We start from the raw sequence: 72,089 nt of genomic DNA, 5'->3' as shown, positions 1-72,089 counted from the left end.
AGTCAGATGGGAGGGGTTGAGTCGAGCTGAAGGATGTGACTAAAAGCAATCAAAAGCTAACTATTGTAAAATATACTGTGTCCATTAAATGTATATAGTATGTATAAGCTGGAAGTAGAAGCCGGTTTAGGGGAAAATAACAAAGGAATATATATTAGAAAAAATATACAGTACCAGTCAAAAGTTTGGACACTTTCTCATTCAAGGGTTTTATTTTTACTATTTTCTACACTGTAGAATAATAGTGAAGACATCAAAACTATGAAATAACTCATATGGAATCATGTAGTAACCAAAAAAGTGTTAAACAAATCAAAATATATTTTAGATTCTTCAAAGTAGTCATGCTTTGCCTTGATGACAGAATTGCACACTCCGGGGACATATTGATTATATGCAATGCAGGACAAGCTAGTAGACCTAGTAATATCATCAACCATGTGTAGTTAGCTAGTGATTATGTGAAGATTGATTGTTTTTTAAAGGATACGTTTAATGCTAGCTAGCAACTTACCTTGGCTCCTTGCAGCCCCTAGGTCCTTTTGACGCTGCACTCGCGTAACAGGTGGTCAGCCTGCCATGCAGTTTCCTCGTGGATTGCAATATATTCGGCGTCCAAAAAGGCCAATTACCGATTGTTATGAAAACTTGAAATCGTCCCTAATTAATCGGCCATGCCGATTGAAAATACAGAGAGCGTTTTTCAACATGAATGGCGATCAGCGTTTACCCACCTACCCGAAATGTGTGAAACAGATGCCTCACAAGTCCTCAACTGGCAGCTTCATTAAATAGTACCTGGAAACACCAGTCTCAACGTCAAAAGTGAAGAGGCGACTCCGGGATGCGGGATGATGTGTGTGTGTGTTCTTTTGCCCATCTTAATAATGTATTTTTATTGGCCAGTTTTCTTTGAAACTCTGCCTAGAAGGCAAGCATCCCGGAGTCGCCTCTTCCCTGTTGACGTTGAGACTTGTGTTTGCAGGTACTATTTAATGAAGCTGCCAGTTGAGGACTTGTGAGGCATCTGTTTCACAAACTAGACACTCTAATGTACTTGTCCTCTTGCTCAGTCGTGCACCGGGGCCTCCCACTCCTCTTTCTATTCTGGTTCGAGACAGTTTGCGCTGTTCCGTGAAGGGAGTAGTACACAACGCTGTACGAGATCTTCAGTTTCTTGGCAATTTCTCACATGGAATAGCTTTCATCTCTCAGAACAAAAGTAGACTGACGAGTTTCAGAAAAAAAAGGTTCCAAAAAAAGCCCTCCCGGGTGGCGCAGTGGTTAAGGGCGCTGTACTGCAGTGCCAGCTGTGCCACCAGAGACTCTGGGTTCGCGCACAGGCTCTGTCGTAACCGGCCGCGACCGAGAGGTCCGTGGGGCGACGCACAATTGGCCCGTCCAGTTTAGGGAGGGTTAGGCCCGTCCGGTTTAGGGAGGGTTAGGCCTGTCCGGTTTAGGGAGGTTTTGGCCGGTAGGGAAATCCTTGCCTCATCGTGCACCAGCAACTCCTGTGGCAGGCTGGGCGCAGTGCGCACTAACCAAGGTTGCCAGGTGCACAGTGTTTCCTCCGACACATTGGTGCAGCTGGCTTCCGGGTTGGATGGCACTGTGTTAAGAAGCAGTGCAGCTTGGTTGGGTTGTGTATCGGAGGACGCATGACCCTCAACCTTCGTCTCTCCCGAGCCCGTACGGGAGTTGTAGCGATGAGACAAGATAGTAGCCACTAAACAATTGGATACCACGAAAAATGGTAAAATAAATTAAAATAAATAAAAATGAGTTTCAGAAAAAAGTGATTTGTTTCTGGCCATTTTGAGCCTGTAATCGAACCCACAAATGTTGATGCTCCAGATATTCAACTAGCCTAAAGAAGGCCAGTTTTATTGCTTCTTTAATCTGAACAACAGTTTTCAGCTGTGCTAACATAACTGCAAAAGGGTTTTCTAATGATCAATTAGCCTTTTAAAATGATAGACTTGGATTAGTTAACAAAACGTGCCATTGGAACACAGGAGTGATGGTTGCTGATAATGGGCCTCTGTACGCCTATGTAGATATTCCATAAAAATTCTGCCGTTTCCAGCTACAATAGTAATTTACAACATTAACAATGTCTACACTGTATTTCTGATCAATTTGATGTTATTTTAATGAACAAAAAATGTCCTTTTCTTTCAAAAACAAGGACATTTCTAAGAAACTTTTGAACGGTAGTGTACATACCAACACACACCTACACACACACACATGCAAACATATACACAAGCAAATACACACACATGCATGCACACGAGTGCAGAAACACACACATGCCAACAGAGAGCATGGTGGGAAGACTCAGAGTCGCTCATGTCTCCAAGAATTCTAGAAGTTTCACTTTTAAATGCAGCAGCCCCTAGTTGTTAAAGTGGCTAGGATGCCGGTCTCGAGGGGGAAGAAAGAAAGCATTCTCTTATTCACATCTGCGACACATCAAGGAAGCAGCGGGATGCACAGTGGACATGTCTTCACTCAGTGTCAGGTGTATTACAGCTCGCCTGGCTGGCTGAGGGGAAGAGAGAAATGGCAGCACTTAGCTCCACTGCAAGTCATTTTGTTTGCAGTTGGCACCGTTTACGGACGTCTGATGGCTGCGTGTTAAAGTCTACGACCCAAAGTGCACCCTATTCTCTATTTAGTGCACTACCTTTGACCAGTGGGCTCTGGGGTCAAAAGGAAAGCAGTAAATAGGGAATAGGGTGCACTTTGGGACATATCCAAAGATGTTTTCCTCTTCGTCTCTATTTCGTCTTTCTGTGTTTTTCTGCAAACGTGTTTTTTTTTTGTGTCCAAACATGCTATTACTCAAGTCAAGAATAACCCTCTATATCAAAACCATATACATTTTATTTAGAGGACCCCAAAACATGTGAACGCAACCATCAGTATGTCATTGTAATGACTGTTAGTCTCTACCCACAACACTGAGAAGCTATTCATGTAAAGATAACAGATTATGGTTTGCGTAGTACAAATGAAATACAAACACTTATTATAAACAAACACATTTTTCCTGATTTCTTTCTCAGAAAATTATCTTGGAAGCTTGCCAAACAAATTCATGCGAGTGCATCCCAATAACCCATGGGGCCTTGTCAAAAGTAGTGCACTAAATAGAGAATTGAGTGCCATTTGGGACGAAACCCATGAGTGGCTTAGTGAAGACAACACAGCTAATCGTTGAATACATTTCTCATGTTGTTCGGATTATTCAACCGTTATCATATTTCATCGGATCACAGATTGGCCGCTTATTAAATCCCCTTCCGAAGCAGATGCAATATGTACGCCCCCACGCCCCAAATGGCACCCTATTTCCTATGTAGTGCACTACTTTTGACCAGAGCCCTATAGGGAATAGGGTGCCATTTGGAACACATTCAGTATCTGTGTACAATCCATAAAACAAGTACAAAAAATGTACCACAACCAGATGAATCTAAGAGCAAACTGTGATAGTTTTACATAATTCCTATTTATTTAACAACAGGAAAAAAAGACAGCTATTCATTATGAAGAAATGTTTTGTGGCCCCTTTAATTTCTCATCTAAATAGCAACTTTCTTTCTCCAGATGTTTTGACTGTCTCTACCAGACCGAAACAGCTCTGGATTCATAATCGCTGTCGACTGACATGATGCATGCACACATTTCTGCTGCTCACAATCCCTGAGAAACATTACAGACAAACCAAATTACTAGGCCCTGAATATACAGAGTACTGACTGAGACAGCCTCATATACAAGTAATGCATGTCCTGACCCCTGACCTTCTCAGTCTAGTGACTTATATCTACAGTGTGTTCAATGTTACAACTCCCGTAGGGCTTCGTAGCAGTACATAGACACGAGCCAGGGCTTTATCAGGAATGGTGGAAGATATTAGTTATTCTGATTGATTTGGAGGCTTTGCTTTGCAAACATCCTCTGTTGTGACAGTACAGGACGGCCTCGGCCCAGACATGCAGACGCTGTTACCCCTAAATGACATTTCCTAATATGTCTGCAGCTGGGTTTTTAGAGAGCACCGCACCCTTGACTTGAATATCAATCTAACAATTAGGGAAACACAGATCCACATTCAGGGGCACTCCCTCCATCCCCCGTTCTCTCCATCCATCCCTCCTCCTCTCGGTCCCCCTGCTGTTCTGGTGAAGGAATTCTTCATAACCTGAGATGGGAAGATTAATTAAGATTATCAGGTGCTGTGGCCCCTGCTCCCTATGTGTTTACTCTGCATTTGGCCCTTATAGGGATAGCAAACACATATCGCTGCTTCTTATTTGAGGACAATTGCTGCTGATGAGGAAGGGGAGATAAGGGGATCACTAGGGAGGAAATGGTGCTAGCTCCGAGTTCTTTCTTTCTCTAGACCCAGTGGGAGGCTAGTGTGAGGCTCCTGGGTAAAGCTTGAATAACAAATGAGTTTTGCTGTGGATTTGGCTAATCATCCCAACTGTGCCCTGCCTGCCTAGGCTGAAGCCCCCCCCCCCAAATCTCATACTTATCACAGAGCAAAGTCCAAGCACTTGAACTGCAGGCCCCTATCCCTAATTAAGGACAACTGCAAATGAAAAGCAGCTGGCTGTAATTGCATAATTAAAGTGGCTTTTGGGGGGAAAGAAGCATAATTTCTGTAGCCATCGCCATAAATCTTGTGCTGTCTGAGCCCATACTTTTAACATGAACTTTTCCCAGCAGGTTAATGCATTACTCATAGAAAAAACACAGTATCCCTTTGTATTTTGGTTGAACCTGCTTATTAACAAAGAGTAAGTTGGGCAGGCGGGAGGTGGGCCGGGCAGGGAGGGAGCTATCTCTACCCATGAATGACTCAGATAGTTTCTACAGCACGGTGTACTGACACCTTCACTTAGCTCCATGTGTGAAATTCCCCCCCCCCTGTTTTAACACAAGTCGGGTCTGCTTTTTGACTGGACATGCTATGTGCACCAGTGAAAACCTCACTTATAATAATACTGAGTTGCCTGTATAAAGCATGTACCAAAGATGGAACATTTGAGCTTCATAAAACACATATTGAATTACAGTCGGCTTAGAAGAATGATTACCTTTTTTATAAGTATGAATGGGAAAATTAAACCTCAAGTTGTTTCTGTAATGTCCATTATTTAAAATGTTTTAATAACAAATAATTAAATGCTTGCCACTGATGTGCCAGATTTTTTTTTTAAGTTTCTAATTTTATAATTACTCACTAAAACCCCTAAAGTGAACATTTGGTTTTACTTTCGATAATTCGGATGAAACCAAAGTCCAGGATAACTTTTCCCCTAGAAACACTAGAACCACCAGCTCGCAGAACTGCAATTAAGCAATTATGACCATTTCACAGAATAAGCTATAAACACCTCTAAGTGTATTGTGAATGGGCCTCTGCACGTTCCGACAGCCCTAACGCACGATCTTTTGTCAGCCTCTCTCCAGAATGATTAATAGTTAAATTTTTCCAAATTATTTAGACACACAAATAATTTCATACAACGAGGGGCTATTAGCACATCTTGTAATAGACATGTTACTATGATGAAAGCTTTAATTTGTTTTTGGAGCACTTAAAGGGTTAGAAAAGCCACTCCGCTCCCCATCATCAATCATGTGTCACTTAACCGAAGTGTTATATTATGGGAGTAATGAAAATACGCTCAACTTTAAATGGATGCAGTTGGACAGCTGGCTTCCCCTGGCTTTGAATCCCTGCTTACTGTTTTCACTGTAAAGACAATTACACATAGTCCTCTGGTACATGATTTGTCCAGTCAGACATGAAGGATATTATTGGCACCAAGCACAACTGCTATTATGCTAGCTGTCAGACAGACGTAATTGAAAAGGAAAGTGTAGTTTCACAGGAAGAAAAATATCTGATGTATGGTGGTTCGTATAGCTTATGTTGTGATTAGCCGAGAAGTCTGAGTAGGTCAACAAATGAGACATAATGCTCTTCCTCTTTTTTTAAAGTATTAATAAAAAAACTAAAATATTAGCTAGACAATAAAGTATTGTTTAGGGGCAGAGTGGATAAATATTCAGAATATCCAAATACCTTTGGGCACGAATATGCCATGGTAGACAAATATATATATATATATATATATATATATATATATATATATATATATATATATATATAACGGTGACTAGTTTGTCTTCCAAAATGTGACCTCTGACAGTTAGTTTTGTTGACCACTTCAAAAGGACCTCACATTTGTCATGAAATTGATATGTCTGAATAAAGAGAGGCGCTACTTTGAGGCAAAGTGGGTTGAGATTTCTCTCCGGAATATAAAAGACAGAATTATCAGTGTTGCATCATGCATTGATATATTTATGAAATTGAACACTGCCCCAATACCCACTTCTAAACACACAGATGTTCATAGGCTGATCATATTCAGAAGGAAAGTACATCTCTGGGGCTAAGACATGAAGTAAATGGTGTGCAGTTCAAGGGATTATAAGAATTGTAGCTGTTTAAGGTTTTAACTCTGCTGTCATCCATGACCAATATAAGTAGTGCACTAAACAGTGCACTACTTTAGACCAGGGCCCTGGTCAAAAGGATTACACTACATAGGGAATAGGGTACCATTTGGGGAAAAAGTCAATGATTTCCTTTGGCTCTTTGTTGAACTGTTCTCTGCGTGTTTTCTATTCCCTCAGCATGCATAGCCTACCCACAGTTGTAGGTGATGTTATTTCTATTGGAAAGCTGTTCAAAAAGATGGCTCAGCCAAGGACAAGGCTGCGAGGGAATCCTATATTAAAGGTAATCATGGTGGCAAGGGCAAAATGTGAAGCAGATTTCCACTTATTTACTTTACGTTACTTTGTGACTTTAAACAGCGTCAGACCAATTACAAGCCCAATGCACGTTCTCCCTTATGGAACGGCACGGTGCTGTGGCTGGACGCCGTTCACTCAGTTTACTCTCTCGGTTCACTCGGTCTCTCTCTCCCGGACTGCCGGTGTACTGTAAATGAGTTTTCTGGTTGAGGTAGAGCTGTTTTTGTAACCACGCTTGTTGACGCGTTTCCGTGCTGCCATTGCGGAGGACCTGATTGGGACCATGAGTGTTCCAGCAACGGCATTCGTTTTCAGAGCCCTGACAGACTTCAGGGTTAAGATGTTCCGAATTAGATTTGAATTACAACCACTAAATGCCCCTGTCACAGCGTGTTATGGCTGACACTACCCATGTGCGTTTGGCTGACTCAGGTCTTATAGAAAGGCCCACAGCTAAAACAAAGGCATACTCCAAAAGGCATAGCCCCTAAAATTGTCACTGTGTAAAATGGTAATAGATAGGTATTTCTCAGATCACAATCCTAATCCTCACACAGCCCCCACAGCCTTAGCTGGGAAAATAGGCCCTACAATCCTGGGTGGAACGTTTCCAGAGAAGGAGGTTTTTAAGATAAAAGCCAATAGAATTAGTTTGATCTTTAGAAGCTTTTTTCTGTTTTGATTTTGAGAACCAAGTGTAAAAGAAAGAAGATGTTTAAAAAAACAACAACATATGAATGTTGTTATTTGCCATTGAATTTGAGATGGGGACTTTTCTTTTGATGCTCTTAGTGCACTAAAGACCTAGCTAAAAATACAAGAGGAGAAGAACATTTCATTTAGTATAATTAAAAACTTTAGTCGATTTAACGAAAGCAACACACACAAATAACAGAAATGGCCTTAATTCATTAACAAGGTAAAATATATATAAAATAAAATATATATATATATATATATATATATATATATATATATATATATATATATATATATATATATATATATATATATATATATATATATAAAGATAGATTCAATAATAACAACAAAAATCTGAACCATCAATCTGGCCAGACTGCAACACAACTTTTCCCCTATCTCTACATGTCCTGTCATGATGAGAGGCCTGTCACGATGAGAGACTACGCCGCTCTTTGACACAGAGCCATACACACACACAACTCTCTCAAAGTGAAGATCTTTCAAGATGGAGCTAAATCACTGTGCTTCAGCTCAGCTCAGCATCTAGCTACAGATGTTTAAACTCCAGCTCCCTGACAACGTAATTGGCCCAGGGCTATACACAGGGGGAAGAAGCAGGTATCCTTAAACAACAGTCAAAGTCTCCCAGAAAAAAAATGAAAGGATGAAGAAATAAATTAAAATTCTTGCGTGAAATAGTGAAAATAAACAGTGTGCCTGAGCTGGCATCAACAATCCAAAGAGCAGACTCTGCAGAGTCTCAGGCCTCAGGACTCCCAACAAAGACACAGTATGGGCCCCCTTCTCTCACACTCTCTCTCTCTCATGTTCCTTCCATCGCTAGTGACAGCCCAGGTGTGAAAAGTTCACCTTTGCCAAGAAGTTTCCTGCTCTACCCCCCCCCCCACTCCCTCTTAAAGTAGGCCTTTTAAAGCGTCACTCCTCTTAAGTCGCCAGCTCAGAAACAGAGGTGTTTTATACACACTAAAGGAGAGCAGAGGTTACTGAAGCTGAATTACCAGTTGAGAATACGAAGAAAAACTGCAAAACAACTTTATTATTTGATTGGCATTGCACGGTATGAATAAAAATAATGAAATGTCCCTTATCTCTGCCAATGGGACATTAAAACGGGGTAAGAAATTCAAGTATTTATGTCGTTGCATAAGGCTTTAAGAGTTATTGTTTTCCTCTAGTTCATCGGTTTGGAGACCAATTTGGTTTCATTCGTGTTTATGATGGCTCTCAAGAGCTCTGATGTAATTCAACTCTAAAACACGGCTCCAGCAACACCTCGTTACTACCTCAGGTAACCCTCCCTTTACCCCTGTCCCCCCTACCCCTGCCCCTCTGCCCCCTAACCCTCAAGGTGCCAATTTAATGAGGGAAACATAGGACCCACTTCTCAAATGCAGAGACCCCCCCACCAACACTGCACCCCAACGCTGACCCTGAGAGAGCTACCTCCCACACCTTCTCTATCCTCCCTCCCATTTAGAAGGGTACATTACATACAGCAAGTGCAAATTAGGTTACTCAGAAATATACACAGAGTAAGGGCCTCATGGATTTCTCTCCAACTCTGGTGAAACATGTTTAACAAAACAGTTACTGGGCTTAACGCGCGGCAGCTATTATCAGGGGTGGGATTAGCCAGGGATTGGGCCAGTCATAAATATATCACAGCTTCATTAAGTTAAAACACCACAGGACAACACTGTACCATAACATACAGCTAAATGGATGAGACGGTCCAAGTCAAGGAAGGAAAGGTATGGGCCCTGGCTAAAACTAGTGCATTATAAAGAGAATAGGGTGCCATTTGGGACAAAGCCATGGAGTGCAGGCGGGCAGGAGGTGTGTTGTAGGGGAGCCATGGAGTTTCAGGGCTGCAAAGTAATTCCATCTGAAAGCACTTCATTAAGGCCTGCCTGAGCCGTGCACCCCACCCCTGCCCTCCTCACCCCCTGGCCGCTCCAAACAGGTATTAAACAATTGAAGTCGTGAGTGGAGAGGGGAGCCCTTGAGCCCTGAGTGGAGAGGGGTGAGTGAATTTGCTGAATATGGGTCTGATTTTGCCTGTTTGTGCCTGATCATCTCACCTTACATTGTTGTTGGAGAGCTGGGGTCGGCCAAATAAGATTTGATGCAGTTTAGGAGTATTGTATAAACAACCAATTGGGAGTTTAGAGGGATTATTTTGTCTGAAACAATTAATCTTGATATCCTGCATTTTTAAAAGTGGGGAGTGGAAAACAACAACAACGAAAAGGAGACCAGTCAAGGCCAGCTGTTTGAAAACTCAAACTTGAGGGTTGAAACACATTATATTTATCAAAACAACTAAAGGTTTTGGGGAAAGTGCATCAAATTGGTATTGTGTTTTTCAGTTTTTCTGGTCATGTTGCACCACCACCATTCTCACAGTTGATTTTGAAGAAGTGTTCAGTACCCTCTTTCAAATTCACATCCCAGCATTCCAAGCACTTTTCAACCCTCCAAAAATCTCTATAGTTAGGATTATTGGAATAACTGTTTGCTATACCCATTCAATATGGTTGTAATTGTACACTCTACCTTGATTTATCAAATGAGCAGCAATAATGGAACAAATTCCTACCCTGGGTGATGATATTACCTGCATAGCAACAGTCAAAGCCCTCACGCAACAACTGCACCCACCCACAGCAAATCAATCCAGTACTTCAGTGTGTATAGGCCAACATGGAACTCTCTACAGTAGGGAAATTTTGACTCTAATAATACTGTAATTTTATACACAGGATTATTTTTCTTTCAAATAATGTATGTGTCATGTTAGACTCCCCAGTGAGAGGCACTTCAGTGTGTATCTGTGTCTGGCCAGCAAACAGACACTCCTAAATCTATCCCAGGTTGGCTCTCTCTCTCTCTTCCCACTAAAATGCATGGTTGTTAAAAAGAAAAATACATAGAGAGGAGTCTTGGATATCAGATTATCATCAAGTAGCACCAGATCCCTGGTATTTTGTAGAAGATTTTGGTATTAAATCTCTGCTTCAAAGTAACTAATTACGCTAAGTCCTGATTTCATGGTCACAGCTGTGTTGCATTACCAATCACAACAACTATACATAGACATCTGTGGTTTTCTCCCTCTGCTAGGCCAAGGAGGAGATGTTGTGGCTTATCTCTGTGGTATCGATGTCACTGAAGCCCTGTCTGCATCCCAAATGGCAACCTATTGCCTACACAGTTCACTACGTTTGACCAGAGCAATAAGGGCCCTGGTCAAAAGTAGTGCCCCGAGTAGGGTGTCATTGGGAACGCAACCCAGAAAGCCTGGGCAGAACCATCCAGACTGACTGATCACTCTCCCAAATGATGAATTGCCAGATTCAGTCAAAGTCAAATAACAGACAGAGTAGACAGTCAAGGCAGGGCCATATTGTTTCGTTCCATCCTTGCATGGATTGGCTTCAGAACTGCATGGAGGATGAAGACTGGAAACTCAAAGGCAACTGCTTTCCTTCCATACATCTCTCAAGGTTCTAGATATTCCCGAATATTCTAGAGTTTCCAGGAGCTAGAGGTTGAGCATACTGCCCCTCACATGATACGCAGACAAAACCCTTAATTCAAACAGACACTTAAATCAATGTGGTGTAGCATTTGATTTCACTTCTGTTCTAATGCTTGGTGATGATACTGTGGCTGTACAGTACCACGCAGAATCAAGATAATATTGCTAATGCCTAATAATTATAATATAATGGAAACATGAGGTCAGTTGGCCCTGTGTTTTCAAGAAATACATACGTTTGTGTGTAGAAATGTATGACTGCCACAGAAACAAATATGTCTGCAGCAAAATGTATGTGAGAGAGAGAGGGAGAAAAAGAGAGTGCATGTGTACTGGGTGGACCTGTCAATCTCTCTCTCTCGATCTCTCTCTTGCACACACACGCGCACACACATTTCAACCTGGCAGTCACTGAGAGGTAACACTGGACAGGGCTCCCCAGCGACGCGGCTCTCACCGAAAGAGACAGGCGTGGCTGCTCAGCATCACTTCTGAACAAATCTATTGTTTCTGGTTAGGCTCCAGGGGTTCAACATACAGCACCAATTACCTTCACATGAAAGGAGATGTGTTGTGAACCACTCTTAACTACAGAGACTTGGGCTGTTTTCCAAACGGCACCCAATCCACTACTTTTGACCAGAGTCCCATGGAGTGGTCAAAAGTAGGGAATAGGATGCCATTCGGGATCCATCCGAGATGTCTTGTGAACGAACCACTTTTAACCACAGAGAGTTGATGTTAGGCATTAGATGCTGACCCATTCCTGTGACAGTCAGAGACATGGGGAGAGGTTGGTAGTTATCTCTCTGTGTTTGTGTGTGTGTATGTATTCTCTTAGCACTGGACACTATGAGAGAGATGGGATGTAAGTTCACATAGAGGACATGGAAGGATACCCTGGGAAAGATCTTCAAGGGGAAAGCTCCTTTCCTTTCGTGGGTCTCCTTCTGGAAAGACAATGTTAATCTCAATGGGACTTGCTGGTTTAAATAAAGGTTAAATTGTTCAGTTCTGTTCATACCATTGCATCTCTATAGATAATCTAACCCTTCTGTGCAGTCAGTTAGATTTTCCGACATTGGATTTTCAACTGTGGGGCTGTTCAGTGTCACAAAGGATCAGACTACAACCATTAAAACATCTGCACTCTGGTTTTAAACTGTTCATATCCCCTGCACACACACAGACACGTTACAAACCATTCATAGTACCCAATTGTTAGGTGAAGCCTCATAGTTGAGCATACATAGTAAGATATTAGGTCTGGAGGGATTGCACGGTTCAAAACACGTGCACACACACACACCACACACACACACACACACACACACGTGAATGTGAATATGCATGCAAATCTACATCTCCATCTGCCAAACCAATTTCATAGTTTTACACCACTGTGTTATTCACCAGCCAGCTCATATCATATTTAAACCGTACATGATTGAGTTTCCCAGTCCGATGACATATTTTTCATTATAGTCAAATGAGGGAGTCTGCGTACCTAAACACCTTCATTACAGACCAGTCATCGGGGGTCGAACGGTGGGGGCAGTTGACGTTCCGCTCGACTCAGGCCGCCTAAAAACACTTATTGCAAATGGAAATATGGCAACCAGGGGCTAAAATTGTTTTTTAATTATTTTGTACCTCTCTCTCCATCTTCATCTCTCACTTCATCCTTCTCTCATGCTGTTCAAAATGCCCTTTGTGTCCAAAACCTCATTTCAATATTTCCCAGATTGCATTTGTGCTTCATCAGAGATGGAATGAGACATATGATGTGGAAGGAAGGGAGGGAAGAGGGGGAAGCGGGGGAGGGAGGGGGAGAGAGGTGGGGGGTGTTGGGTCCTTCGAAAACAAACCAACTGTGATACTAAACAAATCACTAGCAGCCGAGGCCTCACTCACAGACTGTCTACATTATGTTGATTATCTCCTAAACACAGTCAGAAACCTCATTCTCTCATTTATTAGCTACGGTAACACTATAAGCAAGGCTTCTGTTATATTGTTGATTCTCATATCTTAGAGTTTTCTTTTCATCACTAACATGTTGATTATTATTACTGTAGGGAAGTACATAGGTAGATTAAAAGAATAAGGAAAGGTGAAGTCAGGAATATAATAGGAATATAATATAGTATAAATTATAATATTGGACATCTAATGCACCGTTTGGTGGATGTCTAGCAACCTCTGTTGATCCAATCAAAGGAATCTGGACCACGGCACCAATGCAGCCCGTCAAGATCTAAAAAAAAGAATGAAGAAAATAATAAAGAGCAACGAAAGATGGATTTTGATTAAATACAATGCATGTTTACAGTCACCTCCAAAACTATTGGCACCATTGATAAAGATTAGCAAAACAAATATATACAAATGCCGCGTTTTATTGGGAAAGAAATGGGAAATTATATTATTTCATACTAATATAATTGCTAGAAAGAGATGTTGTTTAACAAGAAGAAAAAAACCTCTAAAAGACAGGTGTTAAAATTATTGGCACCCCCAAAGATTCTTATAAATAACATTTAAAAAATAATAATCTGCATTTCGGTCATTCACTGAAATGAGTGTCTTTTACATCCCTTTGATATTTTATGTAGAAAATATGTCTTTTAAAATAAACCACATGGAGAATTCAATGAATCTGATTTTTTATCTGAATAAAGTTTGCTAAAATGCCAAAAATGCAGCTTTTTGACATGTCCCTCCGTCAAACCTCTGTCACTTCTAGGAAGAATTCAACACACTTAATCCTAAAATAAAACATTTAACTTTTTTGCAAGATAAACATTGCACATCTAAAAGTCAAATCAAAGTGTAAATGCAGGTGAGGTGGTTTTACTCTTTTTGGCAATTTTTGGGTGGAAAACTGAGTGGGTCGAGCGTAACACATCAACCCTGTTACCCATAGATAGACAGGCTATACATATTTTATTAATTAAATGTTTTGTGAAGCTTGCATTCAGTTGCCTCTCTCCCTTTTGCACACAACAAGCTTCCATTTCACCTGTCACGAGGGGATTTATGGCTGATTTAAAAGGAAATCGTCAACCCTGTTACTTTAGTATTTTTTTATTTAACTTCTTGAGATATCAGAACGTGTTATTTATTAAGTTGAACATGTTCTCTTTATGACAGAATGTTAAGATGAGGTGAAGTCAAAATTTTATCGAATTACACTTCTCAAAAGGCACTGAATCGGTGGAACAAGCCATTAATTAAAATGAAACTTTTTTATAGTTAATCTCATTGTACTGGAACTGTACTGTGGCCTTCCATGGGTCCCTGTTTTACTGTGGTATAAAATCGAGGTAACTCGCATGTAAAATCCCTTTGTTATCCATCACTAGGCAAAGAACTCACAAATGAAGAGACAAATGGTTGTTGACTTTCATAAATCAGGCAATGGGTACAAAAAAACCCACCACTATTAGGGCAACAATAAAGACGTTTAAAACTACTGGAACAGTGGTAAACATGCCTGGTAGAGGATGCACGTATATCTTGTCCCCCAGCAACAAAGAGGAAGATGGATCAAAAGGTAAAAACTTGATCGCAAGTGGATCTTCCACCAAGACGATGACCTCAAGCACACATCAAGCTCAACAAAGAAATTGTTAATTGACCACGAAATCAACATTTTGCAATGGCCATCTCAGTCTCCGGACTTGAACCCCATTGAAAACCTGTGGTTTGAATTGAGGGCAGTCCATGAACACAGACAGTAGAATATCAAGGATCTGGAGGGATTCTGTAGAGACAAATGGTCCAAGAACCCTTGCAATGTGTTGCCTAATCTCATAAAACATTATAGAAAAAGGTTAAGTGCTGTTGTCCTCGCAAGGGGAGGGTGCATGAAGTATTAAAAACAGGAGAGCCAATAATTTTGACACCAATCTTTTTTTAGATCTTTTTAAATTACTTGGTAAAGAAAATGTTTCTCTCTGATAAATTGTATTAGTATAAAATAATATAATGTTAACATTTTTGGGAGCATAAAGCTCAGTGTTTGTATTATTTACTTTATACATTTTTTTGTTCATCTTTATCAAGGGTGTGTAACGGTTGTCGTAGGTGGAAGAAGGAGAAGAGGACCAGGGTGCAGCGTGGTACGTGTTCATGGTAGATTTAATAAAGAAACTGAACACTAGAACAAAAAAACAACAAACCGGAACAAACGAAACAGTTCTGTCTGGTGCAGAAACACAAAGACAGAAAACAACTACCCACAAATCATAGTGGGAACACAGGCTACCTAAGTATGGTTCTCCATCAGAGACAACGATTGACAGCTGCCTCTGATTGGGAACCATACCAGGCCAAAAGCAGAAGTACAAAACATAGAACAAAAACATTGAATGCCCACCCCAACTCACGCCCTGACCAAGCTAAAACAGAGAAATAAAAAAGGAATTAAGGTCAGATGGATGCTTATGTACGATGGAAGACAAAAAGTGCAATATATCTTCAGGTATCTTCTGGTTAAAGTGGCACTCTGACTTTTTGGGTGACTTGACCAAATTGACATAGAAATGTGAGTTATAAATCTATCATTCTACTTGAAAGCAAGTCTATGAAGTGATATATCTGTTATATGTACGCTATTTCCATGCATTCTGTTCTGAAGGTTTGTTTTGACATCTTTTACTTTCAGTTTTGTACACCAGTTTCAAGAACCTGAAACAACAATATTTGTTCTTATGGAAAATATATTTCACAACGGTTTTGATGGTAGAATGATTCTCTACACTATACTAGCTTATTTTGTCAGATAAACTGAAATTAGGCAAATTATTTGGGTTTTAGCAACCAGGAAATGGCAGAGTGATCCTTTAATTCAAGATGGAGCTGACAGGCAGCTCCGTTTCTAGCTCCTAAGCAACTTTGCAGTATTTTTTTTGTTTTGTTATTTCTTTTGTGTTATTACATATAGCCAGAAAAAACTATTGGATATAAGAGCGGCGGTAACTCACCAGCATTACGACCAGAAATACAACTTTCCGAAATGGATCTCTTGTTCGTACCCCCCTGGTCAATTGAACTTATCCCAGAGGCAGCTCCAAGACGCCCCCGTCTGAGAAGAGGTATTTGGAGTGGACTTCTAGTCCGACTCAGGAGGCGTGCACACCGTCCATTGAGTATATTACTCTTTAATGTTCAGTCCCTGGACAATAAAGTAGACAAGCTCAGGGCGAGGATCTCCTTCCAGAGAGACATCAGGGACTGTAACATGCTCTGTTTCACGGAATCACATACTGTCCCCCTCCATACAGCCAGCTGGGTTCTCAGTACATCGCGCAGACAGTAATAAAGAACTCTCTAGGAAGAAGAAAGGCAGTGGTATTTGTTTCATGATGAACTACTTGTGGTGTGATTGTGATAATGTACAGGAACTCAAGTCCTTTTGTTCACACGACCTAGAATACCTTATAATCAAATGCCGACTGTATCACCTCCCAAGAAAATGATCTTTGGTTATAGTCACAGCCGTGTATATTACCCCCAAGGAACTACACTGGACTTTGTGCAAACTGGAAATCACATATCCTGAGGCCACATCTATTGTAGCTGGGTATTTTAACAAAGCAAATTTGAGGAGAATGCTACGGAGGTTCTATCAACACATTGCCTGCAATACTCCCTCTTCAAAAACTCTTGACCATTGTTACTCTCCCTTCCGAGGGGCTACAAGGCCCTCCCCCACCCTCCGTTCAGCAAATCTGATCACGACTCTATTCTCCTCCTCCCTTCCTTTAGGCAGAAACTCAAACAGGAAGTAACCGTGCTAAGGTCTACTCAACGCTGGTATGACTAATAATGTTTTGATCATGAGTACTGTGATATGTTCCGAGTTGCCTCTGAGAATAACATTGACTTATACACAGACACGGTAACTGAGTTCATCAGGGAGTGTATAGGGGATGTTGTTCCCACTGTGACTATTAAAACCTACCCAAACCAAAAACCGTGGATAGGTGGCAGCATTTGCACAAAACAGAAAGCGCGAACCACTGCATTTAGCCACAGCAAGGGGACTGGGAATATGGTTGAATAAAATCAGTGTAGTTATTGCCTCCGTGAGTCAATCAAACAGGAAAATCGTCAGTACAGAGACAAAGTGGAGTCGCAATTCAATAGCTCAAACACGAGACGTGTGTGGCAGGGTCTACAGACAATCACAGATTACCAAGGGAAAACAAGCCATGTCGCAGACACCGATGTCTTGCTCCAGGACAAGCTAAACACCTTTTTCGCCCGCTTTGAGGATAACACAATGCCACCGACGCAGCCCGCTCCCAAGGACTGTGGGCTCTCATTCTCCGTGGCCAACGTGAGTAATACATTTAAGCGTGTTAACCCTCACAAGGCTGCCGGCCCAGACGGCATCCGTAGCCGTGTCCTCAGAGCATGCCCAGAACAGCTGCTTGGAGTGTTTATGGACATATTCCTATCCCAGTCTGCTGTCCCCGCTTGCTTCAAAATGTCCAACATTGTTCCTGTACCCAAGAAACCAAAGGTAACTAAACTAAATGACTATAGCCTCGAAGCACTCACTTCTGTCATCATGAAGTGCTTTGAGATGCTAGTTAAGGATCATATCACCTCCACCATACTTGCCCCCCTAGACCCACTTCAATTTGCATACCGCCCCAAAAGATCCACAATCGCTATAGCGATTGCCCTATCCCATCTGGACAAGAGGAATACCTATGTAAGAATGCGGTTCATAAACATCACTGCTCTAGAGGAGATCTGCATGGAGGAATGGGCCAAAATACCAGCAACAGTGTGTGAAAACCTTGTGAAGACTTACAGAAAACGTTTGACCTCTGTCGTTGCCAACAAAGGGTATATAACAAAGTATTGAGATAAATTGACCAAATACTTATTTTCCACCATAATTTGCAAATAAATTCATTAAAAATCCTACAATGTGATTTTCTGGATTTATTTTTAATTTTGTCTGTCATAGTTGAAGTGTACCTATGATGAAAATTACAGGCCTCTCTCATCTTTTTAAGTGGGAGAACTTGCACAATTGGTGGCTGACTAAATACTTTTTTTGCCCCACTGTATAGCTCAGCCTTCAACACCATAGTACCCTCCAAGCTCATCATTAAGCTTGGGGTCTTGGGTCTGAACCTGGGTCTGACTGTTAAATAGCCATCACTATCAATCAAATGTATTTATAAAGTCATTTTTACATCAGCCAATGTCACAAAGTGCTATACAGAAACCCAGCCTAAAACCCCAAACAGCAAGCAATGCAGATGTAGAAGCATGATACACACTAGCCGGCTACCTTACTCAGCCCTGCACCTTACATAGATGGAATCACTGGTCACTTTAATAATATTTACATACTTCTTTAGTCATTTCATATGTATATACTGTCAATGACACTCTGACATTGCTTGTCTTAATATTTATATATTTCTTAATTCCATTATTTTACTTTAGTCTTGTGTCTATTGTTGTGAATCGTTACATACTACTGCACTGTTGGAGCTAGGAACACTTTGCTACACCCTCAATAACATCTGCCAGATACAGTTGAAGTCGGAAGTTTACATACACCTTAGCCAAATATATTTAAACTCTGTTTTTCTCAATTCCTGACATTTAATCCAAGTAAAAATCCCCCAAAAAACCTTTTCGGGTAGCCTTCCACAAGCATCCCACATTAAATTTTGGCCCATTCCTCCTGACAGAGCTGGGTAACTGAGTCAGGTTTGTAGGCCTCCTTGCTTGCACACGCTTTTTCAGTTATGCCCAGAATATTTCTATAGGATTGAGGTCAGGGCTTTGTGATGGCCACTCCAATACCTTAACTTTGTTGTCCTTAAGCCATTTTCCACAACTTTGGAAATATGCTTGGGGTCATTGTCCATTTGGAAGAACCATTTGCAACCAAGCTTTAACTCCCTGACTGATGTCTTGAGAAGTTGCTTCAATATATCCACATAATTTTCTTTCCTCATGATGCCATCTATTTTGTGAAGTGCACAAGTACCTCCTGCAGCAAAGCACCCCCAAAACATGATGTTGCCACCCCCGTGCTTCACGGTTGGGATGGTGTTCTTTGGCTTGCAAGCATCCCCCTTTTTCCTCCAAACATAACAATGGTCATTATGGTCAAACAGTTCTATTTTTGTTTCATCAGACCAGAGTACGTTTCTCCAAAACGTATGATCTTTGTCCCCATGTGCAGTTGCAAACTGTAGTCTGGCTTTTTTAAATGGCAGTTTTGGAGCAGTGGCTTCTTCCTTGATAAGCGGCAGGTTATAGTTATGGTTTCAGGTTATGTAGATGTATGACTCATTTTACTGTGGCTATAGATACTTTTGTACCTGTTTCATCCAGCATCTTCACAAGGTCGTTTGCTGTTGTTCTGGGATTGATTTGTACTTTTCGCACCAAACTACGTTCATCTCTAGGAGACAGAAGGCGTCTCCTTCCTGACCGGTATAACGGCTGCGTGTTCCAATGGTGTTTATACTTGCATACTATTGTTTGTACAGATGACCGTGGTACCTTCAGGCGTTTGGAAATTGCTCCTAAGCATGAACCATACTTGTGGAGGTCTACAGTTATTTTTCTGATGTCTTGGCTGATTTCTTTTGATTTTCCCATGATGTCAAGCAAAGAGGCACCGAGTTTGAAGGTTGGCCTTGAAATACATCCACAGGTATACCTCCAATTGACTCAAATGATGTCAATTAGCCTATCAGAAGCTTCTAAAGCCATGACATAATTTTCTGGAATTTTCCAAGCTGTTTAAAGGCACAGTCAACTTAGTGTATGTAAACTTTTGACCCACTGGAATTGTGATACAGTGAATTATAAGTGAAATAATCTGCCTGTAAACAATTGTCGGAAAAATTACTTGTGTCATGCACAAAGTTGATGACCTAACCGACTGCAAATACTATAAAATTTGCAAGTCGGTTATTTGTGGAGTGGTTGAAAACCGAGTTTTAATGACTCCAACCTAAATGTATGTAAACTTCCGACTTCAACTGTATGTGAATGTGACCAATAAAATTTGATTTGATTGACAACATGCTTACTTTTTTTGTCCTACTGAGACCAAGGTCTCTTTTACAGATGAGCCTGGTAAACACCTATATAACACAATCATAGAAAACAAACACATTCTTCAGTAAAAAGGTCCTCAAAAAGGTCCTTGAATTGTCCTAAAAAAGGGCCAGCCTACTTTCTGATGCAGATCGCAGTGATGTGTACTGAACCCATCGCCTGTAATAAAGTCAACGGTGTCCAATGGCGGCAATACAGTGGCAGCTGCATTCATATAGACAATATCGCCAGTCTATAACTGGTATGAATGTCGACTGAATGACATGGGCAAATAAAGTGCTAACCTAGTCCCAGTTTAATCTAATCTGTTATTCACCCCGGTCTCCACCTACTCATTTAAAACTAGACACACACTGCAACACCTAGTATTTTTTAACACCAAGTGTAAAGATCCTCACAAACACACACACAAAAGTACACAAACACCCCGTATACCCATCCACACACATACTTTAAAAACCCTCATCTTTCCATGCATAATGAGAGGAGTGTGATTTCCATAAAGCAACCCATCCATCCCTCCACCCTGGCCTGTGAAATACAAAGCCAAAAGCCCACAGCAGCACCAGTCAGTATTATGCTGCTAACAAGTCACTTCCTAATGGGACCTTACAGTGGCGAGGCAGCATGCAGGGCTAAGTGACTGTTAGTTCTAACGCCCCATTATCACTGTGGCCAATGGAGATAATCCCCTATGGGACCTCCCATTCAGATGCAGACAGTATATTCACAAACCTCCTTCCCTCCCTCACTTACAGTGACACAGTCATCCACAGCCACAACGAGGCTGCTTAAATCACACAAGCACTCCATTAGGCCCCTAGTCAAAAGTAGTGCACTATATAGAATAGGGTGCCATTTGGGACACACCGTAGTAAGTAGGTCGATTTTATTTGCTGGCTTCAAATTCTGTAGGAAAAGCCTCTTCCCCCAGATACATAGCTGCCCCTGAAGCACCGCTAATGGCATCTCTTATATATCTTTTTCATTCTAGCAACAGAAGACAACACATAATGATGCTGTTCAAAAAAATGTCTCCTCCAGTTATTTACTTTTGAAATACACATTATGTGCACAAACACAACAATTACTCTAATATAGCGTGTCTCATAGTTCCAATTGGAGGTTATAACAGCAAAGTCTGAAGTTGCTGATCTGTCCTCCAATCTTATCATGAGTTTGTCTAATGATAATACTGCTATTATAGGACAACAAACAGAGACATACATGTATGTGTCGCTGATTGACAGGCTGAGATGGTATAGTTTATCAATGATCCAATCACGGACAGATGGTGGGTTGACAGCACTGTTGATCGGCTGATCTCTGCCTGCCCCCTGGACTGTGTGTACACAGCACACACACACACACACACACACACACACACACACACACACACACACACACACACACACACACACACACACACACACACACACACACACACACACACACACACACACACAAACGCGCGGACACACACACTCGGAGAGAGAGAAACATACAGGTCTGGATGTGGTTAGCAGTGAGGAAGGCCAGACTCGCTTTACAGCTGAAGGGCCATCAGTAAGCCTAGGCATTAATAACCTTTTGCTGGGCTGTGTATTGTAATTGTCAGACTACAATTTACTGTTTACCCTATCCACAAAAGATAGGGGAATAAAGACAGAATAATGAGCAAGGCTGACATGTCTGTGTTTGTATCTATTCAATGTATCTGTGTACAGTGTTCGTGTGTGTGTGTGTATTCATGTGTGTGTGTTTGTGTTGGAGGGGTTCTGGCATTCAGAATGCCTTCTACGCTCAATTTAGGTTGTCGCAGCACAACCCCAGCCTTTAAGGAGAAGAGAAAAACAAGATGCCGGGGTCAGGAGGGCAAGTTGTGCAAGCGCGTTTGCTGAGTGACAGACAGTTTAGCACTATCAAGGGACCCACGTTGCAAAGGTCAGAGCAAGCTTTTGGCAAAGAAGTGAGTGGAGAAACAATGCACTCCTCCTCCCCCCTCTGCATATTTATTCGTCATCTCTTTGTTTTTACAGCGTGCAGTATAAATGGGTCAGATGACGCGGCGCGAGCCTGCACATTGTCAACACAGGTAATAAGTCACTATAACCCTCTCATTCCCACACTCAGCCCCTTCAACAAATCACACTGCCATCGAATATGACCACAAAGTAGATAACAGCACAGGGCCTTCTAGAATTTGCATTCCATATAAAAATGAAGTCTATTGTGCATCCTGAATGACACACTATTCCCCATTTAGCTTACTTACTACTTTTGGCCAGTAGGTCAAAAGGTCAAAAGTAGTGCACTATATTGGGAATGAGGTGCCTTTTGGGAGGACGCAACTTATGACACAAAAAAACTATATACAGTGCCTTCAGAAAGTATTCATACCCCTTGATCCCACATGTTGTTGTGATAAAGTCTAAATTCAAAATGGATCAAATAAAATAAATTCTCACACACATTTTTTAAGAAATCCTTGCAAATGTATTGAAAATCAAATATAGAAATATCTAATTTACATAAGTATTCACACCCCTGAGTCCATACGTTAGAATCAACTTTGGCAGTGATTATAGCTGTGCATCTTTCTGGGTAAGGATTTGCAGACCTGGATTGTACAATATTTGCATTTCTTAAATATTTTTTTAATTCTTCAAGCTCTGTCAAGTTAGTTGTTGATCAATGCTAGAAAGCTATAGATTTTCAATCTGATTTAAGGCGAAACTGTAACTATGCCACTCAGGAACATTTAATGTCATCTTGGTAAGCAACTCCTGTGTATATTAGGCTTGTGTGTTAGGTTATTGTCCTGCTGAAAGGTGAATTTGTCTCCCAATGTCTGTTGGAAAGCAGACTGAACCAGGTTTTCCTCTAGGATTTTGCCTATGTTTTGCCGAGCTCTATTCCGTTTATTTTTATCCCAAAAAACTTCCTCGTCCTTGCAAATGACAAGCATACCCATAACATGACGCAGCCACCACCATGCTTGAAGATATAAAGCGTGTTACTCAGTGTTGTGTTAGATTTTCCCCAAACATAACGCTTTGTATTCACAACAAAGTTAATTTCTTTGCCACGTTTCTTGCAGATTGACTTTAGTGCCCTATTGCAAACAGGATGCATGTTATGTAATATTTGTAATATTTTTCTGTACAGGCTTCCTTCTTTTCACTCTGTCATTTAGTCATCTACTTTGTGCATGACACAAGTACTTTTCCCATCAATTGTTTACAGACAGACTATTTCACCTATAACTCATTGTATCACAAGTTCAATGGGTCAGAAGTTTACATCCACTGAGTTGACTGTGACTTTAAACAGCTTGGAAAATTCCAGAAAATTATGTCATGGCTTTAGAAGCTTCTGATAGGGTAATTGACATCATTTGAGTCAATTGGAGGTGTACCTGTTAATGTATTTCAAGGCCTACCTTCAAACTCACTGCCTCGTTGCTTGACATCATGGGAAAATAAAAAGAAATCAGCCCCAAAATATTGTAGACCTCCACAAGTCTGGTTCATCGGTACAATCAATAGTACGCAGGTATAAACACCATGGGACCATGCAGCCATCATACCACTCAGGAAGGAGACGCATTCTGTCTCCTAGAGATGAACGTACTTAGGTGTGAAACGTGCAAATCAATCCCAGAACAACAGAAAATGACCCTGTGAAGATTTTGGAGGAAACAGGTACAAAAGTATCTATATCCACAGTAAAACGAGTCCTATATCGATGTAACCTGAAAGGCCGCTCAGCAAGGAAGAAGCCGCTGCTCCAAAACCGCCATTAAAAAAAGCCAGACTACGGTTTGCAACTGCACATGGGGACAAAGATCGAACTTTTTGGAGAAATGTCCTCTGGTCTGATGAAACAAAAATAGAACTGTTTGACCATAATGACCATTGTTATGTTTGGAGGAAAAATGGGGAGGCTTGCAAGCCAAAGAACACCATCCCAACCGTGAAGGACGGGGGTGGCAGAATCATGTTGTGGGGGTGCTTTGCTGCAGGAGGGACTGGTGCACTTCACGAAATAGATGGCTTCATGAGGAATTAAAATTATGTGGATATATTCAAGCAACATCTCAAGACATCAGTCAGGAAGTTAAAGCTTGGTCGCAAATGGACAATGACCATACTTCCAAAGTTGTGGCAAAATGGCTTAGGGACAACAAAGTCAAGGTATCACAAAGCCCTGACCTCAATCCCCATAGAAAATTTGTGGGCAGAACTGAAAAAGCGTGTGCGAGCAAGGAGGCTTACAAACCTGACTCAGTTACACCAGCTCTGTCAGGAGGAACGGGCCAAAATTCATCCAATTTATTGTGGGGAGCTTGTGGAAGGCTACCCGAAACGTTTGACCCAGGTTAAACAATTTAAAGGCAATGCTACCAAATACTAATTGAGTGTATGTTAACCTCTGACCCACTGGGAAAGTGATGAAAGAAATGAAAGCTGAAATAAATAATTCTCTCTACTATCATTCTGACATTTCACATTTTTAAAATAAAGTGGTGATCCTACCTGACCTAAGACAGGGAGTTTTTACTAGGATTAAATGTCAGGAATTGTGAAAAACTGAGTTTAAATGTATTTGGCTAAGGTGTATGTAAACTTACAACTTCAACTGTACGTGCCCTTCTTTGCGATACATTGGAAAATCTGGTCTTTGTGGTTCAATCTGTGTTTGAAATTCACTGCTCGACTGAGGAACTTCACAGAAAATTGTATGTGTGGTGTACAGAGATGAGGTACTCGTTAAAAAACATGTTAAACACTATTATTGCACACAGAGTGAGTCCATGCAACTTATTATGTGCATTGTTAAGCACATTAGTGCTCCTGAACTTTAGGCTCTCCATAGCAAAGGGGTTGAACACTTATTGACTCAAGACATTTCAGCTTCTAATTTGTAAAGAATTCAAAAAACACTTGACATTATGGGGTATTGTGAGCAGGCCAATTTTAAAATTCAGGCTGTAGCACAACAAAATGTGGAGAAAGTCAAGGGGTGTGAATACTTTCTGAAGGCACTGTATACACTCCAAAAAGGACAAGTATGGACGTTAGCCATATAAAGGGAACAAAAAGCTATGCTCCAGGACCCCAAAACATATCTGATAAGCCTCCCTGTGCACTCCAACAAAATAGGAATATTATCATTTATTTCCCTCTACCGTTCAGACTAATGTAGATCAGTGTTTGTGTCGCAAATGGCACCCTATTCCCTATACAGTGCACTACTTCTGACCGTAGCCTTATGGTAGTACACTTAATAGGGAATAGGGTGTCATTTGGGACACAACCCCTGTGGCACCTCGCTTCCCTTCCCCCTCCAAGGTTGTAGTCAGTCATAAATAGCATCAGGCACCTCAGGTAGGCCTCAGAGCCCAGGCAGGGTAAATGAGATAATATACCTGTGATAAGCCTCAGGCCGGTTGAGGGTGACATCAGCACATCAAGCAGGCCGTGTATCATACAGACAGTCGGAAAGAGATGGAAAGATAGAGGAGGGCCGGCGGGTTAGAGGGCGGACAGGATAAAGAGCCTATTAAAGGGGCATTCAGAGATTGGTAAATGCATTTTTTGCAGGTTGAACGCTTAGTTATTTGAAATTCCGTTTTTTTCTCTGTAATCTGCTGTAAACACAGATCATCAAGGTTAGGTGAATGAGGTGTTGATTCTGTCCGGCATTATTGCATCTTGCCTCAAATAAAGGACCCTCAATGGGATAGACACAGGAAATGGTGGCTTAGAAACGTACGTACATTATTATGCCTCGGAAATGGGAGATCTGTCTCGTCAATAACCATATTCTTAGGGCAACCCTTAAACTCTTGATTTGATCCGATGTTAAGCAAAATTATTAATTGTGGAGAGAGAGTAACTCCAAAGCTTTAACCACGCAGTTAAAAATAATAGAGACAATTCTGAGAGTAAACGTAAGATGTGTATCTTGGACTATGCTGTGGTGGTGCAATAAAACATTTTTATCAAAATGCCTGGTGAGATGCTTGTACAGCTGAGAGTACATGAGGTCATTTCTCTCCCCAACAAGCAGGATAAACCACTATTTCTTCCTTCAGCTTGGCAATCAGGGCCATGTGTAAGCAGAAAAACTGAACACACAACCCCGTAAAGAGCCCGGAGAGAGTGTAAAAGTACACTCAGACAAACATATACTTAATACCATCTATTCCATAGGCCTTGATGTGATAAAATGGGAGAGGGGGTTTGAGAGAAGGGCTCGACTGAAGCCTCTAAGTGGCCATAAAGGGTGGGTAGAGCGGTTCACAAAGCTGGACCGGAGTACTGAGGTCACCACCAGCGCCCACTAACACACACGCACAGCGAAACCCACTTACACACACAGCAACACGGTAAACCCCACTTAGACACACAGTAAGCCTTACTATTAAATACTGGACTGACCGCTGGACTGGAAGGTAAACATAGATTTCAGAGTGTAGTTTGTAATCTTAATCGTGAAACTGACCCAAGCCCCTGGCTCCTATAAGGAGCATAGGCTGTTGACAAATGTCCTGCATATCACTCAGTTCGGGGGATGTTGAGGCCAATCTTGGTCATCTCTGCCTCGCCGTGTCTCCTCCCAAGTGTTTATGGATTAAACTAGATGACTATTTGATTTCAATTCTCCTCTTTGGAAATCTGGCACATGAAATCACAGAAGAATACTAAACTCAAGTATATGAAATTGCACACCAAACATTGAAAGCGGCACAATAAAAGCAGGGGAAACTCGTAATAACATACCCAGAGTGATATACCAGAATGAACGACCATCTTAATTGTAGATATGAGTGAGAAGTTGGTATTATTTTCAATGTCCCTAAAAATTCCGCTGCAAGTTGTGATGGCCAATATTTCCCCATACTGAAATCAATACATAATCAAATCTGTTCCATTCCATTCTGTTATATTCTGCTGGTGTTCCGCTGTTTGGTGACAATTACATTCTCACAAGTTCATTCCCAAAAGTCACTGTCTGTCAAGACTCCCCATCCGCTAGAGCAACTTGCTGCTGTAAAGAGCGCTTCTGATTATTCAATTATTTTACTCCATGTCCAATGTAGAAGAGCTTGTTTACAAATGTAAAGGGGCTGGGAAAAGCTTGTTGTTGATTGAAACCATAATAGTACAGTACACAAAATAAAGGGGGGGCATCATTCTACTGGACTTGCACTACTCATGTGGAACTAGTTAAATGTAATCTAACTCAAAGGGGGGAAATAGTTGACTAAACATAATTCAAGTCATGCCTATTGGAGGACATGGCGGTTTGTGGGTTGCATTACAATTCAATAATCAAAGAATAACATTGGAGGCAGGACATCGATGCATACACAACACATACATTTTAGCCCCCGTCCTATCGCAGAGATCTTTTAATTCTTTACTAGTGTATACATCAGATGGTATCCTGCTGTAGGCACATCGTATCTTTCCCGTCCATCGCTTCTTATGGCACAGACACACAGAGAAATCTGATTGCCGATAGGCACTAGTGCTGTAGGAGGCCGTTCCCTCTCTTGCTAGAACAAAAGACGCCCCTGCTGTGTCCCGACCTGGTACAGATGAACCTGTCGTTTTTACTTGTAGAACCACAATGCTCGTCAGTGGCCGACAACTTGACTTTGAGCCAATCAGAGAGTACTACCCCCACGTGGAGGAACTGACAGAAGTTAGTTATTTGTACAGAAAAAAATAGGGGATTTTTCTGATGTAATCCACCTCTTTTGTCACAGTTGTTGAAACTAATAAATAAATTAAATAAAAAAATTCTAGAGCAAGTCTTTACATCTTCTTCACCTAGCTAAGGAGTTTTGTGCTTGAATTTTTTTGTTGTTAGGTTCAGTTTGATAATGTGCACCTGATCATTAGCTTGCTAATGTTAGCTTGCTAATGTTAGCTTGCTAATGTTAGCTTGCTAACTGAGCTTGGCAGTCACACACATTTCATATGAAACGAATGGGGTGGTAAGTGCAGCACAATGCACTAAATGCTTAACCAAGCTAACGATCTAGTAAGATGCTTCAAAAACATATCCAGTGTGATTCAAATATAATGTTGCTAGTTATCTAGTTGTGGCCATCTGGTTAGTATGAACATGGGCTTACTACAAATTCCAGCGAGCTAGCAACATTAGTGCAGCTTGCGCGTTAGCTCACATTAGCTACAGCAGGCACAAGCCAAACTAGCTACTGTCACCTTGTGGCCTGGAGTATTTAAACAAAGCAAATCAGAGAGAAAACAGTTCTAGGTGTACAACAAAAGCTTATCTGCTGACACTCTGGGCAGAGGTGCCATGTACACATCGGCAGTCATATCTCTGTTTGACCCTTTAAATACAATTGCAAAATACCAGCAATCAAAACAGCAGCAAAGTCTAAACCACAAGTAGTTCCTCCTCTTCACATAACGGCAGCATCATAAAAACACGTTGACTCTTTCTCTGACACAAGGTAAAGTATGGCGCCCAAGTGCAATGCTAAATTGTGCTACATGTACAAAAAACAATTATCAGTTGCCAGTCCGCAAACGATTGAGGACTACCTTATAACTACACTCCCATCAAACACCTTTACTAATACAACACTCAGGTTGGAAATTGATTATTGCTGCAACATCTGGCTTGAATGATAATTTCTTAATTGTGTATATTCATCAGTGAAAAAAAGACAATGGGTGTGGCACCATGTGAGTGATGTCATATTATTTTAAAGTCATGGCCCCCAAATAAAACATTTGTGTGTGTGCATGCACGCATTGAAATTCCGGAACACAGAACCAAAACATATATAGATGAATGTTACATTAGCTGCAGTTCTTTAGACTGACTGAGTGTTGGAGAGAGACAGTGTGCCTGGTAGTGCCTGAAGCTCCAATCTCCAGTCCGATACTTGATGCTTACTATGATGAAGTCCCCCTCCTTGGAACCAATGCACACTTTAGACCAAATTTCACTTCTTAACGAATGCTTAACGGGGTCACACAACTGCTGCTTGAGAGCGTAAATCCAGATTGCACTCTATACGATGGCATCTGATGTCAAATTATATGTTATAAAACAAACTGTCAGAATATGAATATATATAATAAAGTTATAATATACACCACTGTAGTTTAGTTAAGCCTTCCTTCTAGTCACATACACGCGCAACTTTTGAATGCTGTTATCAATAATGTATAAATGTAGCATATTTACATGGGTATTCCAAAGTTCAGAAACCAAATTCCATTGTATGGCACCAGGTTAAGTAATAGTATTGCATGCATACACACATACCCACTATGAACAAACAGTACTAGGCTCGTTGCAGCTACTGTAGGCAAGGTTGCCTTCGAGAGGCAAGAGTTGCAGAATTCACTTGATTAGTCAGGATACTATAAGTCGAAAGGCACTGTTTTAGTTTGCGCTATTCGGCTGTCAAAAATATACATCATCAAATAGATACAAGTAACTCTGTGGGAATGTTGCCTCTTTGCAAAGAATTACGTGAGTTTATACATGTCTATATGTATATAGATAGATTTCATTTTTCAACGTACATATATCACAGTAAAAAGGCTACAGTGTATATGTCCCTGCAATAGATATTTGTCAAATTGCAGTTGTGTCCAGAAAAAAACAGTTCATTTGTATTGATATATATATTTAAACAAGACATTGTGACTGGCAATGATCAGAGTGCAGTGTCTTCTGAGGTAGTATACCTACGGTAGGATTTTATGACTTAGCCATACATTTGCCATACTGACAGAAAGCGTCAAAAGCATACATGATATATATATGAAATACAACACCATAAAATGCACCACAAACCTTCTAAATCATTCATTCACTTTGGGCACTACTAAGTTAATAATTTGAAAGAGCTTAATTACGTTTGTTGCACACCCACTGTTTTAGGACAACGTGGGTGTAACAGTTTAAGGAATGAAACAGCTGTGAGGAATGCCATTTTCAAGTGAGTTGAGAGTAGAGTGAGAAATTATCTTAGAATCTAGAATCTTAGGATCTGAAAATCTAGAATCTTAAGAGTCTTCAACCTACAGTAAGACTTGGCTGGCCACACAAGGTGAGAGAGAGAGAGTGCAATCGGCTTACCTCAACAAGCTACAGTACAGATGGAACCCTCCTCGGATCATTGCTAATGAATTTCTTTGTCATTTGAAGAGGCTTGATGCTCAACAGAGACTAAACGCATTACTTTAGGCCTATGTATGTGCAGAATGAGAATACCCTCTGGTTTAACCCCGCCAAATCATCAAGAGAGGGGAGATGGGAGAAACAATGACAACAACAAAGCAAAACCTCTACAGCTTGACGGCTGCTAAAACAGGTCAATCAACCCAACTGACAGATCTCAAAGGTCAAATAAAGAGGTATTGTAGGTACAGTGCAAAAAGGATGAAAAATTCAAGCTTAAAATGAAGAGAAAAAAATCACGGCAGCAATTTTTTTTGGTGCATGCAATCAACTGAGGTATTCAAGTGAAGAGGGCCTAATGACATTTTTGAGAGAAAATAAAAACATTTAGTCTACGAAGCTATGTAGTCACAATGTGATTGAACTAAATAATAAAACAAAAAGGCTGGCATCCATATCCTTAGGAACTCACATGTGCAACCCTGTAGTGCCACATCTGCATAAGCTTTGGTACGTGAAGGGATGTGTGAACCGCAATTCTGTTGAAGAACAACATTGTCTGTGTGTCCTAAAGACTACTTAAAAGGTGCTCTGTGCCTTACAGAAGTATCCAATTCATACAAAATCTGCAGCATATTACCTATTACCTGATATGTCTTCTTTTTCATAATATTTTCAAAAGCTAAACAACTCAGCCAATAGACAGAACTAAATGCTAAAAAAATGACCATCAAAAGGAACATTATCAATCTTAGTATCAAAAGACATACTTGAAACCAAAGTTCCAACTTATGTCATAGTAAACATATAATTTCTTTCACTTTAGATATATTGATAGATTTATAATGTTTATATAAGCCATCTACTTGTCATGGTTATTAATACATAAGCTACACTAACATGCATCCTCAAATGTTGTTTAAAATTTATTTTTTAAATTACAGTAACTGGGTATGTTGACTTTCTATCATTTTTTTTCAGGATACGAGGAAGGGCCTTAGTATGTAAGGCAAATAATATTTATATTTCATCGTAAAGTTATAGATATTGTTACGTATAGTATTTATGTCCATCCGATCACACAATTCTAAACACATCAGAGAGTAATGGAATAAGTGCAATAATGACTGATATTGCATTCCTAATGGTACCCTATTCCCTATATAGTGCACTACTTTTGACCAGGGCCCATAGGGTCGTATATAGGGGAAAGGGTGCCATTTGAGACGCATCCTAAGAATACCATTTCAAGAGAGTTCAGACAGAGTTGCGTCCCAATGGTCTATTTCGTTGGTGGTCTGGCCTCTGCGTTTAAAAAAAAAAACACTTTAAAACTGGCACTAGTGCACAGACTGAGGAGTTTAGCGGTTTTTGATTTACACGTTTGATTTGAACCATCTAAAACTACTCATAATAAGCATAAGCCTCATATCTCACTGACACAAAGCAAACATAAAAAAAAAAACAGAAATAAACATAGCGACACCTGACCTTTTTCTTCTTCTTTTTAACACTTTGCTATATGTTAATAAAGCACTCTTGTGATTTACACAAAGCAGAGAAGGAAAGTAAAGATTGTGTTTGCGCAAAAAACATCCAACTTAAAATCCGTTACGACCAAATCAGCTCTCTTGTTGTGTTGGGACTTCCCCAGGTCTCTACAGAACGTTCCCTGGAACGTTGCGCCGTTGTGCGCTGGAGATACAGGGCTAATGTTGCACTGTATTGGTAACTAGCATCAATCGCTAGCACCGGCAACTACTGGTTAGTGTCAGTAGCTAGCATCAGTGGCTACCGGCTAGTAACAGTTGTCGGTAGCTAGTGTCAGTAGCTAGCTAGTTAGCGTGTGACGCTCAGTTTTTCGGGACCTGAGGTTGGTTGGCTTTGAGGCTGCGCAGAGCCCGGCGCGCTGCGGCAGACTTGGCGATCCGGTAGCTGCGGCCCACGCCTTTAAACTTGCCCTTGCCTACGACCTCCACCATCACACGGACCTTCCCGTCGTACGTCCTCTCTGCAGGGCTGAAGGGGAGGGCAAAGAATTACATAAAGGACACTAGAGGGACAATGGCATCCTAGCAACACAACTAGAAAAACCTTCATTCTAGAAACTGATTAAATATGGTAACATATTGTATAAAACAATGCATTTGTAATTTTAGGATCTATATGGGGTAGAGGGTGAGGGGATAGAAAATAATGGGAAATATTACATTAATTGCAATCAAGTATGTAAGCTAAAACCATCAAATGAATAGTGTAAAAAAAACTTCTTACCTGAACTTGGCCGTCTCTGGCTCCATCTCCAACAGCTCCCGCACCGGAGAGCGAGGGACATTAGCTGAGAATTTCTCTGCAAGGGAAAAGAAAAGTGTTATAACACAAACCCTCATCTTTTTACCTCCTCAATATGATGTATCACTGGGACAGACAAATATGAGAACTTTTACATTTTGCAAATCAGTGGAACTAAAAGCCTCCCTCCATGAACTATCAAACAATCAGAAAAGAGGAAATCTAAAACGTGGTCGAAGTTTCCCTCTCTCTGTTTCTCTCCTCCTTACCTATAAGTGGCCTCATCATTGGATAATACACTTGCCACACAGTCTCCAGTGACATCCTGCTATCCATGTAAATTGCTCCGGCTAGCTACTCAAAGATGTCTTCCATTGCCTTGGGGACCTCAATGTCCTCCTCTTTCGCCTCGTCTTCCTCTGACCGCCGCAGCTGAAAGAAAGGGTGGAATAATAGAGATGAAGTACAAGTTGTTTTTATTAGGGTGAAAAAAAGAAAGATTTTGTCTCGAGTGGATTAAAGGAAAAAAATGATTGTCTGTGCTGTAGTGTGGCCTCTTTCTAATAACTATGACTGAGCATTGTCCCCTATTTCATATCCTATACATCCAGTAACAAATGCGCTTAGAAAAAAGTAAACGTTAGCTATAGAGTGAATTTAGCATTTTCCTTTGCAAAAATGTCATCTGAGAAAAATATCTATTACACACCTCATTTTACGTGTAGGCCTACATCGATAGAAGTTTGCAAATGTATAATCATGCAAGCGTCAATAGTTTATTAGAAGTATTGAATACAAGTGATACAGGTATTGAACTGTATTCAAGTTGTTATTGTATTAAATCCCAAAAATTTAGTCAGCTGTACCCTTGCACACTCTGGAGACCCCGTCGTCCAGTTGTGCTTATTAAGGAGAAATATTTACCAATGTTCCTGAATTTGTTTTTCCTCTTACTGTATCCAATGTTGTCCCTTAGGCATAAAACCAGCACTGCTCAAACGAGACCAGATTCACTGCCAAGATAGGCATTTCAAAATAAATTAAATCCAACTGCTCTCACTCCAATCCAACTCTCTTTCCAATACTCAAAACTCAACAAAATATAAAACAGATTCATAAAGAACTGACAGCCCATGTTTTGGGCTGTTAATAATTAGCATTAGGGGCAGAAAAAACATGATTATGTCCCACAAAACACATTTAAATGTTAGTAATTATCAACAAGGCCAAAAGCTATCATTTTGTCCCTGCAAAAAGTTCTCGGTCAACATATACACTGGGGTATGCTGGGAAAATTGGGAATGGACGGACATTCCGAACAGTAGAACAAGAGAAATACAACAGATGTACATTGCACTATGACAAACAAACACATGCAACTTTTGTTTCTCATCCAGAAAGCACCAATAAATGCACCAAAACAAACAAAGCTGCATCTGAAATGGCACCCTATTCCCTATATAGTGCACCACTTTTGACCAGAGCCCTAATGTGCTCTATATAGGGAATAGGGTGCTATTTGAGATATAATCCGACTTCAAAATCCCGGAGATGGACCACCTAACCGTAAACACACCTCAGAGTCCATGCCTTGCATCTCCTTCTTCTCCAGCTGGAATTGCACAAAGTCGTCGATGACATGAAACAGCTCGGGCGACACAGCCTTGAAGTACTTGTGGTAGTCGTACTGGACGGCCAGGGAGGCGAAGATGATGTTGTTGACTAGTGCCGAACGCAGGTCTGTGAGCACGCCGGGAGAGTGTTGGCGAGGGTCTTCATAAAGGTGCTTCGTTATGAGGTAGTCTAAAATTGCATCGCCAAGAAACTCCAGCCGCTGGTAACAATCTGGGACAGAGAGAGAGCGAGAAAGAGAGCAGGAAGGAGTGATACTAAGCCGACACAAAATAAGCTTATTACTGAGCAGACATACTAAAAGCAAGCAGGAATCAACTATTTAAAGGGTTTTTTCTGCTTCTTTACAATGGTTCAGCTAATGGTATTGTTGGGATATCACAGCCCCTCAGGTATGATCGTATTGCAATTGGGTTGCTGTGCTACTACAGGCCCTCACCTTGTGTTATTATTAGGTCCTCACCTAATATTGTGATATTTTTAACCTGTAATGGTATTATAATGGTAGGAGGCGTGTGTGAACGCCTGCAGCAGGTAGGCCTTGTTCTGGAAGGTGTAGCTGATTTTCCTCTCAAAGTTCTCAAAGCCGGAGATGAGGTGGTTGAGGGTGCGCTCTGCGTCCGGGTGGTCGAACATGCAGCGGGGCGGGATCTTCAGCCAGCCATATTGGACGTCAAGGTTTGCTACCTCTGTGACTCCTCCCTCCTCCGACTCTCCACCGGTAACACCTGTTTGATATATTGATAGAGAAAGATTTTATTATTGAACTACAAAGGGTAATTTTCCAGAAGAAATTATGGTGTGCTTGCATCAGCTGCCCAAAAGTATTTGTATTGCAGTGGAAGAACTTCCTCTTCACCGGTTATACCTGTTTTGATCCGTTGCCATTGTTATTGAAATATAAAATCACAATCATTGAAAAATTATCACGGTTTTCGATTTCAATATATATATTTTTTTACATTAAACGCGTTATGAAATAATGAAGTTACAATGTTTTATAGCTTTTTAAATGGAAATTCCAAAGCAAAAAAACTGAAAGAATATTCCATTGACTCTTTCAGGTCCACATTGGGTAGCAATCAACACAAAAATAGGAAATTACTAAGAAATAATAAGTAAATACAGTGCCTTGTGAAAGTATTCGGCCCCCTTGAACTTTGCGACCTTTTGCCACATTTCAGGCTTCAAACATAAAGATATAAAACTGTATTTTTTTGTGAAGAATCAACAACAAGTGGGACACAATCATGAAGTGGAACGACATTTATTGGATATTTCAAACTTTTTTAACAAATCAAAAACTGAAAAATTGGGCGTGCAAAATTATTCAGCCCCCTTAAGTTAATACGTTGTAGCGCCACCTTTTGCTGCGAATACAGCTGTAAGTCGCTTGGGGTATGTCTCTATCAGTTTTGCACATCGAGAGGCTGACATTTTTTCCCATTCCTCCTTGCAAAACAGCACGAGCTCAGTGAGGTTGGATGGAGAGCATTGGTGAACAGCAGTTTTCAGTTCTTTCCACAGATTCTCAATTGGATTCAGGTCTGGACTTTGACTTGGCCATTCTAACACCTGGATATGTTTATTTTTGAACCATTCCATTGTAGATTTTGCTTTATGTTTTGGAACATTGTCTTGTTGGAAGACAAATCTCCGTCCCAGTCTCAGGTCTTTTGCAGACTCCACCATTCTTCCAGAATGGTCCTGTATTTGGCTCCATCCATCTTCCCATCAATTTTAACCATCTTCCCTGTCCCTGCTGAAGAAAAGCAGGCCCAAACCATGATGCTGCCACCACCATGTTTGACAGTGGGGATGGTGTGTTCAGGGTGATGAGCTGTGTTGCTTTTACGCCAAACATAACGTTTTGCATTGTTGCCAAAAAGTTCAATTTTGGTTTCATCTGACCAGAGCACCTTCTTCTACATGTTTGGTGTGTCTCCCAGTTGGCTTGTGGCAAACTTTAAATGACACTTTTTATGGATATCTTTAAGAAATGGCTTTCTTCTTGCCACTCTTCCATAAAGGCCAGATTTGTGCACTATACGACTGATTGTTGTCCTATGGACAGAGTCTCCCACCTCAGCTGTAGATCTCTGCAGTTCATCCAGAGTGATCATGGGCCTCTTGGCTGCATCTCTGATCAGTCTTCTCCTTGTATGAGCTGAAAGTTTAGAGGGACGGCCAGGTCTTGGTAGATTTGCAGTGGTCTGATACTCCTTCCATTTTGATATTATCGCTTGCACAGTGCTCCTTGGGATGTTTAAAGCTTGGGAAATCTTTTGTATCCAAATCCGGCTTTAAACTTCTTCACAACAGTATCTCGGACCTGCCTGGTGTGTTCCTTGTTCTTCATGATGCTCCCTGCACTTTTAACGGACCTCTGAGACTATCACAGTGCAGGTGCATTTATACGGAGGCTTGATTACACACAGGTGGATTGTATTTATCATCATTAGTCATTTAGGTCAACATTGGATCATTCAGAGATCCTCACTGAACTTCTGGAGAGAGTTTGCTGCACTGAAATTTCAGTTTTTGATTTGTTAAAAAAGTTTGAAATATCCAATAAATGTCGTTCCACTTCATGATTGTGTCCCACTTGTTGTTGATTCTTCACAAAAAAATACAGTTTTATATCTTTATGTTTGAAGCCTGAAATGTGGCAAAAGGTCGCAAAGTTCAAGGGGGCCGAATACTTTCGCAAGGCACTGTATATACACACATAAGTCCACTACATAAACAAAAGTATGTGGACACCCCTTCAAATCACTACCAAGTTCCAAACTGCCTCTGGAAGCAACGTCAGCACAATAACTGTTAGTCGGGAGCTTCATGAAATTGGTTTCCATGGCCAAGCAGCTGCACACAAGCCTAAGATCACCATGTGCAATGCCAAGCATCGGCTGGAGTGGTGTAAAGCTCGCCGCCATTGGACTCTGGAGCAGTGGATACACATTCTCTGGAGTGATGAATCACGCTTCACTATCTGGCAGAATCTGGGTTTGGTGGATGCCAGGAGAACGCTATCTGCCCGAATGCATCGTCTGGGGATGTTTTTAATGGTTCAGGCTAGGCCCCTTAGTTCCGCTGAAGGGGACATTTTAACGCTACAGCATACAATGACATTCTAGACAATTCTGTGCTTCCAACTTTGTGGCAACAGTTTGGGGAAGGTCCTTTCTTGTTTCAGTATGACAATGCCCCCGTGCACATTGTGAGGTCCATACAGAAATGGTTTGTCGTTAGCGGGTGTGGAAGAACTTGACTGGCCTGCACATAGCCCTGACCTTAACCCCACCAAACACCTTTAGGATGAATTGGAATGCAGACTGCGAGCCAGGCCTAATCGTAATGTGGTGTATATACCTTGAGTCCCAGGGAGCAGAGGAACATCTGAGCAGCCCTCACCCCACAGCTGGTGAGGTAGCAGCCCAGCAGTGCCTCTACACAGTCAGCGATGCTCTTGTCAGTGATGCACTGCTCCGTGTGCAGGTCGTAGGAGATGGACTGTTTTGCCAGCTCCACCCCACAGTTCTCCTCAGACGGATTCCAGAAACGCACCACGAAATCATCCTCCTCCCCCGCCTTGCTGGGGTCCAAGTAACACATGGCGTCCCACGAGCTAATAATAATGCATAATAATTTAATGGATTTATATAGCACTTATCCACCTAGCCCTGCGATAGACTAGTATCGTGTCCAGGGGGTTTACTTGTACATCAAAGCTGCCTCAAGCTACAGAAACAGGAAATCGGCTCCTGCCCTATGGGCCATTCTGGTTCAGACAAGGCTTAATTACTTCATAATAGATTGTATTAATATAGCGCTTTTCCACCTAGGTTCTCAGGTTCCACTTTACATAGTATGGGGGTGGGGGACTCACCTGTAGTCAAACTCATCTGCTGAGTCACCACCGCCAGGCTCCGAGGGGTAGTCGGGTGTGGGGACCGGGCCAGGTTTCTTGGGGAGTTTCCACACCCCGAAGCTGGGCTCGGCTGCAGGGGAGGAGGAGCGGGCGGATGGGCTGGAGCCAGGGGCCGGGGTGGCGAGGGCAGCGGAGAAGGTCCTGAGGGAGATCTTCTTGCCGAAGGCACCGGAGCTCATGAGCATGTTGTCGATGAACTTAATGTGCTCCTGGTAGTAGGGATGAGTTAGAGCAATGAATACATTCGTGATGGGGGGCATCTGTATACATTTTGCGAAACATTTTTTATTATTATTTTTTTTATTAAAATAAATATAAGTGGTGTTTTCCATAGCTGGACAGACAAATTATTTTTAAATAAACTAGATTGTGTTTTGATTCAGCTTTTTTCCCCTATAATAGATAAGTAAGCATGTGTCTAGTATGCATTCATACCTCTTACTATATTTGGCCAAGAGAACTTAAGATTTATTAGCAAAACATTTTTTTTTATAAACTTTGATTGATCACCACTAACCATCACCTTGCCTAATCAATTCTGAAAAACGTAACTATGTCCCAAATGGAACCCTATTCCCTATAGTAGTGCACTTCTTTGACCAGAGCCATATGGGCCCTGGTCAAAAGTAGTGCACGATATAAGATTCCTTGTGCTGAACTCCTCCCTACCTGGAAGTACTCCAGGTCGTCCTCGATGTTGACTTCTTTAGACTCCTTCCACATCAGATCTTCATCCTCCTCCAGCAACTCCTCCTCGAGCTGCACCTCATTCTCACAGAACTCCTTTCCAGCACTACCGTTGTCCAGGGGGTCCTCTTTGGTCTGAAAGAAGGAGTGAGGAAGAAAGGAGGGAGAGAGGAGTGAAAGATAAGGGAGTAAGTGCGAGGATGGCGAGAGGGAAACAACGAAAGGAAGAGGGTAGAAGAATAGCTAGAATGGGAGACAGAAAAAGTGGATGGATTACTATGTGGATTGTATTAATGTCTTATTACCCAACGTCTCTTTAATCCAGTGGTGCCTCCAGGCCTGTAGTTGACTCCTGAAGCCGTGGTCAAGCCCCACAGTGGGATTTACACAGATTATAGTCTCAGAGTTTCACTCTCACCACAGCATTAGGTCAGCTAAGAGGGCTTTGAATGTGAGAGGGGAGGCAGGCCTATCCAACTCAATGACTCATAGGCATAATGCAATTCGATATCTGACAAGCTGCGTCCTGAATGTTACATTAATAATAATTAATAACCCATAAAGTTGACCGTGTGGGAAATTCTCTAATGCATATTAATTAAATGCTAATGGCACTGACATCTAATTTTGTCAGAATACAGCCAGGCCTTGACACTGAAAATTACATTGCCCCGAGCACATTATGCACACACACCACACAGGTTTACGCATACACTCTCCACTTTCTCTCTCGCACACACACGACGAGCACACACACAGTAAGTAAATGCAGACTTGCCAGCCTAACAAAATTCAACAATGTGGTTGACCTCATATACCTCAGACACACACACCTCCCGAACAGCCCAGGAAGAGTCTCCAGCTATACCCAAGTTTCCCTTCCAATCCCTTATCACCCTGCACCGTTTACTACCCTGTTGTCATACTAATTCATGCTACATTTATTTCATTTTATATTTAGCATTCATTTGGATAATGTATAAGAATGTCTACATGTTCACTAAGAGAGAGAAAGCTACTATAACAAGAGATCCTTCATGTACTCTTTATAAAGCTTACCCATGTGCATTTATTGACAATCTCCTTCGGTATCATATGGAGGAAACACCATCAGTTGAAGTATACCAGTAAGGTGAAAGCCTGCCCTCTGGTGGTCTCATGAATAACAGAGCATCACATACCTCATCCTCATCCCATTCGTCTTCGCTGCTCTCGTCCTGGTTGACCACGTAGCCAGGGGGCAGCCAGTTGACCGGCGGATCAAATATGGACACTACCATCCTGCTTGGAAGACTTTTCTTCTTCCCCAGACGATACAAGTTACAGTTGCTCACCTGTTAAGACAGAAAATAATTCACTTCACACCATTTCACACATGGATCATATCCATACTTTCTTCAAATACATGAAACATGACAGAATTATGGGCATATGTGTCAATAACTAAAAAACAAACTCTTACAGCAAATAGGCAAACACAAAGCATTCCATTGACAAACATTCCATTCAGACATTCAACCCTATTCCCTATTCCTGCTTGCACTACTTTTGACGATATGCGGGCCATGGTCAAAAGTAGTGCACTGTAAAGGGTGCCATTTGGGATGCAGGGCAAACTCCATTCCCCCCAACCCGCTGCCAGACTCACCTTCTTGCTCCTCATAGGAGGAGAGTCGTCTCTCGTGTGCGTCGGGGTAAGTACAGAACAGGTAGGTGGTGATGGCGTGCTTCAAGAACGAGTCTCCCAGCATCTCCAGACGCTCCAGGTTGAAGCCATCACTGGCGTTGGATAGGGTCAGGGCCTGCAGAAATGTAAAAAAAAAAGAAAAAGAAAAAAAAGGATTCAATAGAAACTTATAAGTGATTGCTTGCCTTTTTCATTTTTTTAAGTAATACATTTTTTTGTTCATGGCCTGAAGGTAAGGGATCAGTTACATTAATCAGTTAGTCTATTCAGAGCATCCGAATTGATTCAAAAATGTGGGAATCGAACATCGAAAACACATTTCACTGATATTTTGAATTGCTGGACATACTCATTAGTTAAAACAATCAAAACTTCAATTAGGTAATCAATTAATTGACCAAAGAACTGACTCTGAAAAACTTGTGTTGAACCCATACCTACCTGAAGGATAAGCCCCGGGTTGGGCCCCAGGGTCTTGGGGCAGGGGCCAGGTGTGTGTCCCCCTGTGGAACTGGTCTCCTGGGTCTTTGAGTAGTCAGGTAAAAGTACTGTGGTTGTGATGGGAGCGGTGCCTTTGGGCCACGACACTGTTGCTGGGCTGCAGGATTCTGAGGTGTCAGGTGTTCACGTGGTGTCCATTGCCCTCACGGAGCTCTGTGGTCCCCCCTGGTTTACATTCATCGCTAGGCTGTGGGGGTCGAGGCTGGGTCCAGGGCTGAGGCTGGGTTCGGGGAAGAGGGTGCTGAAGCTGAGACTGGGTCCAGGGCCGTGTTGGGGTTAGATTCTGGTTCTCTGTGCTTGGAGAGAGCTGCACATGAAGAACTGAGGTAGTGGTTTGTGTTGTCATTGTTATTGATACTTCTTCACTCTCCAGTGGCGAACCAGGGCCAGCCGGGAGGAAACGGGAGTTATCACGTCCGTCATGAAGGTGTGTGTGGTCGCCGTAGTCACTGTCGTCTTTGGCGACGGCAGCAGTGCCATTAGTGAGGGTATTGGTGCAGGAGGCAGAGTCTGGCTGCTGGGGCTCCTCCTCCTCTGGCCTGTCAGCTTCTGGGTGTTTGCTGACATCACCCCTCTCAGGCTGGGAGGAGACATGACAGTCACTACAGGGTTGCTGAGCAACAGCAGGGTCAGGGGCTGCAGTCTGGTCGTGATGTTTACAGTTCTCATCACCGCTATCCTCTTCCTCCTCCTCATCATCATCATACTCATCCTCATCACGCGGACAGATGAAAGACTTGCTGTCGATGGACGTCTTCCATCCAAAGTCCAGGATTGGATACCTATAAAGACAGAGTGAGATGTAGGGGCAGTATTTAGTGTTGGAGAGTAAATGACTGGCTGTCATTAAACAGCGAGTCATTAAATCAATTATTAAAAGGGATAGTTTTTCAAAATGTTATCAAAGCAAAATGTATCAGATGTACCTGAAGTCAAGGGGCAGGGTCTGGGTTCCAACTCCAGCGTCGCTGGCTATCTGGGCCCTCAGCTCCTCAGCTGTGAGGAGGCAGTGGAGGCGGTACAGTATGCTGGGGAGACACACAACCTTCCGCCACAGAGAGGCTGGGATGGGGTGGATGGCACACAGCTCTGGGACCAGGATCTGGAAGGGCAGAGGTAAGGGGAGGAAAAAGAGAAAGAAAATTCGACATCCTTCCAGATGTTTGTAGGCTAGGGCCAGAAATAAAGTAGATACTGGGATGAAGTGGATGGCACACAGCTCTGGGACCAAGTTGTGGAGGGGAGGAAACATCTTTCTAGAAGTAGGAGAAGATGGTTCTCCAAAATACTCGAATCTAGATTCTAGACCAGGGATCAAATCAAATATTATTTGTCACATACGCCGAATACAACAGTGAAATGCTTACTTACAAGCACTTAACCAACAATGCTGTTTAAAGAAAAATTAAATACAATAAAAAAGAAAAGAAAAGAAAAGAGAAAAAATAAATAATTAAAGAGCAACAATACAATAACAGTGGTGAAGTTATATAAAGGAGGTACCGGTACATAGTCAATGTGCGGGGCACCGGTTAGTCGAGGTAATTAAGGTATTATGTACATGTACGTAGAGGTAAAGTGACTATGCATAGATAATAAACAGAGTAGCAGCAGTGTAAAAATGGGGGTATGGGTGGGGTCAATGCAAATAGTCCGGGTAGCCATTTCATTAGCTGTTCAGGAGACTTATGGCTTGGGGGTAGAAGCTGTTAAGAAGCCTTTTGGACCTGGACTTGGTGCTCCGGTACTGCTTGCCATGCGGTAGCAGAGAGAACAGTTTATGACTAGGATGGCTGGAGTCTTTGGCAATTTTTAGGGCCTTCCTCTGACACCGCCTGGTATAGAGGTCCTTGATGGCAGGAAGGTTGACCCCAGTGATGTACTGGGCCATACATACTACCTTCTGTCTGGATGCTCTCGATGGTGCAGCTGTAGAACTTTGAAATTCTGAGGACACATGCCAAATCTGTTCAGGCTCTTGAGGGGGAATTGGGCACGTGTTGTTGTGAACTCTCACAACTGTCTTGGTGTGTTTGGATCATGATAGTTTGTTGGTGATATGGACTTGAAGCTCTCAACCTGCTCCACTACAGCCCCATTGATGTGAATGGGGACATGCACGGCCCTCCTTTTCCTGTAGTCCACGATCATCTCCTTTGTCTTGATCACGTTGAGGTAGAGGTTGTTATCCTAGCACCACACTGCCAGCTCTCTGACCTCCTCACTATAAGCTGTCTCATCGTTGTCGGTGATAAGGCCTTCCACTGCTGTGTTGTAGGAAAACATAATGATCGTGTTGGAGTCGTGCTTGGCCATGCAGTCGTTGGTGAACAGGGAGTACAGGAGGGGACTGAGCATGCACCCCTGAGGGGCCCCTGTGTTGAAGATCAGCATGGCAGATGTGTTGTTACCTACCCTTACCTCCTGGGGGCTGCCTGTCAAGATGTCCAGGATCCAGTTGCAGAGGGAAGTGTTTCGTCACAAGGTTCGTACCTTAGTGATAAGCTTTGAGGGCACTATGGTTTTGAATGCTGAGCTGTAGTCAATGAATAGCATTCTCACGTAGGTGTTCCTTTTGTCCAGGTGGGAAAGGGCAGTGTGGAGTACAATAGAGATTGCGTCATCTGTGGATCTGTTGGGGCGGTATGCAAATTGGAGTAGGTCCAGGGTTATAATGGTGTTGGTGTGAGCCATGACCAGCCTTTCAAAGCACTTCATGGCTACCGAAGTGAGTGCTATGGGTCGGTACTCATCTATGCAGGTTACCTTGGTGGTCTTGGGCACAGGGACTATGGTGGTCTGCTTGAAAAATGTTGGTACTACAGACTCAGTCAGGGACAGGTTGAAAATATTAGTGAAAACACTTGCAAGTTGGTCAGCGCATACTCAGAATACACGTCCTGGCAATCATCTAGTCCTGCGGCCTTGTGAATGTAAACTTGTTTAAAAGGTCTTGTTCACATCGGCTATGGAGAGCGTGAACACACAGTCGTCCAGAACAGCTGGTGCTCTCATGCATGCTTCAGTGTTGCTTGCCTTGAAGTGAGCATTGAAGTCATTTAGCTTGTGGTAGGCTTGTGTCACTGTGCAGCTTGCGGCTGTGCTTCCCTTTGTAGTCCGTAATAGTTTACAAAATCCGACGAGCGTCGGAGTCGGTGTAGTACGATTCAATCTTAGTCCTGCATTGACGCTTTGCCAGTTTGATGGTTCGTCGAAGGGCATGGCGGGATTTCTTAGAAGCGTTTGGGTTAGAATCCCACTCCTTGAAAGCGGCAGCACTACCCTTTAACTCAGTGCGGGTGTTGCCTGTAATCCATGGCTTCTGGTTGGGATATGTACATATGGTTACTGTGGGGATGTCGTCATCGAGGCACTTATTGATGGAGCCAGTGACTGATGTGGTGTACTCCTCAATGCCATTGGATGAATCCCGGAACATATTTCAGTCTGTGCTAGCAAAATAGTCTTGCAGCTTAGCATCTGTGTCATCTGACCACTTCCGTATTGCGCGAGTCACTGGTGCTTCCTTCTTTAGAGTTCTCTTGCAAGCAAGAACCAGGAGGATATGGTTATGGTCAAATTTGCCAAATGGAGGGCGAGGGAGAGCTTTCTAGGCATCTCTGCATGTGGAGTAAAGGTTGTCTAGAGTTTTGCACATATGACATGCTTGTAGAAATTAGGTAAACAGATTTAAGTTTCCCTGCATTAAAGTCCCTGGCCACTAGGAGCGCCGCCTCTGGATGAGCATTTTCTTGATTCCTTATGGCCTTATACAGCTCGTTGAGTGCGGTCTTAGCAAAGGTTTGTGGTGGTAAATAGCTACAAAAAACATAGATGAAAACTCTCTTGGTAAATAGTGTGGTATGCAGCTTTTGAGATATTTTACCTGAGGCGATTCAAAACCTTGAGACTTCCTTAATTTTAGATTTCCTGCACGAGCTGTTATTTACAAATAGACACAACCCGCAAACCCTTGTCTTACCGGAGGCAGCTGTTCTATCTTGCCGATGCACAGAAAACCAAACCAGCTTGAAGTTATCCATGTCGTCATTCAGCCACAACTCAGAGAAACATAAAGATATTACAGTTTTTGAATGTCCTGTTCGAAGGTTAGTCTTGATTGGAGCTCATTCATTTTATTATCCAATGATTGCACATTGGCTAATAGGACTGATGGAAGAGGCGGATTACACACTCGCCTACAGTACCAGTCAAAAGTTTGGACACACCTACTCATTCAAGGGTTTTTCTTTATTTTGACTATTTTCTACATTGTAGAATAATAGTGAAGACATCAAAACTATGAAATAACACATGGAATCATGCAACAACCAAAAACGTGTTAAACAAATAAAAATATATTTTATATTTGAGTTTCTTCAAAATAGCCACCATTTGCCTTGATGATAGCTTTCCACACTCTTGGCATTCTCTCAACCACCTTCATGAGGTAGTCACCTGGAATGCATTTCAATTAACAGGTGTGCCTTGTTAAAAGGTCATTTGTGGAATTTATTTCCTTCTTAATGAATTTGAGCCAATCAGTTGTGTTGTGACAAGGTAGGAGTGGTATACAGAAGATATCCCTATTTGGTAAAAGACCAAGTCCATATAATGGCAAAAACACAGGAAAGAAGACCCAGAGTTACCTCTGCTGCAGAAGATACATTCATGAGAGTTAGCCTCAGAAATTGCAGCCCAAATAAATACTTCAGAGTTCAAGTAACAGACACATCTCAACATCAAATGTTCAGAGGAGCCTGCGCGAATCAGGCCTTCATGGTCGAACTGCTGCAAAGAAACCACTACTAAAGGACACCAATAAGAAGAAGAGAATTGCTTGGGGCAAAAAAAACAAGCAATAGACATTAGACCAGTGGAAATCGGTCCTTTGGTCTGATGAGTCCAAATTTGCCTTTGTAAGACGCAGAGTAGGTGAATAGGTGTAGGTGAAGCATGGAGGAGGAGGTGTGATGGTGCTTTGCTGGTGACACTGTCTGGGATTTATTTAGAATTCAATGCACACTTAACCAGCCTGGCTACCACAGTATGCTGCAGCGATACGCCATCCCATGGTGTGCGCTTAGTAGACTATCATTTGCTTTTCAACAGGACAATGACCCAACACATCTCCAGGCTGTGTAAGGGCTATTTGACCAATAAGAAATGTGATGGAGTGCTGAATCAGATGACGTGGCCTCCACAATCACCCAACCTCAACCCAATTGAGATGGTTTGGGATGAGTTGGACCACAGAGTGAAGGAAAAGCAGCCAACAGGTGCTCAGCATATGTGGGAACTCATTCAAGACTGTTGGAAAAGCATTCCAGGTGAAGCTGGTTGAGAGAATGCCAAGAGTGTGCAAAGATGTCATCAAGGCAAAGGGTGGCTAGTTTGAATAAAAATATAAAATGTATTTTGATTTGTTTAACAAACTTTTTTGGTTACTACATGATTCCATATGTGTTATTCTTCACTATTATTCTACAATGTTGAAAATAGCAAAATTAAAGCAAAACCCTTGAATGAGTAGATGTGTCCAAACTTTTGACTGGTACTGTAAGTCCCCGATATCTCTGTCTCTTTTTCATGTGAATGGGATTTGGGCCGGTGTCTGAAGTAAATCCTTTGCGTCGTTAAAGAAAAATCTTTGTCCAGTACGAGGTGAATAATCACTGTCCTGATATCCAGAAGCTCTTAAAAGACAGTGGCAGAAACATTATGTACAAAATAAGTTACAAATAACGCAAAAAATACACACAATTGGTTAGGAGCCCGTAAAACGGCAGCCATTGCCTCCGGATATATTTTTGGGCAAAACCATAATAATTTGAAACCTTGCATACATTTGTATACAATCATATATTATGCGTGGGAATACTTAGAACAGATTTCCAAAATGTTACTCACTTGCCACTGATTTGCTGATGTTTTTACAGTCTTTTACTTCCAACAATTAAAAAACGAGAAAAAAAGTTTATTTGCTCAGAAAACACGGGGGGACAAATACAATCACCAGCGGGCCAACTTTGGCCCACGGACCGCCAGTTGGGGAACCCTGTTTTAGACCATCTTCAGAGTTAGTCTACAGCCATTGGTTCATCTCTAAATATGGTAGAAGGTGGATCCATGGCTTTGTATGTAGACTTGATTACCTGTTTGTTCTGTAGACTCTCCCAATCGGCCTTCCTCTTCTCTACACTGCTCAGAGGCAGTGCTTTCCCCTTCTGGTTCAGGTGGCGAGGGGTTAACAGGTTCAGTCTGCAGGCAGAGGTCAGAACTGGATGAGTTACACAGTAGTTCAGATACAGTAACCTTCATGGGTGTAAAGGTACAGATAAAGTGTTCTTCCCATATCTTTTTATTTTGATGGTGCTCCCCCCCCACCATCCATGGAGGACTGAGAGACCTCATAAGGGCATCCTTATGATGATGGGGAGTTGAATAGGATACATTTTCCTCTCTCTCCCTCCTTCCACCTCTCCTCTCTCTCACCGTGAGGAGGTGTGGTCGACATCCAATAGTGGCTGGTTTACATTGGATAGGTCCAGGTTGTACTTGGTTTTGTAGTACTCAGCAAAAGTCTCATACTCCGGTGACGGGAACTTGCTAAGTGGTGTGAGGTCTGTGTAAACGTCAGCCACGTAGAAACGGTGAGGCTGGTCAAAGCTACGATACCTGAGAGAGTGAGAGACAGGGATTAGAGGTCAAGGGTTGGCATAAATGGAACAGTGAAGATATACACTGAGTGTAATAAAAACCACGAAGGACACATTCCTAATATCCGGTTGAACGAGAAAAGTTTTTTGTGCGTATGGAACATTTCTGGGATCTTTTATTTCAGCTCATGAAACATGGGACCAACACTTTACATGTTGCGTTGATATTTTTGTTCAGTGTATAATCTTATGGCTCATATCAAATGAATTGTATGCTGTTTAAAACAAGTCTCATCCCTATGGACCCTGGTCAAAAGAAGTGCACTATATATAGGGAGCTATTCGGCTCCTCAGTCAGGGAGAGGTATGTAGTGAAGCAAGCAGCGTACCGTGGAATGATGACAGCGTCTTGGTAGTCTTCCAGTTTGAAGGTGAAGGGGTTCTGCTTGGTGTACAGGGTGGTAGGAATGCCAGTACGAGCCTCAGACTTCTCTATGTCCTCCATGAATTTAAAATCCAAATCTACAGTGATGGAATCCTCAACTGGAAGAAGAGAAAATGTAAACAATGGAAGTTTACATGGTGAATTAATACTTTCAGACATTGTAAATTCACTGATTTGACACTAGGGTTGGGTGGTATATCGTATTTACAACATATCCCAGGGTATTTCGAAACACCCTCAGTATGATTTTACAATACCGCTTTTTTACAAAAGTCAGAAGTTTACATACACTTATGTTGGAGTCATTTAAACTCGTTTTTCAACCACTACACAAGTTTCTTGTTAACAAACTATAGTTTTGGCAAGTCGGTTAGGACATCTACTTTGTGCATGACACAAGTACTTTTTCCAACAATTGTTTACAGACAGATTATTTCACTTATAATTCACTGTATCACAATTCCACTAAGTTGACTGTGCCGTTAAACAGCTTGGAAAATTTCAGAAAATTATGTCATGGCTTTAGAAGCTTCTGATAGGCTAATTGACATCATTTGAGTAAATTTGAGGTGTACCTGTGGATGTATTTCAAGGCCTACCTTCAAACTCCGTGCCTCTTTGCTTGACATCATGGGAAAATCAAAAGAAATCAGCCAAGACCTCAGAAAAATGTTTGTAGACATCCATAAGTCTGGTTCATCCTTGGGAGCAAGGATAACGCTATTTATATAACAGCCTCAGATATGAGGTTTACATCTAATTGTTGTATAAGATAAATGAGTGAGTATCATACTGTTTGTAAAGTTGTGTGATGTGATTTTGGACTGTTTGATGAAGGAAACTCCAAATCCTTTTTGAGTTGAACTAAATCAGAGGACTGCCCCTGAGCCCAGTTAGGGTCAGGCATTCTGGGATGGCCCTTTTCTGCTATTCCGAATAAAGCCCAACTTTGAGAAATTATCACCAGACCATGTTTTTCTCCATTAGGAGAGGACGAAGGTTGTAGACCATTGCTGAATCTTTTAACCATACCACGTGGTTAAACTCTTAGACTATCGATACAGACAGAATAAGAACAAGTCTTTGATATTAATTACTAGTCTGCAGCTAGGAATTCGGTATCATTGAACGCGAAGAACAACAACCGCCGAAACATCCATTCCATAACAAACGAATGAATGTCCCTCTGAACTATCCCCTCTAACCGAGAGAGATAGAGAGAGAGAGAGAGAGAGAGAGAGAGAGAGAGGGGACAAAACTCTCCAACAGAAACAAACTTTTCAACAAAGATCCCGACGACAAACTGAGCGTAAATATATATATTGATTACAATTGTTCCCGAATGAGTGAGCGTTCATGTGCAAAGGATTAGTATTTCAAATGTTATAATTATCAACTTTGTAGTGTCTCATCTCAGTTGACCCCCACTTCCCCTTTTGTCTAACTAGCCGCAATGCCGGTTTAGCCTACTAGGGCACATTCCCCATATCATTTCTTGTAACCACATTTACCTTGTTTGTTTGTTTATGCATTTCTGTGAATTACTTAGTTAGTAATAAATAAATGATTTAAGACAATTGATGTATGGATGACTCATAGTGAAGACTGGGTTCATGCAGATAACCAACAATTTACGACGTTTGGAATGAGACTAACGTGAGGTAAAAAATAATAATAATTAATTAATCAGAACACTATGGATCCGATATGAAAATATCTGAAAGGTTATATTAGGAAATGATAACCTTGTAATCTGAATATTTTTCCTTGGTGCCCCGACTTCCTAGTTAATTACAGTTAGATGATTAATCAGTTGATCGCGTAATACTAATTACAGAGAATATTTGATAAAAACTATAAGTCTTCAATTTAATGATAGTAAAGACATGACAGTACGCAAGTATAAACACCATGGGACCATGGAGCCGTCATACCGCTCAGGAAGGAGATGTGTTCTGTCTCCTAGAGATGAACATACTTTGGTGCAAAAAGTACAAATCAATCCCAAAATAACAGCAAAGGACCTTGTGAAGACGCTGGAGGAAACAGTTACAAAGTATCTATATCCACAGTAAACCGAGTCCTGTATCGACATAACCTGAAAGGCCACTCAGCAAGGAAGAATCCACTGCTCCAAAACAGCCATAAAAAAAAAACAGACTACGGTTTGCAACTGCACATGGGGACAAAGATCATACTTTTTGGAGAAATGTCCTCTGGTCTGATGAAACCAAAATAGCACTGTTTGGCCATAATGACCATCATTACGTTTGGAGGAAAAAGGGGCCGAAGAACATCTTACAAGCCGAAGAACACCATCCCAACCGTGAAGCACGGGGGTGCCAGCATCATGTTGTGGGGATGCTTTGCTGCAAGAGGAACTGGTGCACTTCACAAAATAGATGGCATCATGAGGTAGGAAAATTATGTGGATATATTGAAGCAACATCTCAAGACATCCGTCAGGAAGTTAAAGCTTGGTTGTGAATGGGTCTTCCAAATGGAAAATGACCCCAAGCATACTTCCAAAGTTGTGGTAAAATGGCTTAAGGACAACAAAGTCAAGGTGTTGGGCTGGCCATCACACAGCTCTGACCTCAATCCCATAGAAAATTTGGAGGCTACAAGGAGGCTACAAGGAGGCTACAAACCTGACTCAGTTACACCAGCTCTGTCAGGAGGAATGAGCCAAAATTGTGGAAGGCTACCCGAAATGTTTGTCCCAAGTTAAACAATTTCACGGCAATGCTACCAAATACTAATTGAGTGTATGTAAACTTGACCCAATGGAAATGTGATGAAAAAAATAAAAGCTGAAATAAATCATTCTCTCTACTATTACTCTTGACATTTCACATTCTTAAAATAAAGTGGTGATCCTAACTGACCTAAAATAGGGAATTTTTACTAGGATTAAATGTCAGGAATTGTGAAATACTGAGTTTAAACGTATTTGTCTAAGGTATATGTAAACTTCCGACTTCAACTGTAAATACCTGCAGTCAACTTGTGCACTAGGTAATATATAAAGCAGATCGCATTAATAATTTTGTTATAATAATGTTAGATTATCTTTCATTATGAACCTTACCAGTAATAATTTCCCAAAACAGCTGCTTGAGACAGTCACCTTTGTTTGTTTAGGATCACAATGAGCAAAATGGGAGCATCGAGAGATGAATCACTTTTGCGGCGTAACTTAAGTGAGGTGATCAAGTTGCACTTCTATGAATTTCAATAATAATGTTTGCCAGCTATAGATCTTATAATTATTAAGGTAGCTATCTAAGATGTGGCAAATAAATTCTCTCTAGATGTGTTTAGCTAACTTGATAACATTAGCCAAGTGGTTAACGTTAGCTTGTGTGATCAAGCTTCTTGCAGCAGCAGAGACAATTCCCTCCTGGATTAAGATCCCTCCTGTCTAAGATTTATTGTGTGTGTGCTGCAAACTGCATTTTGAGATACTTGCGTAACGTTATGAGCTGAGCTGTCTGTCTCAGAAGTATTTGCATTCGCTAGAGAGCACTTACCTAGCATCTGCTATGGGGATTCCTTAGTACTTGCTAGAATTTTGTTAGCATTCTGGCAAATTACGATTTATAGGCTTTTTTCACATTTTAAAATACATTTCGCCCCTTGTGTGCACTACTGGTAATACCATTAATCAGAGTATGAAAATGTGTACACTGCCCAACTCTATTTGACACAGTACGCATCCCTATGTGGCCTGCTCAAAATGAGTGCACTATAAAAGGGAATAGAGTGCCATTTGGTACCCACCCATAGGCTTACTAATGGAGTAAGGCCTACAGTACGTGCGCAACGTTGGGCTCTCACTCACCAACACTGAGAGGCAGACTGTGTGTATCTAACAGTAGGCTGAGTGTACATGTCACCAACATTGAGTGGTAGCACACAGCAGACTAACTCACCAACATTGAGAGGTAGAACGCAGTAGGCTGAGTCGGCCTGCGTGGGTTTGAACTCCAAAGCAGGTTTCTCCAGGCGGAGGATGTGAGAGAAGATGTACTGGTGTAATCTGGTGATCAGGTCCAGCTGGATAGCACTCAGGGTGAACCCTGCCTTCTGGAGCTCGATGGAGATGGTCACCTCACCAGACCGTGTGTCAACAGGAAAATGGGGAATCTGTGGAGAGGGATGAGGGGGTTAGGTGATTTACAATGTACACTTAATAAAGGCCATACTAACTTTGGAAAATCAAGTGGGCCCTGTTTGCATCCCTAAATATTGCTTCGAGGACCTGCCCGAAAACAATGAAATGGGAAACTGAGATACCCGAGATATAGGTTTGGCGGTCAGGATGCCGAAGAACCTGGTAGTGTCTTCTGGAGGCTAGAGCTTCCTGCGGCGGAAGTTGAGCTCATCAGGCAGAGGGATGGTGAGGACCATGCCGACCACATACAGGTAGTAAGACTGCTGCGGTACATGGTAACTGTGCCGAAGACACTCCGGTATCTGGGGTGAAAACAGCATTGGATTGGTGAAAACGAGTTTCCACCCTCATTTTTACACCAGTGAATTTTGTTTACATCCATGGGGGAGTAAATGAACGAGTGAACACTTCTGGGTGAGGAGAATCAGACAGTAGCCAAGGAGAGGAAGCAGTTCCACACCATTTAGATGAGAGGCACCATACAGTGGCTTGCGAAAGTATTCCCACCCTAGGCATTTTTCCAATTTTGTTGCCTTACAACTTGGAATTAAAATATATATTTTTTTTTTTGGGGGGGGGGGGGGGTTGTATCATTTGATTTACACAACATGCCTACCACTGTGCAGATAAAAAATATGTTTTATTGTGAAACAAACAAGAAATGAGACCAAAAAAAAATGAAAACTTGAGCGTGCATAACTATTCACCCCCTCAAAGTAAATACTTTGTCGAGCCACCTTTTGCAGCAATTACAGCTGCAAGTCTCTTGGGATATGTCTCTATAAGTTTGTCACATCTAGCCACTGGGATTTTTGCCCATTCTTCAAGGCAAAACTGGTCCAGCTGCTTCAATTTGGATGGGTTCCGCTGGTGTACAGCAATCTTTAAGTCATACCACAGATTCACAATTGGATTGTGGCATGGGCTTCAATTAGGCCATTCTGATCTGTACTTCTCCACAACTTTGTCCCTGACTTGTTTGGAGAGCTCCTTGGTCTTGATGGTGGTGCCCCTTGCCTAATGGTGTTGCAGACTCTGGGGCCTTTCAGAACAGGTGTATATATTTAACTAATTATGTGACTTCTGAAGGTAATTGGTTGCACCATATCTTATTTAGGGGCTTCATAGCAAAGGGGGTGAATAGATCTGCACGCACCACTTTTCAGTTTTGAATTGTTTTGAATTGTTTTAAATATGTCATTTTTTTTCATTTTACTTCACCAAGTTGGACTATTTTATGTATGTCCATTACATGAAATCAAAATAAAAATATATTTAAATTACAGGTTGTAATGCAACAAAATAGGAAAATGCCAAGGGGGATGAATACTTTTGCAAGGCATTGTATCAGCAATGGAAAACAGCCCCAGTAGAAAGTGCTGCACTACAGTAGAAACAGAGTATACAAAACATTAAGGACACTTGCTCTTTCCATGACATAGACTGACCAAGTGAATGCTATGATCCCTTATTGATGTCACCTGTTAAATCCAATTCAATCAGTGTAGATGAAGGGGAGGAGACAGGTTAAAGAAGGATTTTTAACCCTTGAGACATGGATTGTGTATGTGTGCCATTCAGAGGGTGCCTTTGAAAGGGACATGGTAGAGGGTGCCAAGCCCTGCTGGGTTTTTCAGGCTCAACAGTTTCCCATGTGTATCAAGATTTTCTCATTTATTTAACCTTTATTTAACTACGCAAGTCAGCTAAGAACAAATTGTTATTTACGATGACAGCCTACACCGGCCAAACCCAGACGACGCTCGGCCAATTGTGCACCGTATGTGATACAGAATGGTCCACCACCCAAAGGACATCCAGACAACTTGACACAACTGTGGGAAGCACTGGAGTCAACATGGGCCAGCATCCCTGTGGAACGGTTTTGACACCTTGTAGAGTCCATGCCCGATGAATTGAGGCTGTTCTGAGGGCAAAAAGGGGTACAACTCAATATTAGGAAGGTGTTCAGTGTATTGAGAATAGGGTTCCATTTGGGATGCATCAGTGATGAGTACTCACAGCTTTAGGGTAGCACTGCCTCCTCTTGGTGGATCCTGGCCTGCCTGGAACACTGGTCTCCTCCTCGTCATGGAGATCCAGCTCCTGCTCATACTTCACTGTCTCCTTCCCCACAGGCATCAAGTGGTCATCTAACTCACCTGGGAGAGGGAGGGAGAGAAAGATTTATCTACTATTTCCCTTTGGCAAAATGAATTAAATATGTCACAGCAGTTAATACCAGGTTCCCCTCTTCTCCCACCACACAGAGAACCCCCCACCCCATCAAATTCAAGTACATTCCCCACAGGCTTGAAGAGAGAGGGAGATTTGATGGAGGAAGACAGAAAGAGAGATGGGGAGGGAGGGAGAGATAGAATCTGGGACTAGCTGCAGTGAGCTAGTCTAGGTACCAGTCTGTTTAGCTATCATTCCACTCCGGTCATACTAAACATGGCATAATCTTTGGCATAATGACACAGAGTACAAGTAGTAGAATGTTAGCTAAACAGAATGGTACCCAGGCTAGCAGTGACCACTACAAGAATAATATTCTACCAGTCAAATAGCTGCATTTTATTTACCTTTTTTTGTGAAGCTTTTCACAACAAAGCAGTGCTACTGCTTTCTCTACCAGTCTTGCACAGTTCATTGTCGGCCCCTGCAGTGACAAAACAAAGTGTACATTTGTCTCAAAGACATTATACACACCATTAGGTGAATCTTGATGTCCCGAATAGAAACAGTGGGTGCTAAACAATGCTGGTGGATGAGGTGAATGTCCTGCTTACTATGTAGCCTACTACAGCCCTTTGAGCACCTGGAAGCACTGTATAATTATGTGTCTCAAAAGGCACCTTTTTCCCTGTATAATACACTACATTTGATCAGAGACGGAATATATAGGGAATAGGGTGCCATTTGGGATGCAAACCTATAAATCCAAACAATGACAAAAGCCTGCAGACTCACAATGATGGGCACCCGTGGAGGGGAGTTGATGGGCAGGTAGAGGGTTGACTTGTAGCGCCCATCCTGAAGCTCCTTGGTCTTACACTTGGGTGCCAGGTAGGTAAACTGGTCACTGGGCAAACGGGCACAGTATCTGGGGCAGCCATGGGGGAGAGGGACATTAGCACGCCAGAGCACCAACAGCAAAATGAAAACAAGAACCGACAAAAATGCAATCTTCAAATCCAATTTAGCAACAATGCCTGTTTATAATTATAGTATTTTGAGACAACTTATTTTGTTCTCATTGTATTTAGTCTTGTTGCCACAAAGAGCCCTTTTTAGAACCCTTTTTAGATTTTTCAAGGAAGCAAAGCAGTCTCCGATTTCCTCTTACCTGTTGATGTGTCCGATGGCCGTGTTGATGGTGACGCGGGGCCCTCCGTCCTCAGAGCGGAGCACGTAGGGAGGCAGGATGTTGTCATCATCCAGCTCCTGTTCCACCTCAAACTCACCGACCCCTGCTGCCTTGGAACACTTATTCCTCAGAATCTGGAGAGATCAAGAGAAGATCTATATTCGTCAGTATTAGGGTTGTCACAATAATAGTAGACGGGATGGGTGCATCAAGAAGTTAATGAATATAGGCCATGGTGTGTATTATTACAGTACCTGTCAAGGACTACAAGGCCAGTAGCGGTCTCTGCATTGCACCTTAAGATCCGCTCCAGGTTCTGGATCTTCTGCTCCAGTTCAGATGGGTCACATTTACCATTCAGAATGGATGCTGTGAGGCCCAGGATGCGAGGGCTGCACAGAGAGCCTTCACATAGCTGAAACATAGATTGCGAGAGACAGATCACACATTACTGAAACAGAGGAGAGAACCCTCACATTAATGAAACAGAGATTGAGAGCCTTCACATAAATGAAAACAAAGATACAGTAGATACAGCTCTCACATATCTGAAACAGAGATAGAGATAGCCTTTGCATGGCTGAAACAGAAATAGAGACAGCCCTCACATAGCTGAAACAGAGATAGAGACAGACCTAACATAACTGAAACTGTGTGAAACTCACATAGCAGAAACAAATACAAGGACAGAAAATGCTAAAACATTGAACAGCCTGCACCGGGGCTCAATAAGGAAGGCTGACTGACAACACTTTTCCTCATTTCCAATGGTGAATAATATAATGACTAAACTCCAATCTCCATAATGCTTTGGCTCCCGCCATATAGGGAAGGAAGTGTGAATGCATAACTACGTAGAGTAGACTGTAATTGTACCTTCATTATCTCCCGGTAGGGATGGTCTGTGATTGCCAGGTGACACTCATCAAACACCACCAGGGTGAGTTTCGATAGTGGCAACACTCCATTCTTCAGCACATGCAGGAAGATATGGCAAGTCATAACGAGCACCTAGAAGAACAGAAATGATGGAGAGAATGAGTGGAGGGTAGGATGGGAGGGATGGCATATTGCCTTGAATAATAGATTACAGTGTCGTGACATTGATTGGGTCCATCTACAGAATGATAACTTTCCAGTCCTCATGGAAATGACACCGGGAATTCAGTGGTTGTTGAAATTGAGAGGGGAAAACTTTAGTAATGCTATTACCAATGGTATTTATCATGAAAGTAATTGGTAACAATTGGTACATTATTCTGGCAATTGTAATTATGTGACAAAATTACTAGCAATTGAACCCCACCTGATTTTCGATCATTTCTTGGCTCCACTTTTCCCCAGACCATGAGGAGGTCTTCTCCACGCTGGTGTATTCTCCAACCTGGAGATCAGAGTGGGTCCTAACACTAGCTGCTTGCTGAATCACAGACAATGCTTTATTTATCATTCAAGAAAAGAGGGGAAAACAGAGAAATCTCATGGTCTCAATCATACCTTTGGGAGAAGTGTGAAACTTTTGGATGCACCGAATAGTGGATTTCGTTGTGACTCCAAATGTAGCTACCTGTGTTCACCAGGAAAACTGTCCTCTTCCCATGTTTGGCGAAGTCTCCCCGGATTTGGTGGGAAAGCTCTTTAGTTAAGAGTACTGCAATAAAGGTCTTCCCTGGGCCAGTATTTAAACAGACGATAGTATTGTGGTCAAGAGCTGCTTCAAGAAGTTCAACCTGGCAGGGAAGAGAAGGTTACAGTCATTAGATTCAACTGTTGTGCAAGCACACTCAATAACTGGTTACAAAAAAAATACAAAACAATAAAGATAGATAACCACACACTGACGAATGTTCCCACAGTTTATTTAACAACATTTAGACCTGAAGGTCTTCCTGCTAAGTTATGGTTGTTTCTGTTATTACAGTGCTATCACTCTGTTATTAGTGTGCCTGCACAGTAATGTCACTGGAGATGGACCAGACCTGAGTGTGATGGCGACTATGTACTGTTGTAATACGGTGGACATTGTTAAACCGGAACCTAGTTGTTGTGCCATTTCGAGTAAACATTGATAGCAGAGGATGGCTAATAACTACATTGTGCCACTGACGAGAAGAGGTCATATGATAGTTGGAAAAATGAACTTGGAATCTGGACACGGGTTACTAATCTGGACGAGAAAAAGCAAACACTTGCGGTATTATCGCTGGAGGGAAGAGCGAGAGATACAGCACTGGAACTATCCCTGGAGGATTTGAACAAGGATGAGAACGGTATGAGAACTTTGATCAGAGTACTGGAGTACTGGATTCTTAAAGAAGAGAAAGACTGTGCCTACGAGGCATATTCAAACCTTGACAGTGTTACCAGAGACATTCGGTTGCAATGACAAACTACACAATTGATTTAAACAGAGGTACAATAGGATGTGCAAGGACGAATTGGTTCTCTCAGATTCCGTGTTAGCGTTCAAGTTGCTAGATACTGCCTGTCTGGATGGTAGGGAGAAACAGTTGGATTTGACTGCTTGTACTGAGCTGACTTTAGCGTCAATGAAGTCACAAATATTTTTAGTGAAAAGACGTCTGTTGCGCCAATAACAGATGGAATGCAAGTGAGTGACGCAGCATATTACACTGAGCAGCAGAGAAAAGGCGCCAACAAGTCACGTTCTCAAGACAACCAGACGAGGGCACCTTTGCCCAGCACAAATCCACTGGACAGAAATGGAAGGAGATCAAAACGTGCTATTTGGCAAAGCACTTAGCATGGGATTAAAGACTGTCCTCATAAAAATGAACAGGTTAAGCTAACAGAGGAAAACGTAAACACAGAGATGGAGCAGTGTAAAATTGCACTGCTTCTGAGATCTGTGTAGTTGAATCCTTAGGATCTGCTGTGATTGTTACTGCATGAACACGCACAGTGTGTGGTGCAAAATGGCTTGATAGCTATGTCAGTGAACTAAATATGATTGACACACCGAGTAACAGAACTTTCAAATTTGGAGATGGGAGAGTCGTCCATTCTACCGAGAGGGTCAAGGTGCCAGCAAAAATAGGTCAGACTAAGTGTCACATTGAAAAAGAAGTGGTCCCTACAGATATCCCCTTACTATTAAGCAAAGCTTCCCTCAAGAAGACAGGGGCTGCACTAGACATAAAAAATGACAAGGCAGTGATGTTTAAACAACCAGTGACCCTTGAACCTACTACCTTAGGCCACGAATGTGTAAACATTTTAGACAGAAACATCACAGAGTCCATGTAAATATTTGATTCTGACAGACACAGAGCGCATGGAGATTCTGACAGTCAAGAGAGTATGACCACAGAGGACAAACAAAGTATTGCTACAACTTCACAAACAGTTTGGACATGCAACAGTTGACAGACTTCAGAAATTATTCTGGGAATAATGATGATGAGAGCATTTCCTTTCTACCGCAGATAGTTAACAGTTGTGAGACATGCCAGAAATACAGGAAACCTAAGCCCAGACCAACTATTGATTTGCCACTGGCTTCCAAGTACTGGCTTCCAAGTAATGAAACAGTGGCTGTTGTTCTACATGAGTTAGGACCAAGTGTGTGGTACCTTCACATATCGACCACTTCACACGCTTCAGTGCTGGAAACATTGAAACCCAGTGAAATCGTCAAGCACTTCATTAATTCCTGGATAAGTATGCATGGCCCGCCTAAGAAATTGTACAGTGACAATGGAGGAGAATTCAATAATAATGAAATAAGAGAACTGGCTGAGAAATTAAAATGGAAGTAAAGCGAACTGCTGCATGCAGTCCATGAAGCAATGGACTTCTGGGAGAGACATAATCAAACACAGAGATCATGCTGAAATTGAAGCATGATAATAGATGTGATTAGAAAACAGCCCTAGATTGGGCTTTGATGGCAAAAAACTCAATGCACAATGTTTATAATTACAGCCCATAGCAACTAGTGTTGGGTCAGAACCCTAATCTTCCCTCTATACTGGTTGACAAGTCACCAGCACCAGAAGGGACCAGTGTGAGGGCATGGGTGGGACAGCACCTTTCAGCACTACATGCAGCGAGAAAAGCGTTCACTGAAGCTGAGTGTTCAGAGAGAATTCGCAGGGTTCTGCGTAAACAGCTTCGACCCACAAATGACAAGTACGAGACTGGAAACAAAGTGTACTACAAACGAGTTGACTGTCAAGGATGGAAAGGACCGGGAGTGTCATTGGCCAAGATGGTGTAGTGATATTTGTGAGGCACTGAGGCACCATTGTCAGAGCACTGAAACTGACACATAAAATGGAGCATAGACCTTCAACCATGACACAGGTAATACTGTTGAGGGTTCAAATGAGGAAAACGTTCAACAACAGCCACGTGTTAAGACAACATGGTTGTTCCAATCTGAAAACTGGACAGAGAAAGTAGTATTAGACACACAGCAACAGTCATTGGACGAACAGGACAAGCCAAAGGAAAACACCAGAACTGGTACAACTTGCAGTACCAGCTACACTTCCTGGTACAACAGGGTCAGCTGACCTGTCACTTGTAGATAATCTCAGAATTGAACCAATAGAAAATTGAGAAAAACAGAATGACGTACTTGAAACAAAGGACATGTCATTTGACTCAGCTAAACTAGATGAGCTCAGTAATTGGAGGAAAAAATGAGTGTTTGAGGAAGTCATAGAGATTGACCAAAAAAAATGTGTCTCAATAAGAGCTGGCTGCCAAATAACTCTCAAAAGACTCACAGACATGTGCCTCAGAGTCACTCAGATCTACCAGCCAAAATGGACTGTTCATTCCATAGACATCAAATCTGCATTTTTGCAGGAAACAGAGCTGTCAAGGGACATTCACAACCGACTTCCACCTGAAGCTAAGAGCAAAGGAACACTGGAAACTAAAAAAGTCTGTGTATGGCCTGGCAGGTGCATCACTCTACTGGTACAACAAAGACAAGGCAACAATTCTGAGTACAGGTCGAAAAATGTCACAAGTAAATCATGCAGTCTTCTATTGGCTTGATCAAGACTGCAATGTGACTGGAGTACTTGCCTGTCATGTTAACGACTTCATCTGGGGTGGCTCACAGACTTCTGCTACAACTGTGATTCCCCACCTCAAAGCTGTTTTCCTGGTCAGCAACAAAGGATAAGCTTGCTGACTATCTGACAGAAAAGGTAGCATTGTGCTCCTAAAGGCACTCAGTAATGGAAAGTGGCAGCTTGAGTAACACAAATAAAAACTTTGTCACCCAACCCATTTGCGATGAGGAACTTAAATAATAATTGGGACATTTAATTATTTTGTTGATGTTTTATTTGTCTTTAAAGAAAAGTGGGAGATTGTCAAATTCATGTTTTAAGTATCCCTATATTTCTGTTATTACAGTGCTATCACTCTGTTATTAGTACACTTGAGCAGGAGTCTCACTGGAGATGGACCTGGCCTGAGTGTGATGGCGACTATGTACTGTGGTCATACGGTGAGCGGTGTTAAACTGGAACCTAGTCGTTGTGTCACTTTGAGTTAGCCCTTCTGTCAGGCCAGTCGAAGTGTTGCACAAAAAACTGCGGGAGCATTCATTTGCGTGCGGGTATCCATCTTTATTCCATAGGTTAAGCTATAGTCATTATCAGATGTTAGATCAATGGGGAAAGTGATACCAATGTCTATGTACAACGCACTGCAATCTTTTTCCTAGTGCATAATCAAGTGTCAGTTTAAACACGTCAGTTGAGCTCCATTGTCAATTGGAATTCCTCCTTCCTCACCTGATATTTCCTAGGTGTGTAGATGTTGTCGTGGATGGCCTCCTGTTGCCACGGGAGACCAAAGAAAGGCCCCATGGGATTGGAGGCGGGGGTGACCAGCTGGAGTCCTGACATGTTGCTTCAGGACTGGGGGATGCTGGGGGTACAGTCCTCCACTCGTCCACTTTATCTTTATCTCATTTCCTCATTCTCTTCCTCTACAACTTACTGGTTCACAAAAAAACAGGCATCATGCAGGCTGGATGTTACTAATAATACAATCACTACTAATATTATTGACAGGATCAATAAAAAACATTATGTTATTATTCACACAAGTATATACTTACAGGTAGGGCCTCTGTGATGGACCAGGCTGCACTTACTCTGGTCTTCATGATCAACGCTCATCAATCAGCTCATCATACTCCCCCACATCTTAACTAGAGGAGCAGTACAGAGCAATACACAACCCCCCGACATCAAATCCATGAATAGGCCTATTACACCGAAGCAAATAAAACTGGTGTCCTAGATTCTGGCCAACCATGCTAGCTATAACACGTTAGGCTTATGGTAAAAACCAATTTTACCTCTACACAGTTGAAGGGCTTTAATGACAGTGCTTGAGGAGCTGAAGATTCTTCCTTCCTAAACCACAATCACAGACAGAGGAAAAATAAATGAGAACACAGACATCTTGCTTGGAGGGAATGAGAGAGGGCTGGTGTGGAGTCTAGTGGAGAAAGGAGCGCACCTGGTTAGGGAGGGGGGTCTAATTTCTGGATGACAACTGGCTTTTCAACACATTTTTGCCACCCTAAAATCAAGAACACACGCCTGCCCTGACCACTGCTGTAGAACACAGCTGCAACCAATCCCAGAAGTCATTTCAGCTTAGCCAGCACAAGCCCTCGTTTTTATAGAGCGCTCACATTTGCTGCTGGTTAAAAGCTGTTGGCTCTCTCATTCTCTCTGTCTACGTCCCGAATGACACACTATTCCCTATATTGTGCACTGCTTTTGATCAAAGCCCCTATAGATGGGTTGGCTGACAACGTCACGAAAACAATGTGCACGCTTCTATGGGACAGAAGTCAGCCTGTTGTTGTGATTCTGCAATGCTAGGAAGAATGACAAGAAACTACCATGTGGGGAATCGTAAGTGGCTTGTATCAGCTTGTTTTGTCCTGTTTTGACTGATTTCATGTCAATGCTAATATGGCTAAGATTCGCTAGCTAACCAACAACTGTAATGATGTATTTGAGAGACAAGTGGTCATTGTGCAAATGTATGTGTTCAATAAACATTGGAGACAATATATAGTTTACATGTTGTCAACCTCATCTGTTTTGTCCCATGTTTGCACGCGAGTTGTTTTTGTTGCTAAACAACCAATCCATATATGGGCCAAGGTCAAAAGTAGTACACTATATAAGGAACGTATGGGATGAGTTGCAGTCTCTTACTCCATGAAGAGAAAGAGCACATACACGCATATATAAATAAAACAAATCCAACAGATTATGTATATCTAGGCCGTGCCTCAAATGAAATGCATGCTGCTGACATGCCTCAACTTTCCCCGGTTCTCATTGCTCTTTCCAAGTCAAAGATCTGTCTGGGGAAGAGCGCAACAGTCTGACTGGTCTGGTAGGCCGTAATGATATAGCAATCACTGAAAAAATGCATTCGCTATACTGCAGTTCCTCACGACAAGCAGAATGTATGTCTACAGCCCAGAAATACTGTGCCCAAGGCTCTGGTCGAAAAGTAGTACACTATATATAGTGAATAGGGTGCAATTTAGGACGCAAGCGCTGTGTTCCGTAGACCAACAACCTGAGGAGTGGGGATGCAATCAACTAACAGGTTAAAATGGGGGTTCATTCATCTAATCTAGAACAAGCCCTTAGGGACCCTCTAGAACAAGCCCTTAGTCACCCTCGGCTGACTACTGTGACCCAGAAAGAAAGGGGGTGTGGGGGTTGGACAGTGTGTGTGTGTGTGTGTCTGAAATGGCACCCTATTCCCTACATAGTGCACTACATAGAAAATAGGGGGCCATTTGGAACGAATCATTAAAAGTAGGCTACATCAATCATTTATTCCTGTTTACTCTGCTGCCACTCACATTTGGGGGAAGTGACAGAACAATTTGTGTGAAGAAACATTTGCTAAACACATGTAGGCAAAATGGTTACAACCCTCTCCACTTCAAAACCCATGCACACGCATGCACATACAATACACATTCAGAAAAATTGGCTAATAATGAAACTGAGCAGGGCTGGGTATATGGTGTGTGTAAAACAGATGGAATAAACTAGTTAAATTAAGATGGGCAAATTAACTTTACCACATAACCCAGTGTTTCCAATATATATAAATTTAGCAGAGGCGGGCTGCTGCTGCTGCTAAATTGTTGCCGCCACTCTAAAAATATGTGTAAAAAATATACAGTACCAGTCAAAATTTTGGACACCTACTCATTCAAGGGTTTTTCTTTATTTTTTACATCATAACTATGAAATAACACATATGGAATCATGTAGTATCCAAAATAGTGCTAAACAAATCAAAATATATTATATATTTGAGATTCTTCAAAATAGCCACCCTTTGCCTTGAGAGCTTTGCACACTCTTGGCATTCTCTCAACCAGCTTCATGAGGTAGTCACCTGGAATGCATTTCAATTAACAGGTGTGTTTTTCTTTCCTTAATGTGTTTGAACCAATCAGTTGTGGTGTGATAAGGTTGGTATACAGAAGATAGCCCTATTTGGTAAAAGACCAAGTCCACACTATGGCAAGAACAGCTCAAATAAGCAAAGAAAAACAACAGTCCATCATTACATTAAGACAAGAGGGCCAGTTAATCCGGAACATATCAAGAACGTTGAAAGTTTCTTCAAGTGCAGTCGCAAAAAACATCAAGAGCTATGATGACACTGGCTCTCATGAGGACCGCCACAGGAAAGGAAGACCCAGAGTTACCTCTGCTGCATAGGATAAGTTTATTAGAGTTAACTGAACCTCAGATTGCAGCCCAAATACAAGCTTCACAGAGTTCAAGTAACAGACATCATCAAGTAACAGACATCTCAAAATCAACTGTTCAGAAAAGACTGCGTGAATCAGAATTTTACATTCTCCCAACCAATTGTTCTATTTTGTTTGTTTTCTTGCATTTTGTTTAACTTATTTTTTTTTACATAATGTTGCTGCAACCATCTCTTATAACCGAAAATAACTTCTGGGCATCAGAACAGCGATTACTCGCCGCGGACTGGAAGAAACTTTTTCCTTTAACGAGTCCGACGAGAAGGATATACTGCTTTCACTGGAACAGGCCCAGATCCTCGTAATTTGCTTGAAGAACAAGACGCAGGAAAAGGGCCCGCAGATCGGGCAGCCTTCTGAGAATCCGTAGGCGAGCAAGTGAACTCCCACTACCATCCGTTCTTCTTGCTAACGTGCAATCATTGGAAAGTAAAATTGATGACCTATGATTACTTAAAATAAATCTATTAACCACCACAGAACGAAGCTGGCACTAAGACCACTCTCAACAGACACTATAAGGCCACAAGCAAAGAAGAAAATGCTCACCCAGAAGCGGCGCTCCTAGTGGCCATGGACTTTAACGCAGGCAACCTAAAATCAGTTTTACCAAATTTTTACCAGCATGTCACTTGCAACCAGATGGAAAAATAATCAGAGACCACCTTTACTCCACATACAGACATGCATACAAAGCTCACCCTCCATTTGGCAAATCTGACCATAATTCTATCCTCCTGATTCCTGCTTAAAAGCCAAACTAAAGAAGGAAGCACCGGTGACTCGCTCAATACGGAAGTGATCAGATGATGCGGATGCTACACTACAGGACTGTTGTGCTAGCACAGACTGGAAAATGTTCTGGGATTCATCCAATGGCATTGAGGAGTACACCACCTCAGTCATCGGCTTCATCAGAAAGTGCATCGACGATGTCATCCCCACAGTGACCGCACGTACATATCCCAACCAGAATTCATGAATTACAGGCAACATCCGCATGGAGCTAAAGCCTAGAGCTGCCACTTTCAAGGAGTGGGAGACTAATCCAGACGCTTATAAGAAATCCCGCTATCCCCTCAGACGAACCATCAAACAAGCAAAGCGTCAATAAAGGATTAAGCGTGAATCTTACTACACCGACTCTGACGCTCTTCGGATGTGGAAGGGCTTGAAAACTATTACAGACTACAAAGGGAAACCCAGACGCGAGCTGCCCAGTGACACGAGCCGACCAGACGAGCTAAATGCCTTTTATACTTGCTTTCAGGAAAGCAACACTGAATCATGCACGAGAGCACCAGCTGTTCTGGATGACTGTGTGATAACTCTCCATAGCCGATGTGAACAAAACCTTTAACCTCTTACATCTATGGGGGCGCTATTTCATTATTGGATAAAAAAACGTGCCCGTTTTAAGCGCAATATTTTGTCACAAAAAGATGCTTGACTATGCATATAATTGATAGCTTTCGAAAGAAAACACTCTGACGTGTCCAGAACTACCAAGATATTTTCTGTGCGTGCCCTAGAACGTGAGCTTCAGGCAAAACCAAGATGAGACGGCATCCAGGAAAAGAGCAGGATTTTTGAAGCTCTGTTTTCCATTGTCTCCTTATATGGCTGTGAACGCGAGAGTAGTGAGTCAACCCTTTCTGTTGTTTCCCCAAGGTGTCTGCAGCATTGTGACGTATTTGTAGGCAGATCATTGGAAGATTGACCATAAGAGACCACATTTACCAGGTGTCCGCCCGGTGTCCTGCGCCGAAATTGGTGCGCAAAAGTCAGCTGCCAGTATTTTTCCATGGGATTCAGAGAGGAAAGCAAGCTTCCACGAACGATATATCAATGAAGAGATATGTGAAAAAACACCTTGAGGATTGATTCCAAACAACGTTTGCCATGTTTCGGTCGATATTATGTAGTTAATTCGGAAAAGTTTTACGTTGTAGGTGACTGAATTTTCGGTTCGTTTCGGTAGCCAGATGCAATGTAGAAAACGGAACGATTTCTCCTACACACAGACGCTTTCAGGAAAAACTGCGCATTTGGTATGTAACTGAGAGTCTCCTCATTGAAAACATCAGAAGCTCTTCAAAGGTAAATGATTTTATTTATTTGGTTATCTGGTTTTTGTGAAAATGTTGCGTGCTAAATGCTACTCAAAATGCTATGCTAGCTTTGCATACTCTTACACAAATTAGTCCATTTCTATGGTTCAAAAGCATATTTTGAAAATCTGAGATGACAGTGTTGTTAAGAAAAGGCTAAGCTTGAGAGCAGACACATTATTTTCATTTTATTTGCAATTTTCAGTAATCGTTAACGTTGCGTTATGCTAATGAGCCTGAGACTTTAGTCACGATCCCGGATCCGGGATGGGGAGTTCCAAGAGTTAAACAGGTCAACATTCACAAAGCCGCTGGGCCAGACGGATTACCTGGACGTGTACTCAAAGCATGTGCGGACCAACTGTCAAGTGTCTTCACTGACATTTTCAACCTCTCCCTGACCGAGTTTTTAATACCTACATGTTTCAAGCAGACCACCATAGTCCCTGTGCCCAAGGAAGCAAAGGTAACCTGCCTACATGATTACCGCCCAGTAGCACTCACGTCGGTAGCCATGAAGTGCTTTGAAAGGCTGGTCATGGCTCACATCAACAACATCCTCCCGGACACCCTAGAGCCACTCCAATTCACATACCTCCCCAACAGATACACAGATGAAGCAATCTCAATCGCAATCCACACTGCCCTTTCCCACCTGGACAAAAGGAACACCTACGTGAGAATGCTATTGACTGATTACAGCTCAGCGTTCAACACCATAGTGCCCACAAAGCTCATCACTAAACTAAGGACTCTGGGACTAAACACCTCCCTCTGCAACTGGATCCTGGACTTCCTGACGGGCCACCCCCAAGGTCTACACCTGTGGTTCCAGCGCATGTGACAAATAAAGTTTGATTTGATTAAAGGACACCAATAAGAAGAGACTTGCTTGGGCCAAGAACCATATTTTTGGTTCCAACCACCGTGTCTTTGTGAGGCGCAGAGTAGGTGAGCGGATGATCTCCGCTTGTGTGGTTCCCACCGTGAAGCATGGATGAGGAGGTGTGATGGTACTTTACTGGTGGTTTGCAGTAGTTTGCGAAATTATTTACAACCTTACAACCTGGAATTAAAATCATTTTTTGGGGGGGGGGGGTTGTATCATTTGATTTACACAATATGCCTACCACTGTGAAGATACAAAATATTTTTGTATTGTGAAACAAACAAGAAATAAGACCAAAAAAACAGAAAACTTGAGCGTGCGTAACTATTCACCACCTCAAAGTCAATACTTTGTCGAGCCACCTTTTGCAGCAATTACAGCTGCAAGTCTCTTGGGGTATGTCTCTATAAGCTTGGCACATCGAGCCACTTGGATTTTTGCCCATTCTACAAAGGCAAAACTGCTCCAGCTGCCTCAAGTTGGATGGGTTCAGCTGGTGTACAGCAATCTTTAAGTCATACCACAGATTCTCAATTGGATTGTGGTATGGGCTTCAATTAGGCCATTCCAAGATATTTAAATGTTTTCCCTTAAACCACTCAAGTGTTGCTTTAGCAGTATGCTTAGGGTTGTCCATTGTCCTACTGGAAGGTGAACCGCCGTTCCAGTCTATAATCTCTGGAAGACTGAAACAGGTTTCCCTTAATTTCCCTTAATTCCTTGTATTTAGTGCCATCCATCATTCCTTCAATTCTGACCAGTTTCCCAGTCCTTGCTGATGAAAAACATCCCCACAGCATGATGCTGCCATCACCATACTTCACTGTGGGGATGGTGTTCTCGTTTGTGGAGCCTCCCACGTGCCTTTTGGCGAACACCAAACGTGTTTGCTTATATTTTTCTTTAAGCAATGGGTTTTTTCTGGCCACTCTTCCGTAAAGCCCAGCTCTGTGGAGTGTACAGCTTAAAGTGGTCCTATAAACACATACTCCAATCTCCGCTGTGGAGCTTTGCAGATCCTTCAGGGTTATCTTTGGTCTCTTTGTTGCCTCTGATTAATGCCCTCCTTGCCAGGCCCGTGAGTTTTGGTGGGCCGCCCTGTCTTGGCAGGTTTGTTGTGGTGCCATATATTTTGATTTGTTTAACACTTTTTTGGTTACTACATGATTCCATGTGTTATTTCATAGGTTTGATGCCTTCACTATTATTCTACAATGTCGAAAATAGTACAAATAAAATAAAACCCATGAATGAGTAGGTGTGTCCAAACTTTTGACTGGTACTGTATACTTTCAGAAAATAAAATGGGGATGGTAAAACGTTTTCAGTGTAAACGTAAATGACTGAAACCAGATATAATGTAGAAAAGATAATGGACTTGTGTTTAATTAAATCATCTTTGAGCACTAACAATCACCAAAATCAAAACTAGATCAAGGAGAATCTAAAATTCCCTAAAATTTGAAGGCATGGGGCCCCAAATGATTTGGTTATGTTTAAGTCACTCAGATAGAATAAGAACATGGCATAAGCCATGGCAAAATGTGTAGCTTTAAAATGTGTAGCTTTAAAACTGTAAAATGTTGTCTCTGTCCTCACTAGGGGAAATACTGTAACATATCACATATTATGAAATGTGGGTGTTATGCCACAACCCCAGTTAGCCATATTGTGGCAATCTGACTAGGGGACATTTGTATCAATGAATAGGCTATCATTACCAGTCCACATAAAAGTCTATATAAATGTATACATAGCACATCATTAGGGGAGGCAGGGTAGCCTAGTGGTTAGAACGTTGGACTCATAACCGAAAGGTTGTGAGTTCAAACCCCCGAGCTGACATGGTACAAATCTGTCGTTCTGCCCCTGAACAGGCAGTTAACCCACTGTTCCCAGGCCGTCATTGAAAATAAGAATTTGTTCTTAACTGACTTGCCTGGTTAAATAAAGGTAAAATTAAAAATTCATTGTGCATAAATATAGCTGAGAACTGAGAACATAATTTCTCACCACCAGCAACTTGCTAACGAATTTCAAAACAACAACCAAACTACGACGAGATCAGGTCAGTGAAATAATGACTAGCCAACAAGCTAGTTATACGTCTTAATATTTGAATAGTTTCTACGTTAGGCCCCAATGAGACCTTTGCCTTTTAGTGAAACGAGTTAGCTAGTTAACGTTAGCTGGCGAGCGTATGATAAAAACTGGCTGTTGCGTTAGCTAGATTTCTAAATGGTAAATAAGCACAGGTGGCTAGGTACATTAACCTGATGGCAAACAAACACGTCCACGAGGACAAGTTTATACATTAGAAAAATATCTAAATAGATGAACAAATATTTCATGTGGTTCTTCTTTTATATCCAGTAAAGAGTGATAGATGCAATGGCTTCCTATCCCACGCGTGCAACTAGCGTAGCTACCGAACTTGACAGTGACAGCTTAGCAAAGTAGCTGGTGAACTAGCTGGCTGGTTGATTAATTCTAATTAAATACACCGAGAGCATAGATGCATACAATTATTTAGTCTAAGACAGCTGATGGACATTGTAGCTTTGCATGCAACTACGTGTAAATTGTCTATTCGTATAATGATTCATGTGCAACGAAAGTGAGGCTCGTTAACATTATTGACTGACTTAGTATTTTAGCTAATATACTTATATTGTGGATGCGACAAGGCATATTTCACACTGTCGACAAAGTCAGCGCATAGCCACGAGTAAGGAATAGCATGCATTCCTAGTGCTTCCGTTAAACGTCCTCACCTAATAAATATTTTTTATTGGGCCGTCTTGAATGAAAATTGTCCTGATATTTCGTCTGATACACTCCCCTCCATTCCCTCCTGCTGCTGTCAGGAACTTCCCCATGTCACGCCTTGGTCTTAGTATTTTGTGTTTTCGTTTATTAGTTGGTCAGGCCAGGGTGTGACATGGGTTTATGTTGTTGTATTTCATAGTGGGGTTTTGTACTATTTGGGATTGCGGCTGAGTAGGGGTGTTGTATAGGCTTGGCTGCCTGAGGCGGTTCTCAATCAGAGTCAGGTGATTCTCGTTGTCTCTGATTGGGAACCGTATTTAGGTAGCCAGGGTTTCACTTTGTATTTCGTGGGTGATTGTTCCTGTCTCTGTGTTAGTTTCACCGGACAGTTTCGGTCACTTTTGGATTTTCTTTTTTCTTGTATTGGAAGAGAAGAGTACGAGCGCCATTCTCCTTGCGGAGATGGTGCTAAATACATCATCACGGTCGATCCCTGGGATTGGGCTGGCTAACACGATTCGTTTTGCTTGGAAGGAAAAGGAGTTGGAGCCGTTAGGACGAGAATCTTTTGGAAGAATTATATTGATGGGGATTCTAAAGCTGACGGTGAAGGACGTGTTTTGTTTCCAAGGCAACTCATTGGAGGGAGCATACGACGTCGCGCTATATACGGAATAAAAACATGATGATATCCTTAGAAGGGCAAGAGCAGTGGGAGGTGAGAGGCCGATGTGCCACTACGAAATATCAAGTCTGGCGAAGAATAACTTTAGGGCTGTAACTGTTAACATTTACAACCCTTACGTTAAGGATGAAGAGGTGAGGGCTTTTCTGGGGAGATACATGGATAACGTTTCCTCAGCTAGGCACCTCAAAGACTCCCTTGGGTTTTGGAATGGGAGGAGAGGTTTCCAGGCCCTCCTCAGGGAGGACCCAAAGGGACATGGTGGATACCTTCATCCTCCTGCTATGTTCTCCCTTGGGGCTGACAGGGGGACATTGTTTTATGCACGTCAGCCCCCATTTTGCAGGCGCTGTATGGCCTATGGACACATTTTCGCCTCGTGCAGCAAGATGAAAATGCAGATTTTGTGGATCTGAGGATCACGAGGCGAGGGATTGTGACAAGCCTAAGACATGCCATGGGTGTGGCTCGTCAGCACACCTGTGGCGGGGGTGCCCGGCCCGTCAGAGGTCATATGCGTCTGCGGCTGGGGGGAGCAGGAGCGCGGGGATGGGGGAAGAAGAGGAGGGGAAGGAAACATGCTTCATGACAAGACTACAAGTCCAGAGGGGAAGGCCACAAGGAAGGAAGAGGAGCAAGAAGCGGCGGATGGAAGAGAGAAGGAAACGGAAGGCACGGGAGTAGGAGAACCAGGAAAAGCGGTGGAAGAAGGCAACCGAGTGGAGGAGAATGAGAGAGAAGAAAGTGAGGGAGGAATGGTAGAGAAGAAGACGGTGGAAGAGCAAGTGGACTGGGGGGAAAGTGACATGGTGGAAGAGATGAGGGGTATGGTGGAGGAGCTGGCGGGGGGAGGGGTGGTATCTCTCCACTGCCACCATCACCAAAGAAGAGAATGAAGAGGAGGGTGCGATTGGCCGACAGTGAGGGGGAGGGGATGGCCAAGAGAGTGATGGGGGTGGGAGAAACCTCTGGGTTGCTGCTGGTTTCCCAAGACTCTCAACTTCATTTGGGTGGG

General features: G+C 42.1%; 1 pseudogene; it reads right to left on the bottom strand.

Annotated features, from left to right (window-relative positions):
* Positions 1-31,289: 31,289 nt before the first annotated feature.
* On the bottom strand, positions 31,290-61,690 carry LOC135507460 (endoribonuclease Dicer-like; annotated as a pseudogene).
* Positions 61,691-72,089: the final 10,399 nt, after the last annotated feature.

The sequence above is a fragment of the Oncorhynchus masou genome, chromosome 21 (genome assembly GCF_036934945.1).
Source record: "Oncorhynchus masou masou isolate Uvic2021 chromosome 21, UVic_Omas_1.1, whole genome shotgun sequence".
Lineage (NCBI taxonomy): Eukaryota > Metazoa > Chordata > Actinopteri > Salmoniformes > Salmonidae > Oncorhynchus > Oncorhynchus masou.
Note: the sequence above shows the minus strand (reverse complement) of the source record. Positions and strands in the feature narration are given on the sequence as shown.